Source organism: Mirounga leonina, unplaced genomic scaffold, assembly GCF_011800145.1.
Source record: "Mirounga leonina isolate KUSES-001 unplaced genomic scaffold, KU_Mleo_1.0 Mir_101799, whole genome shotgun sequence".
Lineage (NCBI taxonomy): Eukaryota > Metazoa > Chordata > Mammalia > Carnivora > Phocidae > Mirounga > Mirounga leonina.
The window spans coordinates 2,045,759-2,112,575 of NW_023270210.1; the positions used below are offsets into that span (position 1 = coordinate 2,045,759).

The following is a 66,817-nucleotide window of genomic DNA, read 5'->3' on the forward strand; positions in this document are numbered from 1 at the left end:
ACCCATGGGTCTGCTGAAGCCTACGCAGCTGCGCGTGTGTGAGAGGGTGACCGTGTGAGGGGCTCGTGGCTGGAGTGGGGAGAGGGCAGGCCCTGAGCCCCACCCCATCTGCGTCTGCACCCCAAGCCACCGTCGGCTGCAGGGCGAGCAGACGCCTGAACATGGCCGGCCAGGGCAGCTCTTTCCTGCCGTGGCCCTGGCACTGCTGGTGTGACTGGACGGAGCTGGGCCCCGGGCTCTGTCAGCCTTCAGGGAGAGGTATGAGCTGAATGCGGGAGTTGGAGGCTGTAGGGAGCCAGCAGGGAGCCGGCCCTCTGGCTACAGAGGGCTGGTCCCGGAGACCCGACAGGGTGGCCCGTGCTGGCTCCTGGCTCGGTCAGACCTCTCTCCCCACAGCATTCAGGAGAGCCATCCACCCCTCCCCCACTCTGCCGGGAAACCTCTGGAAAGCAGGAGGGTCAAACTGTTGGCCAGGAGCCAGGCAGCAGATGACCCAGGTCAGCTGGGGGTCCTGAGTTTCCGGCTCCTTTCACACCTGAGCCGTGTGTCCTTCCTCCTCCTCCCACTCACTGAAGAAATCCTGAGCTCCTCCTCACCACGTTCTAGAATGTTTGAGGAAGAGGGTGGATGCTATCATCTCCCAGGGGCGGGGCAGGGGACTTAAACATAAACATAAACATAGCCCTCCCAAAGACCAAAAGAAGCAAGAGCTGTTTTTACCACTTAACGAATAGGTAAACTGAGGCTCAGACTTTGCCCAAAACTCTTGCCCAAGGCCACACAGTAAGGAAATGGTAGAACTGGACTCCACTGTCTGTCTGTCTACCTGCCCATGTAACTGGCCCCTCCCTCTGTCATTGCAGACTGTGCCGCAGGTCCCAAAGCCACAAGACCCTATACTCCCTAGGCTGCGCAGGGGGCTGGATCAGCCCCTGGGTCCCTGGAAAAGACTCCTCGGCAGCTCCCTCACCTGAGCTGGGAGGTGATGCTGGTGGAAAGCTGGGCCCTGCTCTGTGGGCCCTTTGCCCCCTTGCGGGCATCATGACTCCTCTGGCAACACGGGGCCTCTCTCTGACCGCCGAGAACAGTAGCGCCCTACTGTCTGGAGGGCCAGCCGCCCCTCCGTGGCCCCAGCACACCCACCAGCGCTTGCTTCAGGTCTGCAGAGGCATGGAAAAGCCATCATCCCAGCCAGGCCAGGGAGCTTCCCTGGAACATTTTAGGTCCCAGCAGGCACCAGACCCCGAAGGGAGATGTTCTCAGCCTGGTTCCCAGAGCCCGGCGCCCCCCCTGCCTTGCTCCCTGGCTGGGCTAGGCCAGGCCAAGGCAAGGGGGCTTGGCCCTGCCTTCTGGGCAGAAGACTGGCCAGGCCCCTGGGAGTGAGACCCTTCCCTTCCTGGGCCCAGAGTTTCCTGCAGCTCCTTCCCTGCATCGGGTTCCCTGTTCTCTGCCGGGAGATCTGGCTGGGGGTGGGAGCCAGCCTTCTGCAGTCAGCCCAGGGGGCCCCTCCCAGGGCTCCCCCAGTGCATGCCTCCTTGCAGCCAGGTGGCCTCTAAGGCCCTGATGGACCATAATCAAGGGTGAGCAGGGACTCAGACTGCAAGATCAAAGTCACATTTGCCTCCGGTCTCCTGGGACAGGGCTGCCAGAGCCAGCCTCTCTCTCTGCCCTCTGCCCCTCTCCTTCAAGTCCTGCTTCTGTTCCCCAAATCCCCAATCCTGCAGCCACTTGGGCCTGTGTCTGTCTGCTGTGTTCCACTTGGCCATCCGACCCTCAAGGGGCAGATGGTGGGGGAGAAACAGGGGTGAGCTTAGAGTCACAGAATCCTGCAGCTCAGCCCCAGGCTGGTGTTTGTGGAGTTTGGCTTCCAGATGCCATGGACTGGGAGAGCTGAGTGCTAGGAGACTGGGTGGAGACCCCAGCCCCTTAAAACTGAGAGATGTGTTGCCACAGGGAGGGGCTGGTGAGTCATCTGAGTTCCGGGCTCCCGGGGGATGACAGTGATGTTGTTCTGTAGGCTGCCATGGGAACTGAGGCTGGTGGGTCCTAGGCAAGAAGGTGTCTTCCATGGCCATCCCATGAACTGCCCTGATCCAGAGCAGGGCAGCTGGGGGGACACGAGAAGCCAAATGGGGTGGCTTTGGGGCAGCTCCCAGGAGCCTGGAGTCCTAGAGGGAGTGAAGGAAGCCCCAGGGGGACACTTGGGCTGTGGGCTCCAGGTGAGGGGGCGATGAATCACAGCCACCCACCCCCTAGAGGAGCTGGCCACGAGGGCCCCGCCCCATGCCCACCCCAGGGGCCACTGGGAGGCTGGCCTGACCACAGGGCCGGCCAGTTGGGCTTAATGGGCCTCAGGCCCGGGAGCAAGACTGAGCAGACACCTTCCCGTTCCCCCAGCACAGCCCTCCTCTGCCGGCCCCCTACTGGCTCCCTCGAAGGTGGGATTTATGGAAGGCATCCTGTGGGTGATCAAGGTGTGGGCCCCAGTGTCTGAGCAGAAGAGGACAGGAGGGAGGGGAGGGGCACTGCCTGGCACTAGGGTCAGTTGATGGGGGGGGCAGAGCTGCCAGGACCCTGCCTTCAGGGAGAGCTCTTGCTCAACACCCCCCGACTCCACGGCTCACAGGGAGGGTGCCTGGGAGAGCCACCATCACCCCTCTTGCCCCTCAATTTGAGCCAAGCCCTTGGGCTGCTGTGTCCCCTCGCACCAATGGGGCCAACCGGTGTGGAAGGAGGCAGCTCCGGGCAGAGACCAAGCTCTCTCACCCTGGGGTGACCGATGAGGAGGGCGGGGAGGGAGTCATGGTGGGGGTGGGAAGACCTTTTTTACAATCAGGGGTGTTGGAAGGTCCCTAGAGATGTGCAAGACAAATGACCGAGTGGCTCAGCAGATGAGGCTTCAGAGGCCTTGGGGCTGGGCCTGGGACCGTCCACGGAGGGGGGGGGCAGGGTGGACGGCACCTGCCAGTGCCCACTGCTTGTGTGCCCCAGAGAGATCCTGCGAGACGGCTGCGTCCCCAGGCTGCTAAGGACAAGTGACTGCTGGGCAGTCCTGTGCTGCGCTGTCTCCGCGGGGCTTCCGCAGGGAGCGGAAGAGGGATGGCAGTGCGTGGCCCAGGAAGCAGGGCGGCTGGGAGAGATTGGAGGCCCTATTGGAAGGGACACTCTGGGGTCTCTCAAACACTCCCGTTCCTCCTGTCCTTCCTTGTTTATGCTCCTCCAATGGGCCAGGGCCACTGGTAAGATGGGGAAGAAATTTCGTCAGAGGACTGGCATGCCAGCTTTCTGGGCCCCTGAAACGAGCCTGCACAGAACTGCCCCCAGCCCATCAGCGAAAAAGCTGGGCTTCAGACTCCCCATCTACGAGACGGGCACTCGAGTCCCTGCTCCAGGGCAGGGCACAAAGGCCGTGGGATGGTCTGTGCCCACTGTGACCTGGGTTCTTGGGGCTTAAAGGTAGGCCAGTGGGCGGGCGGGTGGGCCAGGCTCCCAGTCTGCTCTCGCCGTCCAGTGTGGTGCCTTCCTTTCGAGGCACCCCCGCCCTCCTGCCCTCCCAGGCTACCCCGAGCTGTCCCACCAGAGCCAGACACGGCGGCTTCCCCGCGAAGGCGCCGCCTCTGCCTGAGCAGCTGGTGTCTCAGGGAGCCGAGGCCCAGGCAGCTGCATGTCTCCAGGAGGCGCTCCCCTGTGTGTTCGCGGCCGCCCGCACGCATTCTCACCCCGCACCAACCCTGTCCCTGCGGGGACCTCCCCCAGGAACCTTCTTTCTTGGCACTGAGGGAGGCCTGAGCATCTCCAGCCTGTCTCAACGCCACTGAGTCCCTGTAGGGTGGAGAGTAGGCCGGCCAGAGAGCAGGGGTAGGACTGGCCATATCTGCAACCAGAGTGGCCCTTAACGAACACTGTTCGAGAACAGTCTCCCTGGCCTGAACGAGGTCTACCCTGCCTGCCCTAAGCCGCCACCCTGCCCTGGAGCACCCCGCGCCTCCTGCTCCCCTCAGCAGAACCAACTCGGGCAGCCCTCACGAACCAGTGCCTGGGCCGCAGCCCCACCCACGGAGCAGTGAGGGGGGTGCTCCCATCCCCCAACCCTTCAGGGCACTTGGTGACACGTGCAGAGAGCTCCATTCAGCCTTGCTCCTCTCCTGGGTCGCTTGGCACGCCCCGCAGCATGCCAGCCATCTTGGGAACTTGCAGGACAGGCCAGTGGCCCTGTCACCTCCCACTCCAATCCCCACGCGGTGCAGTTGGCCACAGGTTGTCATTATCAATGCCCAAGTGACTTTGAGGCTTCCCTGGGTGGTATGGCATCAATAGCCAGGGCTTGTCAGTCAGGAGCCCTGGGTCCTGGCCCCAGCTTTGCATCTGACTTGCTGTGCAGTTGTAGGCAGGTTCCTGCCTGTCTCTGGGCCTCACTGGTCCCCTTTGTACAATGGAGGGAGTGGGGGTGAGACCAGCAGGGGCCACTCCTCCCCTCCCAAAGCACTCTGGGGGGCAACCTTGCAACTATGCTTTTGCTTCAGACCTGGGGTTCTCCCTCCAATCTAGAGTCGCCCCATGCACCAGTCGGTGGGGGGCTGCTTTTGGGGGACAGAGCTCTTGAACCTCACTGATCCTTAAAGGCATCCATCCTGGGACAACGGTGTCTGAGTTTGAAAGTGGATCTGTGGCCTCACCCCTCCCCAGGGTCCCCAGAAACCCTGCAGCGTCCCAAGCTAGGCCTGCCCAGGCTAACATGGCATTCCCCACCCCCATTCTGAGTCAATCCAAGGGGGTCCTTGGGACAGGCAGAACTGAGCCACCCAAGCAGCCACACCCAGGGACCCTGTGGCCAGGGCCCTGTGGACCCACCCCTCACTCAGGAGGAGGTAGAGGAAGGGAATTAGCCTGTGAGGAAGAGAGAAATATCTGGGCAGGCTGGTGGGGTGTGTGGGGGAAACCAAGTCTCCGAGCCCACACCAAGGGCTGGTGCTGGGCAGTGCGGACTGTTCCCCAAGGGTGCCAGAGCAGAGCGCGGAGGGAAGCCCGCAGGAGTGCAGGGTGCTCTCAGGGACTCAGGGACTCCCAGTGAAGGACGAGGGCTCCTGGCAGAGCTGGGATGCCAGCCACCCAGCCATGCCTGGGCCATGCTCAGGGTTGGGGGGGGGAAGTCAAGGGGAAGAACCTGAGAGGGAGGCAGGGAGGGTAGACATGCAGTGTTGCTGAGTGAGGTCAGAAGGGAGAGGAAAGGGGGGGCAGAAAACACAGAAAGGGACAAGGACTAAGGGAGCTGCAGCGTGGTGACGAAGGGGTGTGGGCCAGTGGGAATCGTGCCTGGAGGTAAGGGGCTGGCAAAGACAAGGGTAGGGATGTGGAGGGGTGGTGTGGGGGCAGCAGGGACGGGCGGCATCTCCAGGATGGTGAGGGGACAGTGGAACCAGGGATGAGACAAGGAGGGGACAGCAGGGACAGCCGGGGGGGGAGCTGGTGTGGGGGGCCCTACCTGGAGAGGGCAGGCAGCCGGGCACAGGCTGGCTGGTTGGCAGGCTTGGGTGTCAGGCAGTCAGTGCGTCTGTCCGTCTTCGTCGGGCCCTCCGAGAGCAGCTGCTCACTCCGGGGCAGTTTGTGGAGAGAGGGAAGACAGAGGCGGTGGGAGGGAGGCTAAAGGCTGGGCGGGCTGGCCGACAGGGAGGGGACGACAGCAGGAGGGGGCGGGGAGGGAGGGAAAAAGGGAGGGGGCTGGTGGGGCGGAGAGGGAAGGAGAGAGGGAGGGAAGAAGGGAGGGAGGGGGCAGGCCTCGGGGGGGCCCCCCTGGAAGCTTCAAAGGGAGCAATTTTCTTCTAGACGGCTGGGCTAGCTGTCCCCCCACCCACCCACCGCCCCAGGCACATGGGGAAGGTCCACACTCTCACTCACACAAGGACCCTTGGTGTCTCTGGGCAGGCACAGCCTTAGATAGTCAAATTTTCCACTGCCCAGATAGGGACACTGAGGCCCAGAGAGGGGCGGGAACTGGCTTGTTGGCACTTGCAGGCAGAGAGCAGAAAGGGAAGGGAGGCGAGGGGGAGGCGGCCTGTGGTTGCTAGTCCAGCGAGTGGCCCCTAGAATTCTGTCCTGAGCTCGCCCAGAACCTCGGGCAGCCTGGGCCTGAACAAGGAGGTGGTTCTCCGCAGGCAGGGAGGCAGCTGTTGCGGATTTCTGGATTTTAGCAGGCTCCCAGGTACTCTGGACATCCCAGCCCCCCACTCCACTCCAGTCTTTTTTCCCTGGAAAAGAGGACTGGTCTTCTCTGTGTGAACTCAAGATGGGACTCAGCTGGGGACTGACAGGAAGGCGTCACAGACTCTGGGGGTCTTCCCTAGCTTGCCTACCCTGAGGCTCAGACAAGCTGAGAGTGGAAAAGTGAGTCATCTTTCTTTGCTCAATCCGTGCGGTCCCCTAGGAGGCAATGAATACTCTGTGGGTGGGCACTTCCTCGGGGCTGAGCCCTGTGCGGGCCACTCATAGGGTCGAACTGGGCCAGCCTGCCAAACGTCCCAGGAAGAGGCCACCATCAGCCACAACCCCACGTGATCACTGGGAGCCCAGCTCTACCTGTGTCTAGAGCCCAGGGCCTTAGCACATGTCCTCTCTGTCCAGTGGGGTCCCCTTCTTCCCCTGGTCTGTGTACCCACAGAAACTAAAGAAGGGACGGAATGCCCCTGAGATCAAAAGAGAAAACTGCATGGAGAGATGACAAACTCCACAGGCAGAGGCTGAGGGAGGTGGGGGAGAGGTGGGTCCCAGAAGGGAGAACAGGAGTGAGGCCTGCGGGTCCTGAGCACCTGGCCAGCTGTGCAGGGCCACGTGCAGGTGGGGTCTAGAAGGTTCTGCCTGGGGATGTGGCTGGGCCCGGATCCCCTTCCATGTGCACCAGTATCAGTTCAGGGCCCCTGGCCGAGGACTGGAGACACACGGTGGCCTGATCAAGCCATGGTGCCTGCCTGCAAGAAGCTTCCAGGCCACGGAGAAAGGAGATGTGGGAAAAACAGGGTCTGGGGTGGGAGCTCTTGTTTTCATGGGTGAGGCGGCTGCAGATGCTTGGGACCTAGAGACTGGAGAGAACACATGCCCTTCCAGACAAGGGGAGTCGTTTGTCTGCTTGTTTGTTTGTGTTTTTTACTGTTTATTGGAGACATACTCAAACGTCTCTGGCAGTAGAAGCCCACGTAGCGTCCCTGAGCTCTGGCGTCCCCAGTCATAGTGCCCCCATCATGGATAAAACACCGTGCTCTGTGAAAGGGGCCCGTCACATATTGCATGATTCCACATGAAACATCCAGAATAGGCAAACGTATAGGGACAGAAAGCGCATGAGTGATTTCTTAGGGCCAGGGGGTAAGTGGGGGGATAGAGGGTGGCAGCTGAAGGCATCAGTTTTCTCTTCCAGGTGATGAAACTGTTCTAAAGTTGACTATGGTGATGTTGCACACTGAACATACTAAAAACCACTGAATTATACATTTTATTTTATTTTTTTAAACATTTTATTTTTTATTTGTCAGAGAGAGAGAGAGAGGGAGATCACAAGCAGGGGGAGCGGCAGGCAGAGGGAGAAGCAGGCTCCCCGCTGAGCAGGGAGCCCGATGCGGGACTCGATCCTAGGACCCTGACATCATGACCTGAGCCAAAGGCAGATGCTTTACCGACTTGAGCCACCCAAGGGCCCTGAATTGTACATTAAATAGGAGAATTATACCTTAAAAAAGCTCTTTTTAAAAAAGAACAAAAAAGTAAGACATGCCCATTACCCCAAGGAGCCTTTAGCTGCATCTAAAGCCCCACCTGGCCTTGTGCCCCCAGGCCACCCTCCACTGGCCCTGCACGGCTCTGGGGGCTGGGACCCTAGGAGCCAGCACTCAGGTCCTCGGCCTCCAGGAGTCCCAGTGGGAGCAAAAAGAGCCCTGAATACGGTGGCTGGAGCTCTGCTGGGGAAAGGCACTCTGGGGGCTCCAGGGCTGAGCTCTGAGCCCTGCAGGGAGGGGACGGGGGCACTCTTGTTTCTTGCTTCCCCAGGGCCACACACAGCACCAGAGACTCGGAAAGGCTTCCTGGAGGAAGTGACTTAGAGTAGACAAGAGAAAAAGGAGGGAAGAGAAATGTTGGCAGAGGAAGGGATAGTACACAGCAAGGCGCAGAGGGTGTGGGGACCAGCGGGGAGAGAGTATCACCCCAACTAGGTGGGGTAGCCTCAGTGTCCCCTGCACAGTGCACAGCCTTGGGTGTTGACCAGGCATGCTCCTGGAGGGAGCTTGGGGGTGATGATGGGCAACACCCTGCACAGGGCACATTATGCACCCTGGAGCTCTTTTCTGCAGTTGGGGGATGCATCTGGGGCAGTATTTCCGTAAATACGGCTCTTGCGCCTGGAAGGCTCTTGTGTCTGTGGTTTGCAGTCTGCAATAAGGCATAACTGAGTCACTCGGCCGGCCTGGCCCTCTAATTTGGGGGCCACTCCCAGACCAGCCAGGCAGCACCTCAGTCCTGGGCCTTCCCCTTCCTCCTCCCTCTCCCCGCAGCCCAGGGACAACCTGAAGCCCAGCTGGGAACAGCCTGTCCTTGTGGCCCCCTGCCGTCTGGCAGCAGGAGGCAGGGGAGGGCAGGCATGGAGGGCAAGGCCGGAAGGAAGAGCACGCATTTCCTGAGGCCCCCAGGCTCTGGAGGAGGCCCATGCACAGCTGTCTTAGCTCCACAAGGACACGTGCTAGACAGGGCTGGCCAAGTCATGGGGGTCAGGGGGGGCTGCGAGAGGCAGAGCCCGGCCTCTGCCAGCATGAGCCCATGGGGGACAAGGGCCGTCTCCCAGCATGCCCTGGGCCTCCGGGACACCACCAGACAGGCAGGCCCCCAAAGCCCGAGCGTGGACACTTTCCCCAAAGGGCTACAGAGCACTGGCTGATCCTGACGCTCTAGGCCCCGCTTCTGGCTCCCTGCTCAGAGCAGCCGGCCTGCAGCTTGCTGGCCCAGCCCGTCCCCCAGGACCCAGCCTGGAGCCCCAGAGTACAGGGAAGGTGCCTGGAGGTAGCATGGCAGGGGTAGAAGTTAGGGGACAGGAGGGCTGGCAAGGGCAAGGGTGCTAAGCAAGGGCGCGCGTAGGAGGGGAAGGCAGGGCCGGTAAGCAGCTATGGGGGGCTCCTGGGGCAGGGCAATCTGAACCCATTTCCATCCTGTATGCCTGTGTGCGAAGGATCTGGAGTCAGCTGCAGCCTGTCCCCAAACAGCTGTGTGTGTCCTGCCTTCAAAGTGAGAGAGGGAGGCCCGGGAAAGAAGCAGGGCACACGGCAGGCAGGCTTCGAGTCTCGGCTTCCCTTTGGGCATGAAACTCTGCCTCTGGTGGGGCTCCCTGGAGGGTAGAGTCTGGAAGCCTGGGAGGTGGCCCAGCATGTCAAGGCCCAGGGGCTTGAAAGGGACCCCTACCGAGGTGACAGCAGTTGAGGGAGCTGCCCCTGAGCTCCAGCCCACCCAGCTGTTGGTCCCATGAGCCTCTGGGGCCTGGAAAGAACAGCATGGCCCTGAACTCCAGGGGCCCTCTGGCACCCCCTTCTGGGCCCTTCCTGGCCTCCCTGCCTTGCTGTGTCTGCCTAGGCCCCTGCTCATTCCTCTCTGCCTCTACACGTCGCTCCCCCTGTCTGTTCTTCCTGGCTCCTTGCTCCTTCCTTAGATCTCCCATCTGTCTCTCTGTCCCTTTCCTGGGCACTGAGTCAGTCAGTCAGCCTCACTGTTCTCCGCCCCCCTGAGCACACGTGCTACTGGATCAGAAGCGAGGATGTGCTTGGAGAAGCATGATGGTGAGCAAGTGGGACGAGCGCTACAGAGGAAAGCACACAGGCCTGGGTACTAGCACAGGATGGGGGTGCAGAGAGGACTTCCTGGGGGGAGGTGGCTCGCCAGCGGCCCCCTGGGCTGCCTTCCAGCCCTTCCCTGGAGTGCTCACACAGGGTTCTTGCAAAGCCAGCCCAAAGCAAATGCTCTCACCCCAGGGAGCCCCCTTACGCCCCCGTCTCCAGGACAAGTACCCGGCAGGGTCGCAGCACATACACATGGAGGTCACTTCTTGAGCAAGCGACCCCAGCCGGCACTCAGCCGAGATCTCCGAGAGGGTCCTCGAGGCTCCTGGGCACTGCGGCCCCTTGAAGCCAAGCCAGCATCTCCAAGTTCACGGCCTCGCATGTGGGCCTCACTCACAGCCTGCTGGCTTCATCCACTCCCAACCTCCACACCCTCAGTGGTGGGGCAGCGACAGTGGGGAGCCAGGCCTAAAGTCACCAGGGGGCAGCCCCTCCCAGCCGGAGTGTCTCCGGAGCCTAGGGTCCTAACGTTCGGGAGCCCCGAGGTAGCATACCTAACTGTGCTCAGGGGGACCCTCTGGGTGCAGGGGGCTGGGCACCATTCCCCATGAGGCTCACGTTAAACAGACCCAAGAGGGAGCTGAGCCGCTGCAGAGCGGGCTGAGCCTCTGCCATCTGGAAGCTTCCCAGCGCTGATAGCTGAGGTGTGGCCAGTGGAAGCTGGCACTTGCTCTGCCAGAGCTTTTTTTGACCTTCCCCTGAGGACATAATCACACAGCGGCTCTCTGCCCCAGGCCGCCAGGGCTGTAATTCCAGGGCCCGAAGGGGTCCCCACGGAGGCTGGGCCTGTGTCTAGCTATCTTTAGAGAGGCGTGGCCTGGCGTGTGGCTGCGGGAGGGAAGGTGGACAGGGGGCTGTGCCACACGGAGGCGTCTGGGGGCTGCCCGTGAAGCCGGTGAAACACAGGGAGGCCATGAGGCACCCCGGGACAGCCATGGTCTTCCCCCCCGGGGGGACGCCAGCCCCCCCGGAACAGCGGCTGCATCTCCCTGCTGCCTGCAGGGCTAGGAGCCTCTGGTGGGGGCAGGGGGTGCGGGCAGGCACAGGGGAGGGGGCCGGGCAGCCAGTGTCTCTTGGGCTGGCCCTTCATGGGGCACACCATGCTAGACGTAGCCTTTGCTCCTTCCTGAGCCCGTTTCTCCCGGATGTGGGGGGCTTAAACCAAGCTTGCCACCACGTGGGGTACGAGGCAGGAGGAAGGCTTGGCACCAGATGTGCAGAAAGCAGGCAGGGAGCCTGGCGAAGGCGCGGGAGGCTGGCCCTCACGTGGGGGTACTGGGGATAGAAAGCTTGGAGAAGAATTTGGAAGCCGATGGGCAGGACTCCGGGACTGTGGCTGGGAGGGGTAGGCCGAGATACAAGGTTCCACCGAGGTCCTTGGAAGGAGACATCGCTCCAGCCCCAGGGGTACACCACTGCTCCCTGTCCCCACTCTCCACCACTGCACTTGTTGCCTTGTGGATCCCCTTCCTGGTCCCCACCGTCCTTACCCTCAGTCTCCCCCGCCCACCTCCGTACCCCTGTCTCAGTCCGAGGGCTGATGAGTGCCTCCCTTCCTGCCACCTGACTGTAGTCACCCCTCCGACGCCCAGCGCTTTGGGGTTCCTAGAGAGAAGTGCAGTAACCACCTCCATGGCAGCACCGGTGAGCGGAACATACGGGGCCAGGGACGCGGGTGAAGAAGGGGCGGCTACAGGGCGTCGGGGGTGGGGGTGGGGGTGAAGCGGGGGGCCTTGGTCCTGCCAGCAGGTACCACATACACTGCACTCGCTTGTCCTGGCTGGGGCTCTGTCTGGGGGCGTCCCACTGGGGGCCATGCTGCCTGGGCCCTCTCCCCTCTAGGACTGAAGCCCCTGGCCTCTAGCTGCTGGCAGCCCCTGCCCTCACGAGAGAATTGTACTCTTTGTCCTTGGCCACAGGCCAGCTCCTCCCTGGGCTGCTCCTGTTCCTATCCTCCCCTGCCCGTAAACTTCCTGTGAGCTAATCCTTGCCTCCTAGTCCTGGTCGGTTTCTGGGGAGCCTAGTGGCAGACACCCACTAGGGGCTTGGCAGATCATTAAGGATTGGCTTCCAGGCCTGGGTTCACCCACCTGACAGCACCCCCAAGGGCCAAGTAGCTTCCTGTCTGAAGTGGAACTTACCCCAGTAACCAACCACCTGTGGGCTGCCCCTGCCCTCCTCAAGGCCAGGTTGTCCCGACAAGCAGTGGGCTCTGGGAGGTGGCCCTTCTCCTCCCAGGCCCTCCGGCCTCACGTGCTCAGGAGGGGTAAGAACAGCAGGGAGGAGAGGCCAGTAGGGGAGGGTGGTTCACCTAGCCTGAACTTCCTGTGCCTCCCAGGGCCGGAGCCCTGTGACTGCGGAGAAGGAGGGGACTGGGGACTGACCATAGCAGGAGAGCAGGGGCCAGGCCGGGTAGCCAGCTGAGGGGGAGGGGTCATGAGAGCTGGGAAAGCAGCAAGTCCTCCCTCCCATCGGGGGCCAGCGCCTCAAGGGCTGCTGACCTCTGACCCAGCCCAAACAGGAAGTGCCCTATCTATGGGCCTGGGCCTTGGAGAAGAAGGAATGCAAGGATGAGTCCAAAGCAAACACTCCCCAAGCTTCCCAGGCCTCTCCCCGCCCCCTGCCTGAGTCTGGCCCTTTCTCTGCTGAGAATTCAGGGGTGGAGTGGGGGTGAGGGTTGGGGGTGGGGGGCTGGCTATAGAACGGGACTCACACGAGACTTGCATTTCCCAGGCCCAGACCCCAGCCAGAGGTGGTGGCCGGACAAGTTCTCTGCAGTAGGTACTTGGTGACTTTTTCCTTCACTCCACCCACATCCAGGCAGCACTGAAAGCTGGGGCCAGTCCTGCTCCTGCCACATCCTTGATGCCTGTCACTTAGCTATCTCTCTGGCCCCCATACCACCATGAGCCTCTCACTCCCCTGGGGGCAGGGGCTGGGTCAGCTGTGGTCTCTGCTGGTTGTGGCCTCCCCATCCCTCACCCTCCCCAGCATCGGGTGAGATGGCATCATGAGCTGTCAAGGCTGACCCTGATGACCCTACACTGTTCCCAGTGGTCCCCTCCCAAAAGCAGGGTAACTGCCCTAGGGACTTCAGGGGGCTCTGCAGACCCTGTGTTCCCACCCACCACAGCTGACCTGTCCTGTCCTCAGGGCTTGGCAGGGCTGAGCTCTCACAGCTTGCTGGTGTCTGCGTCTGCCTCCCCCACCAGGCAGGCAGGCTGCAACTCTGGCCAGGGGGCAGTCACCACTGGGTTCCCAGGGCCAGGCCTGGCCTCCCACAGACCGAGCACTCCCCACCCTTCCCTGGCACCAGGTCTCACAAAGGTACATTCGGGTCCCACATCACTGCATGCCTGCCCCTGCCCCTAAGGTCCTTCGGTGGGGCCCTGGTGACCCACAGGCTGGACTGGGGATGTGTACGCACCAGGGATGGGAGGAACCAGGGTAAGGGCAGGCACCAGGGGCCCCCACATCAGCCTGCTCTGCCAGCAGAGCCCATCTCTGTGGGTCCATACCTGGGACAGGGATGCTTCCTGGAAGAGAGGTACTGATGCTGTCTGAGCTGCTGGGTTGCCACATCCTTGTGAAGGGTGACTTCAGTACCCTGGCCAGGGCAGGTAAGGGTGGGGAGGCTCTTGGAGAAGCTTCTGGAACCAGGCCCTCTTAACTCCCTGCTAATGAAGTGGTGTGGAGGATGCAGGCCCTGGGGACTCTGTGCACAACAAAGCGCCAGCATGCAAATGCAGCTTAAATCCAGGACGAAGAGAGGGAGGTTGGTGGAGGCTCCTGGGCTTGAATGAAATGCGTTTATTATGCTCAAGTCCAAACCAGCGCTGCACCCTGCTGGGCCATTTACTACGTGAAGGGGCCTCAGCAGTCAATGGGAAGGGGGAGCATCTGAAGCAGCAGGGGCTTCTAGATCTTCCTCCTAGTAGTGCAAAGATCAAGTGGAGCTAGGCCTGCCCCCCCACCCCGAAGTCCTAAGGGAGCAGGGGGCTCCTAGGAGCCCTCCGCCACCCCCTCCCCCTGCTGAGGCCGGAGGACCACACTGCAGTAGACCTGGAGGCAGGAGAAGGTGGTGGGTGGGATGCGGCGCCGGTCAATAAGGTTGTTCTCCAGGTGTGTGGAGATGAGATTGGAGTCTTGAGCCACTCGAGTGTCAGATGGAATTCAGGGGCACGTGTCTATAGGGTGGGGATGGCAGGGTCAAGCAGAAGAGAGAAGGCCCCAGAAAGGGGAGGCAGGTATCATACAAGAGGAGAGAAACAGAGGGCCCTATAGTGAGGGGGGCAATACGACTGAGTCACGGCCACCGGACCCAGGGCAGCGGGTCAGGCAGGTCACTGCCACCACCTGCCACGTCCCCACTTGAGGCTCAGCCCTTGCTGCTCTGGGCCAGGGCCCTCTCACCTCCCCCTTGCCAGCCCCTGCCCAGATTTTTGCTGTCTGTAAGCCCTCCACCTTGGCTGCCCTGGGCCTGCCAAGCACCGGACCGGGCATAGCCTCCTGTCACGGCAACCAAGATGGATAGATGGGGACAGTGAAGGATTCCTCCCATGCGCCCACCTGCCAGGCAGGGCCACCTGGCCTCAGCTGCCCCTTTCTCCCCTGGCTGGCAGTGCGGCGTGCTGGGACAGCATGATGGGCGTAGGCGCAGGGCCCCACCTGATCTTGCTGTGGCTCAGATTCGGCACCTGCAGCCCCCTGAGGCGCAGGAGGCCACGTGGGATGGCCTGCAGCTGGTTGTGATCCAGCAGCAGCTCAGCCAGGGAGGTGGGAAGACCTAGGAAGGACACACCATGGCCGCCGTCGGCGTGCGGGCTGTTGTGGGACAGGCGCAGGAGCTCCAGGCTGGGCTTCATGTGTACAAACACGTAGCCAGGGACGCGCTCGATGCGGTTGTGGTGCAGCCGAAGGCCCCGTGGCAAGAGGGAGGGCATGTGCACCAGCCGGTTGTGGGATAGGTCAAGGGTCTCCAGCTTCCTGCAGGGCGGACGGACGGGCGTGGAGTGAGCGAGTGCAGTCCGGCAGGAGCCAGAGCCACAGCTGAAGCCCCGAGTCAAGGTGCCTGGTGCACACCCAAGAAGGGAGTGGGGGATTGGCTCCCTGACGCCGGTGGCCGCCAGAGCTCCCGGCGGTTGGGAAGGGCAAGGAGGCCAGCTGCAGCCTGACCGTGAGTCAGGCCAGGCCCTGTCTGGCTTCTGCGTCCTCCTCTGTCTAAAGAGGCTGGGGAGAGGGGATCTGGGTGGGGTCCTTCCTTGTTCACCGCAGGGCTAGGGAGGCCAGTCCTTCCCCCACCTCGGGGGCTCCTCAAACGTACACCGGACAAAGGAAGTGCAACTGGAGGTGCGTGCTCACCCCAGCCTGGCTCTGCTCTGCCCCTCCTCGGCCTCGCAGCCCTTGCCTTTTGTCCCTGTGCTCTCTTGTCATCTTCCTGTCTCACCCGGGCTGATAAGCAGGAGAAAGATGGGGAGGGAAAGAACACTAAGGCTCCCAGGGGTCAGGGCTGGGGACCCGGAGGGATCAGGGAGGCGGGCGGTGGAGCTTGGGTGGCCGTTAGCCCAGGTCACTCACTCCGTGGCGGGCCGTGGGTCAGGACCAGGGCCGGCCAAGGGGAAAAGCAGAAACAGAGGGTGGGGATGCTTCTAGCATGGGTTGGAGCAGGGAAAGTGGCTTTCCTCAGTGATACCCCAGCCCCTGTGCATGGGGTCAGCCCTTTGGCCTTGGGGCCCAGGCTGCCTTCAGCCCACGGGGGTTAGGGCTCCAGTGCCCCCTGAGCTTATTTTCCCAGCAGCCGCCTCCCCTTCCACAGGCCGGAGAAAAGCTGGGCGGCGCCAGCAGGGCTTGACTGGCCGCCGCCCCCCTGCCCAGGCCCCGCGGTGGGAGTGGAGGAGAGGAACAGCGGCTGGGTGGCCCCGCCCTAGGCTGCTGTCTGCTTTGCTTTGCCCCCTTGGCAAGAGGGGGAGAGGAAAAAAGAATAATTAAACCCAAACGTCCTGGTAACTTTTTCCTGGAACATGAGGGTGCAGGGCAGGAGGCTCTGGTCCCTGGAATGTCAGGTCGGAGTGTCTGTTGACCCCTGCCTACCACCCCCCTGCCCTGCCATGGTGGTTGCCAGACCCCATGGATTGTACTCCCCAGCCCTCCTGCTGCTTCCCGGACCACATCCTAACTCCATAGGCAGGGCCGATGAGAGCCAGGTCTCCTCCTGGATCCCTTCTGTTGGTGCCTCCTCCCAGCTATCCAAACCAGATCCTAAGGACTCATCCTGGACCCTTCCTGGAGTGGGGTGAATAGTGGCCCCCAAGTATATGTCTGCCCAGAACCTGTGAACGCGACCTTATTTGGCAAAAGGGTCTTTGCCGATGTAAGTGAAGGATCTCGAGATGAGCTCATCCTCGATTAGGGAGGGCCTTACTAAGTTCAACGACAAGTGTCTTTATAAGAGACAGAAGGGGACAGACTCAGAGACACAGAGAAGGCCATGTGACAACAGAGGCAGAGGCCAGAGTGATGTGGCCACGAGCCGAGGAATACCTGGGGCCAACAGCAGCTGGAAGAGGCAAGGAAGGATTGTCCCGCTGCAGACAGAGCGCGGCCCTGTCGACACTTGGATGTTAGACTTCTGGCCTCCAGAGCTGTGGGAATAGAAATCTCCGTGGTCTTAAGCTCCCCGGTTTGTGGTACTTGTCTAGTACGCCCCAGGAAACTCATATGCTTTTCTCTTTCGTGCCCCTTCCTGCCCCTGTCACCCCCTAGCTAAACTCAGCAGCTGACCAGGTCTCAGCGCCCGCGCTGCCCCTGTCTAGGCCCATAGCACCTCCCAGAGAGCTGGCTGGGTGCCTACAGGGCGAATCCAGGCATGGGCAGAGGAAGGGGTTTCTGTGGCTTTGGGGATTTTGCTGGGTGGGAGGGACAGGGAAATCTTGGAGGAGTAGGTGGGCGGCTCAGGGCCCAGGTCACCCTGAGCCCTGCGCATGGAGGCCGATGACCCACCTGAGACCAGGCCCAAGCAACAGAGCCACCCCTCCTCCTTACTCTCTGGGTTCCTCTGGGTGATTCTGCCCTCTCTGGCCTCCATGCGCCCATCAGGGTAAAGCTCGGGCAGGGCCAGGGCAGGTGGCAGCCATCACGGGAGATCAGTCCGAGCGCGGGGGGCCAGCCGGTCGTCCTGGAGCCGGTTGTTGCTGTGACTGCAAGCTCCTAGGGCCAGGGCTGAGGGTGAGGGTGAGGGGCCCACCTGCCTGGCCCGGCTCCCATCTGTACCCGGCCCCATCTGTGAGACCCAGGTGTCCGCATCTCTGCTGCTCTCGGGGCCGTAGGCCATCTTGCGGAGGGCCCCAGCAACACCTGCTAGCCACGGCTCCTCCAAGCCCCACAAGACACGGCGCCAAAGAGCACCGCCAAGCAAGGGGGCCATGTGGCGCAGGGAGGGCCTGAGCCTTGTTCGGGGACACCCAGGAGGTCCAAGACAGTCCCCAAAGCCTAACTCTGGGCCTCTGGGAGTCGGGGGAGAGGCCCTCTGGCACTGAGGCTTTGCGGGGTTATCTTTAAAGCTCCCTTCCTGGGCCGCTGTGCTCTGGCCTTTTGCCTACAACACGGCCTCCCCTGGCCTTGGGGCTCACCCGCAGGGAGGCTGGCAGGCGGGGCCGGGGGGTGGAGGTGGGGGGGATGGTCCGCAGACAGTTTCCATCCAGCCTCAGGCAGAGCAGGCTGCGCAGGGGCTGGAAGGCCAGGGGCGAGATGTCACCATCGTGCAGGTGGTTCCCTTTGGCCTCCAGCGTCAGCAGCCCTGCAGGGCAGGTGGGCGGGGGGGGGGGGGGGGAGGTGGGGGCTGGGGACTGGGGTGCCACCAGCCAGGCTAGGCTCTCTGGGCATGGCTTTGGGCTGGTCCTGCCCAGGGGACACCTATCTGGTGGCATTGTGGCTTCCCAGTTCCCGCTTGGACGAGGTCGGTGAGGGTTTTGAGAACCTCTACTCGGTTTCTCCCAGAAGCGACGCTCCCTTGAGGGGCCTGAGGATCTGTGGACTGTGTCATCTCAAACCACTGAGGCCCACTGGGCTGGGTACTCCGCACAGCAGCCCCTCCAGGCCTTATCCCCCAGGAGAGAAGCAACAGATGCCTGGAGCCATCTCACACCTGCCAGCCTAGACCCCCTGGTCGCGCGAGTGCAAGGACTACTGCATAGCTTGAAGGCAGAGGCAACCAGCTTGTTCCTGCTCAGGTCCAACCACTGCAGATTGGGCTGCCCCTGGAACGTGTGTGCTGGGGGCCTGGCGATTTCATTCTCTGTGCAGACACAGGGGGGCTGCATTCCATGCTCCCTTGTCTCCCTCCCCTCTGCCAGGGCCTCCCCAACATGGACCGGAGGACCTGGCGCTCCCCTTTTATTTTATTTTTTATTTGAGACAGGGAGAGAGAGAGAGAGAGCACGAACAGAGGTGGGGGCAGAGGGAGAGGGAGAAGCAGACTCCCCGCTGAGCAGGGAGCCCAACATGGTGCTCCACAGGGCTGGATCCCAGGACCCTGAGATCATGACCTGAGCCAAAGGTAAACACTTCACTGACTGAGCCACCCAGGCGCCCCTGGAGCTGGCTCTTCTGACTGTCCCAAGTTGGGGCACCTTCTCATTGCCAACCAGGACCCACAGGGAGGGGGGCCATTTCCAGGTCCAGCGATGTAGCAGCCACAGTGGCTGAGGACCCACTAGAAGGGAAGCCCAGGTGTGTGGCCCTCTCACTCTTGCCACAGGGGTGAGTATGGGGGAGGGGGTCACCTACCTGCCAGGTAGAGTGTGGGTAGGCCAGGGTCAGTCAGGGCAGGGATGTGTTTCATCTTGACATTGCTGCAGGCGATGGCCGCCTGGGTCAGGAGGCAGGAGGCTGGAAGGGAGGGCATGGCCTGTTGGGCGGTGCCCCGGTCTGTAAACCTCTGTCCGTGCCCTTGCCCGCTTCTAGGCCTTTTCCGCCCACGGCCTGTGGTCTCCTTGGCTATGATCCTTCTTTTGATGCCGGCCCCCTGAGCTGGGTTGGTGGAAGGCCCCTGGAGGACAACAGATACGGCCCCCAGCAGCAGAGGTCTGCCGAGGGGCTGGAGCTTGCCTGGCCGCCCCCCCCCCGCCCGGACCTGCCAGCAGATTGGCCAGCCAAACTGGAACACAGCACGAAGGACGACAATAGCCCAAACGGGGGCCCTGAGGCTGGGGAAGAGGACCTGCCTTTGAAAGGTTCCTCTCCTGTCTGCACACGGGGCCACTCAGCTTGGGCGCACTGAGAGTGGGGCGGGGCCCGAGGGGCTGGTGATGCTGGTATGATTGGTGAAGACTCGACCAAGCCTCAGCCCCTTGAGATTCAGGCACAGCCCCTGCAGGCTCTACATGGGGGCTTCCTGTCCTGGCCGGTTCTCACCTCTGGGAGGTCTCCCGGGCTTTGGGCCCTTTCTCCTGGCTCCCCGACCTCCTGTCTTCCTGCCTTGGCCCTCTTTGGTGGCCACTGCCCCGTCTTGGGCTTGGGGACCCCTGCTGGCCTGCAAGGGCCTGAGCTTGCTGGCCTGGGGCCTTGCTTCAGCCCCCATTTTGGCTGCTGGGCCCCTTGCTGTGACTCCAGTCCCTCCTCTGAGCCTGGAGGGGGGCCTTCCGCTGGGGCTGGGGGCTGGGTGGGGGCTGGGTAGGGGCTTCCTGGGCTCCTTCCTTGGAGGTGGGCTGCACCTGTGGTCAGTCCAGGTGCCCATCCTCAGGTCTGTGCAGGCCGCCGTTCCCGAAGGTGGCTCGCACCTGACCTGCAGAAGGAGACAGTATGGGCTGGGCGGGCTGGGTCCCCCGCCTGGCTGAGAGGCTGCACTTCTGTCCTAAGGGGGGATCAGTCACAGGTTGGCCCCCCTTCCTCCTCTCTCTGCCCAGGCCTCACTTCTTCTTCTCTCTCCTACCCTCAGGAGCTCTCAGCCTTCTGTCACAGACCCCCGAGGCCATCGAGTATCTCGTGCCCCAGAGTGGAGGCTTTTCATGGCCGCAGAGTGGAGGACCACAAGCACCAGAGAGAGAGCAGAGTGCTGCTCAGTGTCATAAGCAGGCCAGCGGCCCATGGACTGGGTCACCCTGCCTGCCTCCCCTCTAACACATGGCAGCCCCACCTTGACGAGCCCTGACCATGGGCATCCCTTGCAGGTCCTGGGCCCACCCACCAGCTCCTCTCATCCCACCCCTGGGCCTCGGGGTGGGGCAGCCAAGCATGAAGGTCACACCATAGCTGGTCTCCTGGGGCCGCTGGCGCCACCCCTCCCAAGCCCTGGGTCCCCCCACTTTCAGCCTCCCACATGTCTCCCGGTCTCCTCAGTCGGTCTTAAGGCAGCAGGCTCCCCACCCAGCAAACCTGGATGCATTACTCCAGCCCCAGTTATAGTGGTCCCTCCTTTCCTCCCCTGCCCTCACTCTGGGCTATGGGCACCGGGCCTCCCAGGCTCTGCCATCCCCTCTTGCCCTCCTGAGAGGGTTCCCTGAGGCCCATGGGTCCCTCCTAACCCCCTTGGAAGCACCCAAGGTGAGCACTGGGTGGGCAGCCTTGAGGTGACCAAACTTCTCTCCTTCTGCTCCTGCCCCGGGCGGGGGGGGGGGGGTAGGATTCTAATAACAAGGTCGAGTGTTCCTCTCCTACCAGCCTTTTCCGGCTGGTGCCACTTACTCACCACTGGGGGGCCCAGGCCAGCTGGGCGGCGACGGCTGCAGGGTCAGCGTGCCCACGGGGGTTGGTGTGGCCGTGGGCTCTCTCAGGCTCGGCCCCTGCTTGGTCAGGGCACCTCCAGGGCAGCTCCCCCCCCAGAGAGCCAGGACCGGGAGCATCATGCTCTTCATGGCCACTTCGCTTGGGCCGCGCAGGCCTCCTGGGCCGGTAGAGGGGAGGACTGGCTGGGAGGGGTGGAAGCGTCAGCCACAGCAGGATGGGACACAAGCGGGATGGCGCACCACAGTCCTGCTCCCTAAGCTCCCAGCCCTGGCTGCAGCCCTAGGAGCCTCCCCGACCTGCTCCAGCCCTCCCCCCAGGAAGGCCCCCCCAAAACAAATACCTCCCTAGGCCTTGCGCCCAACCTCCCACAACATCTCCTTCTCCCACCTGAAGAGAAAGAGAGATTGATTTTTTTCTTGGACTCGAGTGCTCTTGGTCTTTTGCTGTAAGGCCTGCATTTATTCTCCACTGGACCAGGCCCAGTGGCCCCCATGAATGGGGTTTCTGTCTCTGTACACAGTGGACCTGCGAGGCCCACCACAGGGCAAGCCACCCACCCCAGGCTGCCAGGTCCTACGTCCATGGCTGGGAAAGGAGAGGGGCTAGGGTGCCCGGAACCTGCCAAGCCTGTGGGCTTCTGCCATGGGTGCCAGTGCCGAGGCCTCCCAATTTCGGAGGAAACCTCAGCCGGGCAGAGCTAGGGTGGCAAGCATGGACCCCAGCTCTCAGGGCCCCAGTGCCCCCTGGGCACAGGCACCTCGGCTTGGTCCCTGTACCAGCTCCCCGACTACCTGGAGGCAGCGCCCTTTCCTCCAGACCTCCATTTTCTCCTCTGGAAAAAGCAGGGAGGGGGGAGTTACACATCTGCAGCCTCCCCAGCTGCACCCCCACCCCCACACTAAACTGTGTGTGAACCAGGGGCTGCTGGGTCCCAGTGTGACCACTGTCATCAGGCAGTCCCAAGATGCCCCCTTGCCTCGGGCATGTCCTCTTGGTCAGAGGGGCACCTGCGGACCGGGATGGAACAAGGTGGAAAGGAAGCTGGGCCTGAGGGAAGGAGCAAGAGGCAAAGAAGGAGGTGTCTGACCACAGGCCTCTGGGCCAACCCTAGGAGGGCCCCAGCCCCAGGCCCTGCTGTGGGAGCCGAGGGCGGGCGGATGGGCGGGGGGTGGGGGCTGGCAAAGAGGCCCCGTCTCACCACATGGCTCTTTGGGGCCAGCTTTGAGGAAGCTTTTCCTACAGCTCTGTCCAGCATTGACTTATGTTTGGAAGCGATCTGAAAAAATGAGTTAATTGTGGGCAAGGCTTGGGTGGAGGGGAGAGGGGGAAGCTGGGGGAGGGTGCAGGGAACGGGGAGCAGGGCCAGGAAGGGCCATCTGGAAGGAGCTTCCCACCACCATCTGGGGTTCCAGGTCTCTGTCCAGGGCCACAGGGGAGTGTGTGAGATGCAGGAGGGGGCTGTGGGGGATTAGGGCGGGGAGTCCCCAGCAAGAGGGTCTTCACTGGGCTCCTCGACATTTGCATATGTGGGTCTGTGTGCAGGGTGCAGGGGGGACAGGGGAGTTGCTGCCCTCAGGGAGCCCCCATGGCAGCTGACAGTCTTGTAAGAGCCACACAGGGTCCATTGGCACCCTCTCCCTTGTCCCATCCAGGGCTCTGGTTTATGGCCTGAATGTGGAGCTGTGCCACACACAGGCCAGAGACAGAGGCTATCTGTGGAGTGAGCATGAGCAAGTACTTTGGGAGCCAAGGATGAAGCCACTGGTGTGCCTGTGTGGCCCTGGGCTGGAGGACGGCTGAAGCTCTGGGAGGGGGAGCACTTAGGCAAGGGAGGCCAGAGATGTGCCGGGGAGACTACGAGAAGTTTGCCCGGGAAACCTGGAAGACGGAGCGCTCCCAGCCTCCCCAGTACAGAGAAGGAAGCAAGGGGGGTAGGGCTTGCCCAAGTCAAGGCATTGTCTGAGGAGGGGTAGGACCCTTCCTGAGGTAGGACCCTTCCTGAGGTGGGCCCCTGGAGTGGGACTGTGGTGGGAGCCCTTGCTCTGACCCTCCCCCTGCCTGGGGATGGATTCTGGAATCCTGGCCCCCAACCCATTTCCCCTGTTCGTGCCGCTCCCCAGGCGCTGACTAAACATCCTGCCATCTGGTTCCCATTAGCTGGGCTGGGGGTGGGAGGAAGCCTGCTCCCAGGTTTCTCTGGCACAGCAGTCTGGAGGAGGGAGGGACCCCGCTTCTACCCACCTAGGCAGGAAGGGGCGAGGCCTGGGCCCTGTCAGTTCCCCAGCTCCCATGGAGTCCTGTCCTGCTGTCCTTCTCCTGCTGGGGACCCAATGGCCACCTGGCCACCTGCTCTGTCCAGTCTTGCAGTACCTGCACATCATGGGGACCTTGAGGAAACCCCCAGAGAGCAGAGCCAGCCTGCAGGGGTGGGGGGCTCAGCAAAACTTGAGGTACCCTCCCACACCCACCCCTCCTACACACAGAGCTCACTCGTGGACTTGGGCTGGGACAGGCAGGGCCCCCGGCCAACACTAACCCTGAGCCTAGTGTCTGGAGCGCGGGGTGGGAGGGGTGTTGGGATTTTCCAGGAACCAGGGATACAGCGAGCTTTGGGCTCGTAGCTCTGCCCTGGACAGACTGGCCATGTGATGTCGGGAACAAGTCTCCCTGCTCAGGGCCTCGGTCTCTCCATCTTAATGTAGTGGGTGTGCGCTCCTTACAAAGTTCTAGAATCTGAGAGCTGGAAGGGGCCTGGAGTTACATTAAATGATCGAGGTTGCTTCCAGCTGCACAATCCTAGGATTCTAAGGGCAAGGAACAGACTCCCGGTTCTTGTTCTCCTGCCCTGCCCTTCCACGTGGCCCACTGTCCACACACTCATGCACACCCATGTGCACACGTACCCGCACAAGTCGGGGGCTCTGATTGGGAGCCAGGAGGATGCCAAAGCAACACTCCTCATCCCTCAAGCCTCCTTAGAACTGCACAGCTGAGAGCTCTCCTCCCATCAAGAGAGGATTGGAAAATGGATTCTTTGCTCAGGGAACGTTCCCGAGCTCCTGCTGTGGGCCAGGCACCATGCCGGGGCACTGTGTGGGGAGGCACACCGCCAGCTGGCTGTGTAGGGGGGAGCACAGGGACCCCATCGGAAGGAAAGAGACGGCCATGGTGACTGGAGGGAGGGGTACTTTTGATGGGGGTTCAGATGAGGACCGTGAGGAAGTAACATTTGGGGGGACTCTTCTCTGGAGCTCTGTGTGCCCTTCACAAGGGCAGGATGGCCAGTGCAAGGCTGGGAGGCAGAACAGGGCGGGGGAATCAGCAAGTAGGCCAGTGTGGGGCAGGAGGCTGAGGGAGGGAGAGGCTGGGGGAGGGCGGCAGGGCTAGCTTCACAGGGCGTTCTGTGGGCGGCAGGCTGATTTTGCCTGTAACCTTGAAGAAAACAGGGAGCCACAGTGGGCTTCTGAGCACGGGACTCACGTGATCTGACTTACATTATCAAAGGATTTCACAGACTGCAGGGGAACACTGACTTGTTGGGGCCACAAGTGAGAAGATAGGAGCCAGTGTGGAGGCAGCTGCACCCCGTAGGGGAGAGGTGAGGGTGGCCGGTGCAGGGTGGAGGCTGCAGGTGAGGGAAGTGAGGAGAGTCGGAATGCTGAGGGCGGAGTGAGCCTGGGGCAGAAGCTCAGGAATCCACCTCCTGACCTGCCAGGTGTGAGGGTGGTGATTAGACAGCCAAGTGGTGGTGTCCAGAAGGCAGTTCCGTGTATGAATGCAAAGCTTGGGGCCAAGGTCTGGGCTGCTAGTCCTGCCCTCCCACTATCTGTCATTTGATACGTGCCTCAAGCCCCTACTGCGTACCAGGCCTTCTGCAGCCAAAGACACAGAACAAGGGAGCAGGCCTGTTCTTGAGCCTGCGTCGTCGTGTCCAAGTCACACTGAAACCAGGGTGTCCCTGAGCGCCTGCGCGCAGGTGCAGAGGCACGTGGGTGCTGGGCTCTATCCTTAGGAATCTGTGCGAGGGACTGTCAGGGTGCATACTCAGGCATCTCTAGGATATAAATAAAGGTACATGGGCCTTTTCCCCCTTCAAGCTTTGAGAAGAAAAGAGCCAAACTTTCTGTGCTCTCTTCCTGTTGCCAGCAGTTTCTTCCCTAGAGAAAACCCGTCTTGCTGTAATGCCATTAAAACCTCAGAGGATCTGGTCCCAATTAAACAACTTTTTCTGCAGATGCTTTTGTGAGCACTGAATACATCAGCCCATCCAGAGACCTGGTGTTCCTGAGTGAGGGAGGGAGAGAGGGAGGGGAAGGGCGAGAGAGACAGAGAGACGGAGGAAGGAGAAGGAGGGAAGGGGGCACGGGACCCCAAGCAGGACGATGATGGCTGGGGATGGGGTGGTGGAGAGTAAGGTGCCACTGCTTTCAGCTGCCGAGTGTCTGTAGAAGGTGGGCCTGGGCTGGGGGGAGTGCGGCCAGGGTGGCTTTGGGGCACAAAGATTCCAGGTGGCTGCTGTGGCTGGGTTGAGGGAGGAGGGCCATGATTGGGATGGGGGCACGTGGGGGCCACTTGCCCATCTCCCTTCCCCCTCTGAAATTCAGTTGGTTCCTACCCATAACGTGGGCCCTGCTCGACTCCGTGTGGAAGCTAACCTCTGCCCCTCCAGATGGGCATGGGGTGGGGGGGCTCAGGCAGGGATCAGAGGCTGGGTGCTAGCTGGGGGCAGGGCACTGGGAAGCCGAGGTTGAGCGCCCCCTCCCCCGCCTGGCCCTCCGCAGTGGGCACGTTCGTGTTCCAGTCCTGGCGCCTGCGTCTCCAGCTCCAGACGCATGTGACTCAGTCCTGCCGGCTTTGCCAAGCCGTCTAGACCCGAGTGTCTCCCTGCGGAGGGGGCCATCCCGCCCTCCATTTCCTCTTCTGCGGCCCGGGAGCCTGAGCCCCGGCCCACGTGCAGCCGCCCCCCTCCCCCCTGCCCCTGCCGCGCAGCTGTCCCCACCCCTCACCCTGCCCGGGCGCGTCGCGGCCTGGGCTCCTGCAGAAGAGGAGCATGAGAGCTTGAGCTTGGATCCCAAAGGCCTCCAGGGGCCCAGCCTGCAGCCCTCCCCACCCCAGTTTTGGAGCCTGGGTCAAGAAGGCAAGTGAAGACCGTGACCATGTCTGCTGGGGCCCCCTCCAGCCCCGTGTTCATTCTCACCCCTGGATCCATGGGGACTAGGAGAGGGCTCATGGGTCCACTTCCTGGCCCGCAGCCCGACTCTGTCCACACCCCTACAAATGCCTGCAAGGTGGATGGACTTCACAGATCCTCTCAGACCCTAGGAGTAGTCTGAGATCTGATCTGGGTCTTAGGCGTGTGAAATGGGCCCTTGCAGGAGATTGTGGCCTGGGAGCTGTTGGCATCCCCTGGGCTCCAAGGGCCCCTCAGCAGCAGGCGGTGAGGCTGGGGCCCTGAAGCAGGAGGCCCAGGGCAGGCCAAGGTTTCCTTAGGTTTCCTGTGAGCAGGGAGCCAGCTGTCCCTGCCTTAGGTTGCCATGGTCCCTGCCCTAGCACAGGGACCAGAAGTGACAGGAAGAGGAGGCCAAGGTCCCAGGACAGCCTCTCCATCCTCATGTGCCGGTAGACTCCCGGTGTCCGCACGAAGGTCTAGAAGGACAGCATTCTAGAATTGGTTGTCATCGGTCAGCTCCTAGATTGATAGTCCCATCCATCCAGTACTTGGGTGGGAGCCTATGAGCCTGCCACAAGCATATGCTCATATCTGTCAGGCCCATGGTGGCAGCTCCGGAGTCCTCTGGACTTAGGAGACTCCAGGAGTGTGTGCTTGGCCAGACAAGTCCCCAGGGCCTTGAGGTGGGTGACTAACAGTGACCACCTGAAGGGATGTCAACCTCACTCTTGTTCCAGGGACCCTTTAGGTCTCATTGCCCTTGTGGTAGTTTGGGGTCTCACATACAAAATCCCTGACTTCCCGGTTTTCCACTCTTCCTCTCATCTGTGTGAAGGTGGCTGGTTTTGAGTGGGCTCCTGGCTGGCACAGATGTTGTGGGCTGGCTGCGAGACCAGGGCACCAGGGTGGATGTTGACCAACAGCTCAGCACGGTAGCTCAGTCAGGGGCAGAAGAGAGAAGTTAGGGCAGGAGGAGGGGGGAGAGGGAGGGGCGGAAAAGGCAGCCTTGACCTTGCCCGTGGAGAGTCTTGGCCTCAGATCATCCTCAGCCTGACCTCATTACCATGTCTCATTTCTCCCTCAGTCCAGTGTCAGGAACTGCTACTTACTTCTCCCATGGACTGGAGCAGCTTCTTGTACCATAACTGAATTCTTCCTCTGAAATGTCACACACACTCACCACTTGCCTTTTCTTTCTTCTTCTTTTTTTTTTTTTAAAGATTTTATTTATTTATTTGACGGAGAAAGACACAGCGAGAGAGGGAACACAAGCAGGGGGAGTGGGAGAGGGAGAGGCAGACTCCCTGCTGAGCAGGGAGCCCGATGCGGGACTCGATCCAGGGACTCCAGGATCATGACCTGAGCCGAAGGCAGTCGCTTAACCAACTGAGCCACCCAGGCGCCCCTACCACTTGCCTTTTCTTCAAGAGCCTGCATTTGGTGCTCCCAGGGCATGTGATGAGGAGTCCCTTCATCTCCTCTTCTTACTGGGGAAACTTGGGGCTGAGGAGAGTGGAAGTTGGAGGAAGCCTTTGTCCCTCGAAGGTTCCCCTCTTTCAGGGGCAGGAGTTTATGGGGGAACAAGGCCTTCAGCTCCTGTCAGATGCAGCAGAAGCCAGTCTGCTTTCTCTTCCTTGACGGAGAGTGTAAACCCTTGATCTCCAGCTTCCTTTGATTGGCAATGTCTGCTGGGGGGGGGGGGGGGGGGGAGCCCTGGTTAAGATTCCCCCTGAACCCTGGGATCTGTTGCTAAAGACAGCCTCAACATTGCAGTGGAGATGCTCTCAGGGACCTTCCTCTTGCCTGATGCCCTGCACAGCTCCCGCCAAGAGCTGCTGCTCCAGGGCAGGGAGGCCGTTGAGTGAAGGCATCTGGTTGGCTGTCCATTTCTGTGCCCACTGCACAAAGTGACGTGCCTCACGTGGCTGGCTGCCTTGGCCTGCACCGCCTGCCAGCCCATCCCTGGTACGGTGGGGCCAGTGCCTGTCAACTGGCCTCAATTTCCAGCCTGTTTTCCAAGTACTGACACATGGCTAAGGCCCTGCTGAGACCCATGGCCAAGTTTCCCCCATGATCAGGAGGTTGGCTCTTGTTGCATGAAGTGCCTCCATCTGCCCAGGGATCCATACTCTCCACTGACCCCCTGTTCCTACCGAATCCCCTCCTAGGGGGACAGATCCTTCAGCCTCATTTTTGGCCCCTCACCCACGCAAGCCTCCTTCACAGAACCCGGGGGCTTTGGGCAGAAATGCCTCTTAGAGGCCTGTCCTCTCCTTCCTCACTGTAGTTACCCACCCTTTCACAGCCTTACCCACCTCCCTGGGCTTACACACCTCCCAAGACAGGGAGTGTTCTCCCTTTCTGGGCAGCCAGCCGGGGTTTAGGCAGTGTCCTCTGGGAGGGGTGCTTCCTTGTGTTGAGCTTGAGTTCAAGTTTCCAGAAGCTTCTATCAGCCGGCTCCTTCTTTCCCCACTCTGTGAGAGGCCCAGCAGTCTCTGTTTCCATCCCAGCCTCCAGCTTTCCAGTGGAGGATGTTTGGGAGGCACCATGATTTAGTGGTGGTGTGCGCAGGTCTTCGGCAGCCATCTCCATGAGCTGAGGGCTGGCCAGCACATCCTCCGTACAGGACGATGGACCCCATGACCTCTCAAGATGGTTTTCTCCCTTCGAGGCCCTGTCAATCCCTCCACGTCCCACCCCATGCCATAGACAGAGCTGCTGAGTTGGGGAAGGACTGGTTAGAGTACTGGCTCCATCGGGCTGGGTGGAGAAGGGGAATTTTCTTCCAGAATACACAGGGGCTTGTTTCTTCCTGATCCTTAGGAGCAGAGGATATGGGGAGGGTGGGGACGGCCACCACACTGCTGTGGTTTCTCCCGCCAAATTCCCCAGTCCTAGGAAAGATCCACAGGAAAACCCACAAGAATTTGAATGTCTGAGCTGGGGCTGTGATTGAAATGAAATTTTTTAAAAAGAAAGAAAGAAAAACAAAAACAAAAAGAGAAAAAAAAAAGATTAAAAAAAACAGCCCAAAGCCCCTACAGCCTTCAGCTGCCAGAAGGGCCCAAGGCAGCAACCATACTGGACAGGGGAAGGGGCCTTATGGTGCTTTGCAAGACCCTTCAGCTCACTTCCAAGGCTCTGTGTCCTCAGTATAGCTTGGAATTACAAACCATTCAGTAGGGAATCAGGTCCCGCCCCACAAGGACAGGCTTGGGTCTTTTTTTTTGTTAACCCAGACTCCTGCCCCCTCATCCTGGGACAGAACTGAGAGCCCTTTCCTGTTACTCAGAGGACTGCAGTTGCGTCCTACCAGTTCCCTGGGTCTCCCCGTCTCTAGATTTGCCTCTTGGTCCCTCTTTCTAGGAGGTGGCAGGGCAGGGCACAGAGGAGGGAGAGATTCCCGAGAGGACTGAGCTGGCAGCAGCTGCCTGCCTTGGCTTCCGACTCCCTGGGCACCAGCCACTCTTCAGCTCCTTCCTGCCTCCTCAGATCAGCAGGTCCCAGGGATGGGGGCTTTGGAGGTCTGGAGACAGATGGGTTGTCAGATTTCATGCCAGACTCATTGAGTTTGAGGGCTGTGAGAGATGCAAAGAGATTTGTAAGTGGACAGGGCGGGAAGGAGCCACAGAACCTTCCAGGAAGATGAAAGACAGAGTGGGGGAGGAGGGGGGAAGGTAGCAGAGTCCGGCACAATCACAGTGAACATCTACACAGTGCTTTGTACGTGCCAGGCATTGTCATAGGAATTATTACCTCATTCCATCTTCATAGCAATCCAATGAGGTAAGTGCTCTCGTTTATTCCCCATTAGGTGAGGGCGAGAAGGCACAGAGAGGTTAGGTAACCCGCCCAAAGTCACCCAGCTAGTGAGTAGTGGGGTCGGATTGGAACACAAGGAACTTCCCTCTAACTACAGCTGTGAGTGTGGGAACCGGGAGATAGAGCCCCGCACGGGGAGCCAGGACGCTCAGTCCCAGTTAAGTCCCACCCGCCAGGCGCCTCTCCGTCCTCTAGAGAACCCGACCGGGGCAGGAGCGCTCTCTCCTGGCGAAGGCTCGCCCCGACGCCCGCTCGGCCGGGGCCGCAAGCAGGCGCGACGCGAGCGAGGGGGCCAAAGCGCATCCGGCCCGGCTCGCCCGCGCCCCGCCCTTTCCCCGAGGCCTGCCTCCTGGGTGGTGCCCGGGCTCGCGTGGAGCTGCGGCCCAATGAGAAGGCGCGGCGGGCACGGGAGGGGTGGGCGGGCCGGCGCGGGCAGGAGGGTGGGAGGGGCGCGGGGCTTGCGTGTGATTGGCAGCCGGGCCGGCTAGTGAGCCTGGGGCGGGGGCGGGGCGCGGCTCAGAGCGCGAAACATGGCTGGGCTAGGTGTCGGCGTCGGTGGCGGCGGCTACAAGGACGAGGGCGACGAGGGCGACGAGGGCGTGCTCCAGGCGGCCGTGGAGGTGTTCGCGAAGCTAAAGGTGCCGGGGACCCAGGAAGCCCCCCTCCCCGGGGGCAGCGGGGGCCAGGGCAGCGGAGTGGGCAGGGCCTACTGCGGAAGTCGGCGGCGCCACACGCGCGGCCGGTCTTTGAGTTCCCGGCCGCGGCCTATGTCCGGGGTCTGCTCGTTGGGCGGCCTCGGGCCTTCGCGCTTTGCTGTCTCCGTGGTCCGTGCCTGCTAGTTCGGGCCGGCGCCACGCGCGTGCTGCACCTTAACTTACGTTGCAGGAGGTCTGCAGGACCTTGCTGGGCGCACGAGACAAATGCAGACACGGGGAGGGCACGGGCCCTGGGCTCAGGGAGCTCGCGGGGTCTGGGGGGAGACAGGCAGAGTCAGATGCTCGGGTGGCAGCAGTGAGGAAACCCGCCCTGCCAGGTCAGATAGCCATCCCAGGTGCCACACGAACCGCCGCTGCTCTGCCTCACCCCCCCTTGCCTGTCCCCCATCCCCTTCCCCCTCCCCTCCTTCCTCCTCCGCCCCACCCCCCCACCCCCCGCACTCCAGATAGGTGCTATCTGCCTTCTCCCTGACCCTTCCCTGTGGCATAGCTGGGAGCCTGGATCAGAATCTCGGAGTCTTGCCAAAGCCTCTAGTTGCTACTAGGTTAAACTGCTACACGAGGCTAGAGCGGGAGTACTTAAAGGAGGTGGGGTGACTCTGGGCAAGATGGAGGGAGAGCACTGCCAGGAGGCGGTGGGGGTTGGGGAGCCCGTGTGTGCTAACCAAGCCTGGTGTGTGCTTGGTGGGTAGTAAATGTGTGTGAAGAGAGGAGCATTTCAACCCTTAAGTCCTACTCGATTTCTAAAGCTTCCTGGTTTTCCTTTCCTTGCTTAGGCTCTCAACTGCCCGGTCCTTGAGGGTCTTTATATCACAGAACCTAAGACCATTCAGGAACTGCTGTGTAGTCCTTCGAAGTACCGCTTGGAGATCCTGGAGTGGATGTGTGTTCGGTAACATCTTTGTTTCTTCCTCCCCATCCTTGGGGTACACCAGGCACCACTCAGCCCACCTGGGAAAGATAGGCGTTTGATATTTTTGTAAGTAGTGGTACTCCCAGATGGCTCCATACCCTACTCCAGGTCATGGTGAGAACAGCTGTTTGGGTAAGAAGTGCCAGCCATGGAAACCATGCTCAAGTTTGCCTTGAAAGTGCTGCCCCCACCCCCCATGCCAGTGCTTTAGCTGGTCTGTTTGCCGCCTCAGCTAAAGTGCTGAGCTGGGCTTCTGAGTGTTCTCCTTGCTTTACTAGTTTCAGAGCTGGCAGGGGCCGCGATCCTTTCAATCTCTGACTGGACTTGTGAACTCTCTTGCATCTTGCCATTGAGGAGTGACAAGCAGGGCCAAGACCCTGTTTCCCAGTCCTTCAGGTCAAGGAGTGCCCTGGTGGGTGTGCCTGGCTCTGTGCAAGGGAAGCAAAGCCTATCCAGATGGCAAAGGGAAAGATCCAGAAAGTCCCAAGGAATGTCTGTTCCTTGTGAGCAGCAGCCCATGAGCTGAGCATCTGTCTCAAGGCTACAGTGGGGAAGGCTTGACCAAGCCTCTCATGGAGCACAGGCTCCTGTGTTGTTGGGCATGACCCCCAGGGCCCTCCCTGGAGTGGCCATGGTCGGTTGGTACAGGCGTCTCTCAGAAGGCCAGGTCTGGGCCTGTTCCTCTTCAGCCTCGCCTCTCTGCCCTTGCAGCTCAGGAAGATGCCTGGGCAGGAGCCTGGTGGTGGAGCAGCGAGGATGCGGCCTGCACCCAGCTGGTGTACCTGCCAGGCCATGGGACACCAGCAGGCCTGGCCCTGGGCCGGGTGTCCTACGAATGGCTGGGAGGGTGGGGAGGCATTTTCATGTTTGAGCCTCTGTATTTCCAGCAGCCTGTCCTCCAGTCCCTCCCCCAGGTCCACCCCACGCCTCTGCTCAGAGCGCTCTTGTACCCTTTTGCTCTCCCTCCTGAAAGCACTGTCAGGTCTCTGAATAACCTTCAAAGACCCAGCTCACATGTCGCAGCTCTTTTTTAAAAGTCTCCAGCTCCCAGGGCAAAACATGTCCCTCTTTGCCCTCAGATACCCACAACCCTTTGAGCACACCCCCTCCCAGAGCTCTCAGCCCGTTGGGTCTGTCTTGGCCTGCTGTCCTGTCTGGGAGCTGCTGAAGGGCATGTACCAGGCAGGACTCGTGTGTCAGCCCCAGGCTGCTGCACAGTGTTGGACATACTTGAAATGTGCTCCAGGCTGTTGGATGCTAAGCAGGTGCATGGACACATGCACACCCATGTATCATTCCAGGCGCCTCAGGCATGGATGGGTGACCTCAAGGGGTGGGGCTCTAGCAGCTGCAAAAGGCCTAGGCATGAATCCCAGTGGCGGGCATACCTCTGCAGTCTGAATGTTATGCATGTTGGCACAGAGGAAGTGGCACTTGATTCGGGAGGGTGGGTGCTCATTTCAACCGGAGCGAGGAATCAAGGTGTGGGAGGGAGAGCTGGGCTGCAGTGGCCCCAACAGCAGCTTGGGGCAGCTCCTGCAGAGCCTTGCAAGCCACGTGAGGGCCTTTCCACCTGATGCTCTAGGCAGGGCAAGCATGGGACCAGGGAAGCAACATACTCAAGTTGGCATTTTGGCAAGGTGACTCAGGTTCTGTGGTGGATGGATTTGGAGGGGAGACGGTGGAGGCAGGGAGACCGATATGGATACTCTTGGAACAGCCCCAGGAAAAGATGGCAGGAGCCTGCCTTGGAACGACAGGTGGCTCACATGATGGCCACTGCCAGCCCTGGAAGGACCGGTGCATGGTCCAGGAGTCTGGGAGGAGAGGCAGTAGTGGGGATGGCCTGGGCTAGTGCAGGGATCTCAAGTGTTCCCCCAGGAGGAGGGGTGCCACAGCCATGTCTTGGAGAGGCTCTCATGGGAGGGACCCCAGATTTGCCTGGCTTAGGCTGATGCTGGGGACTGGGGCAGCCTGCTGGGTGGGAGGGATGGGTGGGAGTCTGTGGGTACATTCCTCAAATGCTTTAAGTACTTTTATAAATACAAGCAGCTGAATTCTTTGAAAGAATGGACAGGGAACGTACAGTTGCTTCTTATGATCCCGAGCTGGCAAAAGGCCATAGGCCTTTCAAGGTCCCGAAAAGAGGATTGGATAGAGTTCAGCTTCTCCCACATTTCATATTGGCTTTCTTTGCACATGGCTTCACCACTTCAGCCCTCGATTAGGGTCACCTTGTCCACCCTGCTCTGGGTGGAATCTGGAAGCCGTACCTGCTGTTGGCCTTGGGGCTCAGCATGCTGGCTCTGGGTGACCCATGTGCCAGGCTGGTCCTCGGTGTGGGGGCAGGGCAGAGCTGCAGGGCCCCCTGGGTTGCTGAATTCAAGGCACCTGGGTTTCCTTGACTCCTGAAGAACTATACTTGCTCTCAAGGCCTTGAGTGCCTTTAGTTTCTGCCCTGCTGCCTCAGGAAGATCAACTTTGATGAAAGCCCTTTCTGAGTGAGTGAGGTCACTTAGGCTTTTGTGGATTTGTTCTTTAGTGTGTTGAAGTGGTTTGCTGTGTCCAGCCTGATGGATTGCTGCGTGCTCTCTGCTCCTTGGCGCCTTGTAAGTGGGGACGTTGCCCAGCAACCAGGCCCAGGGCCCATCCTCCTAGCATTTCACATGGTAGGGGCTCCTTTTGCCCCATCCCTCTTTGGCAGAAGAGCTGGTTGCCTTCATGAGTCACGAAGACAGGCGATGCAGCTGAGGCCCCCTCTCCACTGTAGTCCTGCAGTGTGGGGCCTGGGACCTCAGGTTCAGGATGGCCCTGCCAGCTCCCAGGGCCCCAGTACGGGCAGGGCAGGTGTGGCCTGGGAGGCAGGCATTCATTTAGAGGCATGGTTTGGGGTAGGAGAAGTGAGCCCTCTCCATGGAACAGCTACTGTGCCCTTTTCTAGCATGCTAAGTCAGCAGGTCCCTAGGGCTGGCAGCCCTCCACACCATGATGGCAGAGTAGAGTCCTGGCTCTCACTGTCCTGTGGAAAGAGCCTCTTACCTTTATGTAGGGAGGACCTGCCCTGGCAGCCAGCTGCTGAGGCTCCCTGGCAAGCAGGCGGCAGTCTCAGCCCCCAGAATGATGCTATGCTAGGCCTGGAGCTCACGTCTGAGGGTGTAGTGCTCAGGCTGACGCCTGCTCATGGTGGAGACCTCCTGGGGGGGCTGTCAGGGTATTGTAGCCCTTATTGCCTTTGGATGTGGTCTGTGTCTGGAAACAGTTTTGCCCATCAGCTCACTGTCTTAAGGCAAGATGCTTATGAGTGGCCACTGTCCCATTTATCCTGATATCGCCGAGGCTGGGGCTCCGCTGGACCTGGGTGGGGGGCAGCTGGGATTGCTGTCTCTCAATCCAGGAGGCTGGAGCTGTGATCCCAGAGCCTATCACACTAGGAGCCCCTAAATGGTTTAAAGCTGTGACCTGGAGTAGGATAATCTCACAATGATTTAAGCTTTTCTAAAAAGAGAAAATGTCCTTCTTTTGAAAGCACTAAGCATGGACATTTACTAATGGCAGATTATTCCACGGCAAGAGGCCGTGGTCGTTTATTTGTTAATACACACTGGTTGCCTTTTTTGTGCTGGCCTCCATGGCATTAGGCCCCAAAAGTATAGAATGGAAAGTTATCTCCTGGCCTCAGCAAGCCTGCAGCCTGGGAGGTGAGAGCCCGGTGGGAGGACAGTGCCCAGGTTCTCCTGTGACGGAGGGATGCCAAAGTGTCTGTGGGCATGCCTGGCCCTTCCCCAGCTTCCCTGGGGAGGCGATGTCAGCCATGGGCTTCTTGGGATGAGTCAGCCAGTGTGCTTGGGCCAGGTGGGAAGAAAGTACTCCAGGCCGAGAGGAGCAGACGCACATGTGTGCAGAGAGGTGTGAGAGGACACCCAGGCAGGGCCTGCAAGGGTGCTCGAGCAGGAAGGGCCTTGGTGGACATTCTTCAAACAAACCTGCACCATGGTTGAGAGAAAAGCCAGCCCAGTGGTTCCTTCTGAGAAAGAGCTTAGAGCTCTGAGGAATTCAGGATTTTCCTCTTGGGCAGTCATTTTGTTTTTTTATTGTGAGAATTTAAATATTTTATTTATTTATTTGAGAGAGAGAGAGAGTGCACGTGAGAGAGAGAACACGAGCGGGGGGAGGGGCAGAGGGAGAGGGAGAAGCAGGCTCCCTGCTGAGCAGGGAGGCTGCCAGCATGGGACTGGATCCCAGGACCCGGGGATCATGACCTGAGCCGAAGGCAGACACTTAACTGACTGAGCCACCCAGGCGCCCTATCGTGAGAATTTAAATTTCAGTATTCAGATTCACATTTCTGAGGTATACTTTCAGAAATATTTTGTGGTTTTCTTCCCTAATAATTTATGGAGTTGAAATTCACATCACATAAAATTATCTATCTGAAGTGAACATTTCAGTGGTATTTAGCACTTGCACAAGTAATTCACTTTTTCAGAGCATGTGTAAGGAGGGGTCATGAGGGGGCCTCTGCTGCCTGCTCAGGACTGACCAGTTTTGCTCTTTCCCTACAGGGTCTATCCCTCCTGGCAGGACAAGTTCAGCTCGCTAAAGGGGGCCCCAGCTGAGGTGAAGATCCAAGGTGGGTCTGTGTTACAGGAGTTTGGAGTTGGGTGGTGGATTCTGGATAATTCTGAGCTGGTGCATGGCCTCCTTGGCAAGTTGCACTGGATTTCCCATTGGCTTGTGTTTACTTCTGGCTGGTGCACACCCTGGAGATCTTGCCAGAGCCTTCTAGAATCAGGGCATGCCCTACTACACACTTACACACTATGCATGGGCAAAGGGGATGGTTCCTCTTATAGGGGCATGTGAATGAGATCGAGAACGTGTCACTCTGTCCAGCCCATCCACCAAAGCACTGGAGGCAGAGACTGGTTCTTGCCGATGCTTCTGGTGGTTCTGTCCCCATCTTCCTGCTTCCTGCTGTGTTTGCGTTGGGCAGCTCTCCGTAGGGGCTTGTCTTGTAATGGCTTCTTTTCGATCCTTTGTTGGCAGAAACTGTCCTTAATCTGGTAATGAACATTAGGCAAAGGGGAGTAAATTACAGTCCTCACTACGGTGTCTCTAAAAGTCAAATTTTCCATGGGCCTGCATTTGGCTCAGCTATTCCAGGGTGGGTGACCTGGACCCTGGAGCTCCAGTGCAGGCCCCAGCTCTCACTGCCAAATGAATTATCCAGGGACACTTGTCCCCGAGGCTGAAATGGGCCAGAAGAATAGGGTGTTGTGTTTTGGAGGCTGCAGGACTGGCCTGTGGGCCGGCCTGGGCTGCATAGAAGTGCTCCCCCTCTCCCCAGTGTGTTATGTCTGGCACTTTCCTGCTGATGGGACCATGTAAAGGCCAGGTGAACCATCAGACTGCATCTGAATTCTTTAACACACACCCACACACAGATGCCAACCCTGCCCTTAGCCCAGCCAAAGCCTTGACCTTGCCATTCCCAGCCTTAGTTTCTTCTTCTGTAAAGCGGGGGTGATAACCTGAGCCTTGCCCACCTCATGGGAGCGTGCTGAGTGTCAGAGCAGGTGGTAGACATGAGTGCTTGTCGAAGGGTATAATCCTCCAAAGAGGATTAGGAGAATTCCTGAATTCATTTGAGCGGTATTTGTGGAGTGTCCCCTACGCACCTGGCATCGTTTTGGGTGCTGGCTGTGCGGCAGCGAATGGTGCTGCTCACATGGCACTCATGTGGCGGCTGAGAGAGACAGGTGATAAATGAAGGCAGCGAAATTCTGTGTTGGATGGTGACAAGTGCCATAAACCAAGCCAAGTGAGGGCAAAGTGGTACATGGGTGGGTTGGGAGAAGGGTGGTACTGTTGATTAAGATCACTGGGGAAAGCCTGTCTTTTAAACACAGACTTGCAGGAAGGGAGGAAGCGAGCCAGGCAGATATCAGGAAGACTAGTGTTCAGGGCAAAGGAACAGCAAGTGCAAAGGACCTGAGGTAGGCTTGCATGTGCCTTGCAGCTGTGAGGAGTACCAGGGAGGCCCAGGTGGCTGGTGCAGGGTGGAGAGCAAGGGGAGAGTGGTGAAGGCAGAGAGGCATCGGGGCTGGCCAGATCAGGCCATGGAAGGACAGCTTTTATTCTGAGGAAAGCTGTGGCCTGACTTTGGGTTTAACAGGGTCCCTAAGGCCACTGAACTGAGAACAGAGGCCTGGGCAGAGGCAGGGAGACCACTGGAAGGCTCTTGCAGTGATGCAGGCAAGAGATGGGAGGGGGGCAGTGAAAGTGGAGTGTTGGCCAGATCCTGGACTTACCGTGAAGGGAGGGTTGACTAGACTTACTAAGACTTGGGTATGGGCTAAGCAGGAGAGGAGCCGTGGAAGACACAAGGATTTGGGGTTAGGGTTGTGGGCAGTGGGCATGCTTGGGGGTATAATTGGTATTCGTACAGTGTTTCCAGGGTTACTAATGCTTTTGCATCGATGTTCTACTTCTTGCAAACCTTCCAAAGCAGATGCCAGAGTTATGCGCTAGGTCGGGGATGCAGAGCTGACATTGGCCCCAGGCTTTCTAGCTCCAAGTCCTGGCCTTTCTCGATATATCAGATGGTTACTCACATGTGGCCGGGCAGTCCCTGTACCATGCAGTGACTCAGTTTCCCAGTCTGTAAAATGGAGCTGCGGCCCACCTCCTAGAGTTGCCAGCAAGGTGAAGGGAGATGTTGATAAAGGCCTGTAGGAAATTGACACATGTGAGCCATGGTTCCTTTTGCTTTGGCCTGGCAAGTTCTCTGAAAGGGTGGCACACAGCAACTTTAGAAGGTTCCCTGAGCTCTGTGTCTGTTCCTCAAGTGGCTGGCTGGCTTCTGCTAGAAGCCAGAGTTCCTTATATGGAAGAACATCAGATGTGACCCCTTATTTCAGTGCAGGAAACTGATGCCCACAGAGGTGTAAGTCACACAGCAAGAGGCAGTCCTGGGCATGTTGTCCCCCTGCCTCCTTGTCTACCCAGGCCTTCTGGGCCCAGCGTGGCCTCCTGGGCACTGGCCTGTCAATGCCAGAGCAGAAGCACTCTCCCCAGAGCAGCGCTCGGGCACTCTGCACGTTTGGGCACTCCTGGGTGCATGGCGTCCCCTCCCGTTTGGGTGGGCGTCTCCAGTAACAGGACCCTTGTGTTCTGACAGAGATGGTGAAACTAGGCCATGAGCTGATGCTGTGTGGGCTGGATGACCAGGAGCTCCTGAAGGTAAGAGAGGGTCCTCTCTGTTCCCGCAGGCTGGGGGCCTCAGTGAGGCTGGGTTAGGGGTGGGAGGGGTTTCTTTCCCCAGGCCTTTGCTCCTCAGGCTAGGGAGCCAGCATCCCCAGCCACTGCTCCTAAGCCCCCTGGGCCAGGAATCTATAGGATTCCCTTGCATAGACTCTAGCCATCCCTAGGGCCAAGATGGGGAACACAACTGAGGAGGCTGGAGGCAGAGCTCTGGTTATGGTGACCGAAAGGACAGAGCACATCCTGTCCTCGGTTGAAGACTTCATTCCCACTGGCACTGGGGGTAAGTACTTTATATGCCAACTAGTAGTCGCACTCACCTGTGGCAGTAGGTACTTGTCCTGGTCCCATTTCACAACTTGCTCTAGGTCACCGGGTGACAGAGTCGGGCCTCAAACCCAGGCCCCAGTCCCAGGCCCATGCACTTTCCCTGACTAGCTGCCCTCCTGCAGCTTTCTTTACAGAGGTGGCCCTAATCCATGCCCACATCACTCAAAGAAACCCTACGCCTGCCCTTAAAATCTTGTCAAGCTTTTGAAATAATTATTTTCACGTTTTGGCTATTATAAATAATGCTATGAATGTCACTGTATACGTTTTTAACTGAAGACATGTTTTCGGTTCTCTTGGGTATATAGCTACAAGTGGAATCGATAGGTCAGTGTAGTAACTGTACATTTAGCTTTTTGAGGAACTATGTGCCAAACTTTTCCAGTGACTGTACCATTTTACATTCCCACCAGCAGTTTCCAGTTTCTCCACATCCTCACCAACATCTGTTTATCTTTTTGATTGCAGCCATCCTGGTGGGTGGGAAGGGCTATCTCGTTGTGGTTTTGATTTGCATTTCCCTGTTGACTAATGACGTTGGGTATCTTTTCATGTGCTTATTGGCTATCTGTAGATCTTCTTTAGAGAAATGTCTGTATTTGGTTCTTTTGCCCACTTTTTAATTGGGTTATTTGTCGTTGATTGTTGAGTTGTAAGAATTCTTTTTATATTCTGGATACAAGCCATGTCAGATATTTGATTTTTTAAAAAAATATTTTATTTATCTATTTGACGGAGCAAGAGAGCACAAGCAGGGAGAGCAGCAGGCAGAGGGAGAGGGAGAAGCAGACTCCCGGCTGAGCAGGGAGCCCGATGCGGGGCTCGATCCCAGGACCCTGGGATCATGACCTGAGCCGAAGGCAGACACGTAACAGCTGAGCCACTCAGGCGCCCCCACTCCACATCTTCTTTATCCATTCATCTGTGGTTGGACAGCCGGGCTCTTTCCGTAGTTTGGCTATTGTGGACATTGCTGCTATAAACATTGGGGTGCATGTGGCCCTTCACATCACTGTTTGTATCCTTTGGATAAATACCTAGTGCTGCAATTGTGGGTTGTAGGGTAGTTCTATTTTTAATTTTTTGAGGAACCTCCATGCTGTTTTCCAGAGTGGCTGTACCAGCTTGCATTCCCACCAACAGTTAAGAGGGTTCGCCTTTCTCCACATCCTTCTCCAACATTTGTTGTTTCCTGACTTGTTCATTTTAGCCATTCTGACTGGTGTGAGGTGGTGTCTCATTGTGGTTTTGATTTGTATTTGGATAAAGAAGATGCCCAGTGATGTTAAGCATTTTCTCATGTGTCTGTTGGCCATTTATATGTCTTCTTTGGAGAAATGTCTGTTCATGTTTTCTGCCTATTTCTTGACTGGATTATTTTTGTTTAGGGTGTTGAGTTTGATAAGTTCTTTATAGATTTTGGATACTAGCCCTTTATCTGATAAGACATTTGCAAATATCTTCTCCCACTGTGTCAGTTGTCCTTTGGTTTTTGTCCACTGTTTCCTTTGCTCTGCAAAAGCTTTTTATCTTGACAAAGTCCCAATAGTTCATTTTTGCCTTTGTTTCCCTTGCCTCTGGAGACGTGTCTAGCAAGACGTTGCTGTGGCCGAGGTCATAGAGGTTGCTGCCTGTGTTCTCCTTTAAGATTTTGCTGGATTCCTGTCTCACATTTAGGTCTTTCATCCATTTTGAGTCTGTTTTTGTGTATGGTGTAAGGAAATGGTCCAGTTTCATTCTTCTGCATGTGGCTGTCCAATTTTCCCAACACCGCTTGTGGAAGAGACTATCTTTTCCATTGGACATTCTTTCCTGCTTTGTCAAAGATTAGTTGACCATAGAGTTGAGAGTCCATTTCTGGGCTCTCTGTTCTGTTCCATTGAGCTATGTGTCTGTTTTTGTGCCAGTACCATACTGTCTTGATGATGACAGCTTTGTAATTGAGCTGGAAGTCCGGAATTGTGATGCCTCCAGTTTTGGTTTTCTTTTTTTAACATTCCTTTGGCTATTCAGGGTCTTTTCTGGTTCCATACAAATTTTAGGATTGTTTGTTCCAGCTCTGTGAAAAATGCTGCTGTTATTTTGATAGGGATTGCATTGGATGTGTAGATTGCTGTGCGTAGTTATAGACATTTTAATATTTGTTCTTCCAATCCATGAGCATGGAATGCTTTTCTTTATGTCTTCCTCAGTTTCTTTCATCAGTGTTCTATAGTTTTCAGAGTACATGGTCTTTTAACCTCTTTGGTTAGGTTTATTCCTAGGTATCTTATGGGTTTTGGTGCAATTGAAAATGGATTGATTTCTTCTCTTTCTGCTGCTTCATTGTTAGTGTATAGAAATGCAACAGACTTCTGTGCATTGATTTTATATCCTGTGACTTTGCTGAATTCCTGTATCAGTTCTAGCAATTTTTTGGTGGAGTCTCTTGGGTTGTCTACATAGTGTATCATGTCGTCTGCAGAGAGTGAAAGTTTGACTTTTTCTTTGCTGATTTGGATGCCTTTTATTTCTTTTTGTTGTCTGATTGCTGAGGCTAGGACTTCCAGTACTATGTTGAACAATAGTGGTGAGAGTGGACATCCCTGTATGTTCCTGACCTTAGGGGGAAAGCTCTGTTTTTCCCTGTTGAGAATGATATTCTCTGTGGGTCTTTCATATATGGCTTTTATGATGTTGAGGTATGTACCCTCTATCCTTACACGGCGGAGGGTTTTTATCAAGAAAGGATGCTGTATTTTGTCAGATGCTTTTTTTGCATCTATTGAGAGGATCATATGGTTCTTATCCTTTCTTTTATTAATGTGGTATATCACATTGATTGATTTGCAGATGTCGAACCACCCTGCAGCCCAGGAATAAATCCCACTTGGTTGTGGTGAATAATCCTTTTGATGTACTGTTGAATCATATTAGCTAGTATCTTGGGGAGAATTTTTGCAACCATGTTCATCAGGGATATTGGTCTGTAATTCTCCTTTTTAGTGGGGTCTTTGGTTTTGGGATCAAGGTAATACTGGCCTCATAGAATGAGTTTTGAAGTTTCCCTTCCATTTCTATTTTTTGAAACAGTTTCAGAAGAATAGGTATTAATTCTTCTTTAAATGTTTGGTAGAATTTCCCTCGAAAGCCATCCAGCCCTGGATTCTTGTTTGTTGGGAGATTTTTGATTACTGATACAATTTCTTTGCTGGTTATAGGTCTGTTCAGGTTTTCTATTTCTTCCTGTTTTAGTTTTGATAGTTTATATGTTTCTAGGAATTTATCCATTTCTTCCAGATTGCCTAATTTGTTGGCATATAATTGCTCATAATATGTCCTTATAATTGTTTGTATTTCCTTGGTGTTGGTTGTGATCTCTCCTCTTTCATTCATGATTTTATTTATTTGGGTCCTTTCTCTTTTCTTTTTGATAAGTCTGGCCAGGTGTTTATCAATCTTACTAATTCTTTCAAAGAACCAGCTCCTAGTTTTGTTGATCTGTTCTGCTGGGTTTTTTTTTTTATTTCTATGTCACTGATTTCTACTCTAATCTTTATTATTTCTCTTCTCCTACTGGATTTAGGCTTTATTTACTATTCTTTTTCCAGCTCCTTTAGGTGTAAGGTTAGGTTGTGTAGTTAGAGACTTTTCTTGCTTCTTGAGGAAGGCCTGTATTGCTATATGCTTCACTCTTAGGACCACTTTGCTGCATCCCAAAAGTTCTGAACTATTGTGTTTTCATTTTCATTTCTTTCATATATTTTTAAAACTCTTCTTTAATTTCCTGGTTGTCCCATTCATTCTTTCGTAGGATGTTCTTAACCTCCATGTATTTGTATTTTGAATAAATTTCCAAATTTCTTCTTGTGGTTGACTCTTTCGTAGGATGTTCTTAACCTCCATGTATTTGTATTTTGAAGAAATTTCCAAATTTCTTCTTGTGGTTGACTCAAGTTTCATAGCATTGTGGTGGTCTTAAAATATGCATGGTATGATCTCAGTCTTTTTGTACCAGCTGAGACCTGATTTGTGACCCAATATGTGATCTGTTCTGGAGAATGTTCCATGTGCACTCGAAAAGAATGTGTATTCTGCTGCTTTAGAATAAAATACTCTGAATATATCTGTTAAGTCCATCTGGTCCAATGTGTCATTCAAAGCCCTTGTTTTCTTGTTGATCTGTTTAGATGATCTGTCTATTGTTGTGAATGGGGTGTTAAAGTCCCCTACTATTATTGTATTATTATCAATGAGTTTCTTTTATTTTGTTATTAATTGGTTTATATATTTGGCTGCTCCCATGTTAGGGGCATCAATATTTACAATTGTTAGATATTCTTGTTGGATAGACCCCTTTATTGTGATGTAGTGTCCTTCTTCATCTCTTATTATAGTCTCTGGTTCAAAATCTAGTTTGTCTGGTATAAGGATGGCTACTCCAGCTTTCTTTTGATGTCCATTAGCATGGTAAATGGTTCTCCACTCCCTCACTTTCAATCTGGAGGTGTCTTTGGGTCTAAAATGAGTTTCTTGTAAGCAGCATATCAATGGGTCTTGTTTTTTTTTTGTCCTTTCTGATGCCTTATGTCTTTTGATTGGAGTATTTAGTCCATTTACATTCAGAGTAATTATTGAAAGATAGGAATTTAGTGCCATTGTATTACCTATAAAGTCACCATTCTTGGACACTATCTCTGTTCCTTTCTGGTCTTTGTTATTTTGGGTCCCGCTCTCCACTCATAGGATCCCCTTTAATATTTCTTGCAGGGCTGGTTTAGTGTTCACTAATTCCTTTATTTTTTGTTTGTCCTAGAAACTCTTTATCTGACCTTCTTTTCTGAACGACAGCTTTGCTGGATAAATATTCTTGGCTGCATATCTTTCCCATTTAGCATGTTGAATATGTCATGCCAGTCCTTTCTGGCCTGCCAGGTCTTTGTGGACAGGTCTGCTGCCAGCCTTATGTGTCTACCCTTGTAGGTTAAGGACCTCTTGTCCCTTGCTGCTTTCAAGATTTTCTCCTTATCTTTGTAATTTGTAAGCGTCACTATAATACGTCAGGGTGTTAATCTATTTTTGTTGATTTTGAGGGGGGTTCTCCGTGCCTCCTGGACTGGAATGCCTGTTTCCTTCCCCAGATTAGGGAAGTTTTCAGCTATAATTTGTTCAAATAAGCCGCCTGCCTCTTTCTCCCACTCCTCTTCTGGAACTCCTATAATACGGATATTATTTCACTTTATGGGATCACTGAGTTCCTTCAGTCTACCTTCATGATCTAATAATTTTCTTTCCCTCTTCTTTTCAGCTTCATTATTTTCCATCATTTTATCTTTTAGATCACTGATTCGCTCTACTACTTCATTCTTCCTCGTTTTTATGGCCTCCACTTGGGACTACATCTTGGTTATAGCATTTTTAATTTTGGCCTGACTAGATTTTAGTTCTTCTATCTCTGCAGTAGGGGATTCTCTAGTGTCTTCTATACTTTTTTCCAGCCCAGCTAGTATCCTTGTAATTGTTTTAAATTCTAGTTCCAAAGAAAATAAATAAATTCTAGTTCAGACATTTTACTTTTATCTGTATTGATTAAATCTCTGGCCATTATTTCTTCCTTTTCTTTTGGGATGAGTTCCTCTGTCTTGTCAGTTTGGAGGGAAAAAAAACCAAAACAAAATACAGAAAGAAAGAAGAATAAGAAAAAATAAAAAATAAAAATGAAAAAAATGAAAAAAAAGTTAAAAAATAATATAAGATAAAATAAAATACATATAGGAAGGTAGATCCTAGGTGTGCTTTGGTCTGCTTGTTAAAAGAAGCTTCCATGGGTCGTTTTTCTGGTTTATAGATGTGCAAGATGTTCTCCAAGACTTCTGATCAATGTCATGGGTGTTCAGAATGATCCAGTCTTTATCTAGCTGTGTTTCAATGAGGAGGCAGGGTTAGGGTCGCCCTATTCCTCTGTCATCTTACTGCTCCCCCTGGAATTGTTTTCTTAATTTCATTTTTGTATTACTCATTGCTAGTGTGTGGAAATACAATTACTTTTGCATATTGCTCTTGTATCCTGCCAGATTGCTAGACTTGCTTATTAGTTCTAATGATTTTTTAGTGGATTCCTTAGGATTTTCTATATATAAGGTTGTGTCATCTGCAAATAGAGATAATTTTATGTCTGCCTTTTCAATCTGCATGTTTTTAATTTCTTTTTCTTGCCTATTTGCTCTGGGTGACACCTCCAGTACAGTGTTGAATAGAGTGGCAAGAGTGGACATCCTTGCCTTTTTCCTGATTTTAGGAGGAAAGCATTTGATCTTCACCACTGAGTATGATGTTAACTGTGAATTTTTTATAGATGCCCTTTATCAGGTTGAGGGTGCTCCCTTCTATTCCCATTTGTTAAGTGTTTTTATCATGAAAGGGTGTTGAATTTTATAAATGCTTTCTCTGCATCTACTGAAGTGATTATGTGGTTTTGTCCTTTATTCTTCCTTTATTTGTGATGTTGCAAGTTTCTTTCTGGTATCATTTCACTTCTCTCTGAAGGACGGCCTTTGGCAATTCTTTTAGAAGTGGTCTGCTCTCTCCAAATTCTCTTAGAGTTCACTTATTTGAGTATGTCCGGTTCCCCTTCATTCTTGGTGGATAGTTTTACTGGATACAGAATTCTGGGTTGGCAGTTCTTCTTTCTCCATAGGTTCCAATGAGAAATCTGCAGTCATTTGAATAATTTTCCCCCTATGGGTCATGCATTGGTTTTCTCCTGCTGCTTTAAAACTTTTTTCTTTGTCATTAGTTTTCAGCAATTTGATTATATGTTTGTGGGAATACTTCTTTGGGTTTGTCCTGTTTGGAGTCGCTCAGCTTCTCAAATCTGTAAGTTTGTGTCCTTTTCTTAAATTTGGGAAGTTTTCAGACATTATCCCTTCAAATATTTTTTCAGCCCACACATTTTTCTCCCCTCCCTTTGGGACTTCTATGACACACGTGTTAGACCTTTTATTATTGTACCACAGGTCCATGAGGCTGTTAATTTTTTTCAATGTTTTTTTCCTTGCTGTTGCTCATGATGGATAGTTTCTGTTAATCTGTTTTCAAGTTCGCTGACTCTTGCTTCTGTCCCCTCCATTCTGTTGTTTGGGCCATAACTGAGTTTTTTATTTCAGTCATTCCATTTTCCAGCTCTAAAAAGATATTTCCTGTTTTTTTTTTAATTGTTTCTTTGCTGTTTTCTATTTTCACTTTTGTTTCAAGAGTGTTCATGATTACTTATTTAGCATTTTTATAATGACTGCTTTAAATTTGTCAAGTAATTCCAACATCGGTACCATCTTGTGATTGGTGTCTGTTGATCGTCTTTTGTCGTGCAAGTTGAGATTTTCACGGTTTTCTTCATGTGCCAGATAATTTTGGATTGCGTCCTGGACATTCTTGACTATTACTTTGTCTCTGGGCCTTATTAAGTTTTTTGGAGAATGTTGGTATTTGTGTTTTTGCAGGCACTTGACCTGGTTAGTTTTAAGCTGCACGTTCTGCCTCCTTCTCTGGCCTTTGGTTCCAGCCGGTGTCAGCTCGGTTTCTGCAGCCTTTGTGCTGCTATTCGGGCCTGTCCTGCATGTGTGCCACCCGATGGTCAGCCTGGGGCCTGGGTGTTGGCCTCTCCCCTGTAATCATTCTTTGGTATGTTCATCAAGATCAGATCTACCCCTGCATGAGTGGGGATGAGCCCAGGCATTAGTAAACAGATTTATAGGGTTGCTTTCCCTAGATCTTCCCTTCCTGTTATCTCTTTGGTACTGTCTGGCTCCTGGGAAGAGGGCCATTCTTTGCTGCCCTGCAGCCATAAACCGCCTACTTCTATGAGTGTACCACACTGGTGGGAGGACAGAGTGGAAGAAGCAGGAGCAGGGTTTGTTCCCCCTCCCCCCATAGCTCCCCTGAATGGAGAGGGAGGTTCCCTGCACCCAGAGCAGTTTTCCGCTATCAGCCAGCTTTGTTGCTTCTGCCACCCCTGCCATGATATTGCCTGGGGTCTGGGGTCACAGAGCAGAGGGAGAGAGAAAAGGCCAGGGATTTCCCCTACACTCTCTGAGTGTTAGGGGTTTCCTTTTCTGGAGCTCTCTGTACCATTTTGCTCCCTTCTGGGTTTGAGCTGGGCTGAGTGCAGGTCCAGGGAGTCCAGAGGAGAGAACATGGTAAATCACCACCAGTCTCAATGATAACCTTGGATTCTAGCATGCCTCCCTGATGTGCCTGCTGATATTTGCCCTTCTAAGACTATAGACACCTGACACATGCATTCTGTCCCACTCTCAGATGTGGGTACTCAGTGGGAGGGGAAGCTGGTCCGTCAATCTTACCTGGAACTCTAACCCCTTCCTTCCTTTTTATCTTTAAAGATTTTTTTCATTGTGGTAAAATGCACAGAGCATAATATTTACCTTTTTTTAAAAGATTTTATTTATTTGAGAGAGAGAGAGAGAGAAAGCACAAAGGCTGCAGAGAGAGAGAGGGAGAAGCAGGCTCCCCACTGAGCAGGGAGCCTGACATGGGGCTCAATTCCAGGATCCCAGGACCATGACCTGAGCTGAAGCCTGACTGAGCCACCCAGGTGCCCCAATATTTACCATTTTAACCATTAAAAAAATTTCCCAGTAGGTGCTGAAGGGTTCTTTTTTAAAAACATTTTTTTGTTGTGCTAAAATACACATAACATAAAATTTACCATCTGAACTATTTTTAAGTGTGCAGTCAGCGGCACTAAGTACATCTATCTAGTTCCAGAACATTTCCATCACCCTAAAAGGGGATTCTGTGCCCATTAAGCCGTCACTCCCCATTACCCACAGGCCCTGGTGCCCACTACTCTGCCATCTCTGTTTTATATAAATGGAGTCATACGGTATGTGGCCTTATGTAATGGCTTCTTCACTTAGCACAGTATTTTCAAGGGTCATTCATGTTGGAACATGGATCAGTACTTCATTCCTTTTTGTGGAATACAAAATAAAAACCAGAAAATAATTTATGTCGGCATATTGAAAGCTGGGAGTTGGGTCATGGGAGGAAGGAGGTACAGGTATAAGGTATTAAGTTTAGTCAAACCCCATAGTCTGGAATTTGAATTGGGAATATCAGTGTCAGCTTTTAATGTATTTTAACTTAAAAACAGTGTGTGGATATATATATATTTCCTTGCTTTGTCCTCTTAAAAGGCCAAGAACAGTGATACTCCAGTTGTAACACAGGCCTGCGGCAGGAAATGTACCAGTTAAGGCAGGAACACCTTGTCACACGAGAGAACAGGGCAGATATGCAAGACTTACAGTTACATCTAAAGGACTGGGGCACCAGCTAGCAATAGAAGCCCTCACCGGCCAAAGAAGGGATGTTGTGGGGATGATGCCTGCATTGTAAGGACAGTGACTGCAGTAGACTGAGGCCCGTCTGTGAATTCAAATCCATGAGTTCATAATATTTTTAAAAAGTCATTTTGATACCAAAAGTACAAGTAAAAAGGAAAAAAATAGATCATTTAGACTTCACTAAAATGAGCCACTTTGGTGCTTCAAAGGACATCAAGAAAGTGGAGAGAATCCACAGACTGAAAGAGAATCTTTGTCAATCATAGATCTGACAAGGGTCTAGGATCCAGAATGTATAAAGAACTCTTACAACTCCATAAGAAAAAAACAAATAACCCAACTCAAAAATGGGCAAAGGATCTGAATACATTTCTCCAAAGAAGATAAACAAATGGCCAGTGAGCACATGAAAACATGCTCACCATCATCCATCATCAGGGAAATGCAAACTACCACCTCGATGAGATCCCATGGCGTCCTAGCTGTAGAGCCACGCAGGAACTTGTACACGAGCAGGAAGTATTGCTTAAGCGCCAAAAAGTAGAAAAAAGCCCCAATTCCCCTTAACTGGTGAATGGAGAACAGAGCAATAATAACAAACTACTGATCCGTGCTACAGCCTGAATGAACCTTGAAAACATGCTGCTGAGTGAAGGGAACCAATCACAAAAGACCCCATATGTGAGGTTCCATTTATAGGAAGTGTCCAGAAGAGGCAAATCCATAGATGCAGAAAGGAGATCAGTGGGTACTAGGGGCTAGGGTGGGGGAGGGGTGTGGGGAGTGACTGTTCATAGGGACAGGAGTGCTTTTGGGGGTGATGGTAATGTCCTGGACCTACCGAGTGGCAATGGCTGCACGGCTCTCTGACTGTCCTAATAACCACTGAACTGTGCATTTAAAAAGGGTCAATTCCTGGCGTGTGCATCTCAATACAAATATCAGCACAGCTGAATGAAAAGGATCACTGGTGTGCTCAGCACCACAGTCCCAGCCCTACCCCAGGCTGGCCGAGCCCTGAGCAGGGATACCTATCCCTTCATGGGCACTGGGGGGCTGTCAGAGTCCGGGCTGTGCTGAGGAGGGGGCAGCAGGCAGGGTGTCCCAGCCCTGGCCACTGGTCAAGGCTTTGTGGGGTCCTGAGTGATAGTTGCTCTCATGTTTCTGTCTAGGCTGTCTCCTATCTAGACCGTGTCTCCCCCCACCCCCCCAGCTCTACTCCCAGGCTGCCCTCAAGTGTGTCTCTTGGGCTCAGTGTCACTTGGGCAGATTGGGAGAATGTGTCAACAGGAGGTAGTGATCAGCTCCAAGTAGCCAGTTTTAGGCTGAGGAACTTCCAGAGTCACCGGTCTTGTTGATGTGGCTACACAGCCGAGAGCCAGGTTTGTGGAGCCCACGGACAGGGACCTGGGCTGCAAACATCATAGCAGAGCATGCTCCTGTTCCCAGCTCTCCTCCCCACCACAGCCTGTGCCTCCCATGCCCACTTTAAGTGCAGATGCTTCTTGGAGGACTTTATAGTGATGCTGGCTGAGCAGATCATTCTCGTGCATTCCTCAGAATAGTGGCGTGTCAGGGCAGGGGCAACGAGGACCTACAATGGAGAGGCAGGCCCAGCTTTCTTTCGGATACCACTGCTCACACAGGGCTCTCTGGAGCAGGCCAGGCCTCTCAGGTTGTAAGGGTTTAGGTCCTGAGGATTGGCTGTAAGCCTCCTCTGCTTCTTCAAGCCTTGAGCTCCTGGCCAGGCAGGTCCTTGCTGGGGATCCCAGCTGCCTTTGGGGTGGGGGGACTATGTCAGCTGTAACGTCTGGCCACCTGTTCTTCCTGTGAGGAGCAGGGTCATCGTAGGCCATTCCTGCCTGGGGAGGGCAATTTGCCAAGGAGAATAAGCTTCTTCCTGGAGGTGTTCCTGAGGAACAGACTGTCATCAGGTCCCTGTGGGCTGTAGGCCCTGCTACAGTCTGCGTCCCTGCCCAAGGAACTGCGCTGGAGGATGTGTGATGGGCAACCCGAGGCTGGCAGCACTCAGTGACAGCATTCCCCAAGCCAGTCCCAAATGCTGCCGGCCCAAGCACTCCTTTCCGCTGGCCCCAGCAGGGCAAGGGGTGGGCCGGGGCCCCCGGTGTGTCCGGTTAGTGAGCACACACGGTCTTCCCTGCCCAGGGCCGGGCCTGCGCCCAGAAGCAGTTGCACCTCATGGACCAGCTGCTGGATGCAGTCCGGACCCTGACCATTGGATGCTGCTCCAGGTAAAGGCTCAGGATGGGCCCTCCACAGAATGGCTGGTAGGCGCCCTTGGAACTTTATCTGGAGCCCTTGGAACTTTAATTTTATTTTTAGACCACCAGCAGGTACATCTCCATCTGGGGTCTTAACTTTCCACTTGGGCAGCAGCAGCTACACGCTGGCCCGGTGGGGTGTGGGCCCAGTGGCGTGTGAGCCCAGGTGGAACATCCCACTGGGGCAGTGCTCATGGTACCAGGCTGTCGGCGAGAAGGTGCAGTGCAGGCCGTAGAGAAGACAGGCAGGCCTGCCGGGGAAGGTGGGCTCTCAGAGGACTAGGGCTCGGTCCTGGCTGCCAAAGCAGGGCAGGGACTGGGGGAGACATTGTCTCCTGGCCCCTCTGCCCGGGCTCGTTTTGCCCTCTGGGTCTCCCCCAGGGGACTGAGGGCTTCCTTGGTCAGGGGTCTCAGCAAATCTGCCGACGCAGTCCCTGGAGGCCATGCTCTGGCCAGTGACAGCATGGCCTTGGGGTTCCCTTGGCAGTGTGAAGGAGGACTTCGAGGATACCAGAGAGAAGAATGAGGCACTGCTGGGGGAGCTCTTCTCTAGCCCCCAACTGCAGACGCTCCTGAGCCCAGAGTGTGACCCGTGGCCCCTGGATACGCAGCCCCTCCTTGACCAGCAGGGGTATGTGTCCTGCTTGGTTCTGTTACCTGAGACCGCCTTTCCACGTGTGGCCTGCCCTGGCGTGGGGCTGGACGTGTCCTCTCTCTCCCTGCAGGGCCAGCCCCTCTGTGGAGCTGGAGGAGGAGAAGGTGATGGAGCTGGCCAGGAAGCTGCAGGAGAGCACCGCCAAGCTGCAGATGCTCAGGGTAGAGGTGAGGGGTGCCGGCTCCTGGGGGCTGTGGGACTTGGGGGTGAGGGCCTGACTAGGCACTTTGTGTCTTAGGGCAAGGAGCATCACTTCCCCAGCCTTGGGTGCCCCATCTTTACAATGAATGTGTTGTGAGGTGTAAGTGAGGTGGTATATTGTGGGTGCTCAGCCCATGGGAAGGGGAGAGGCAGACAAACTTGGGGCAGATGTGGGGAGGCTTTCCGAAGAATGGAAAGGATCGGCCTCCTGCAGGCAATGCACCAGGCCCTGGGGTCTGGGCTTTCACGTACTTTCTTACCTGTGGCCTTCCCAGCAGCCCTTGGCCTGGCCTCCTTTTCCCGAGGAGGAGGCTGAGGCCAACACAGGCAATAGTGGCAGGGCTGAGGCCGGAAGCCAGGCGGCTTTGCTCAAAACCAACTTGCTCTTTTTTGCCTCTGGTCTTACGTATCTGATGCGGGAAGAGACTTGGTGCCCCAGGGGCAGGCAGGGCAGCCTCGAGAGCCCCTCTGCTTCTGTACTTTGCACAGCACAAGCAAGGAGTTTCTGTGAGCAGGGCCGACACCAGCACCCTGGACCAGAAGCTGCGCCTGGTCATCTCTGACTTCCACCAGCTCGTTGTGGCTTTTCTCCAAGTCTATGATGACGAGCTGGGTGAGTGCTGCAAGCGCCCAGGCCCCTACCTCCACCCGAGTGGCCCCGTCATCCAGGCCGTGTACCAGACTCTGAATTCATGCAGCCAAGTAAGAATCACCCTTTCCTCCACTACCCCCCCCTCCCCCCCGCTGCTGCTGTAGCCCCCAGCCACAGATGTGAGGTCTGCGACAGGGGGCTGGGAGGGGCTTGGCGCAGTTGGGCTCTGGCCCTCAGCCTCGGGGCCTGGGGCAGGTGGGGAAGGTGCTTCTCCTGGTGCGTGGAAGGGATGAGGGCTGACAGGCATGTTCCCTTGAGAGTCCCACTGCACTTCAGGGGGCTATTAGCTGAGCCAAGACCCTGGGCCTGGAAGAAGTTTGTGTACTGCCTGCACTGGGTCGTGGGTGACCATATGGGACCCTTATCCCAGCTTCTAGCTTCTGTCCCTGTATTAGTCTTACTCTGTCTTCACACTATGCCCAAATGTATCACAGCCAGTTCAATCTTGTGTATGACCGAGAACTATGCCAGACAGACAGACAGGTGTTTGCTCAGACAGATAGGAAAAAGTGGTCTCACACTGCTGAGCTGACTACATAAATATTTACTTACTCATTTTGTTGTTCCACATTTCAGATCCCTGGAGTCCAACCTAAAACTACTCTGATGTTGGCCCAGGGCTTCCACGACATTTGTCTTGTTTTTTCCCAATTTTAGTTTAAGTGCTGCTGAAGCAAGCACCGTCTTGGTTTTTTAACACAAAGACTCCTAGACTTCCAAACCTCTGACCAACCTGTCCTTTGTCGTTCTGCCAACAGGGCAAGATAGGGTACGTTCCTTTCTCATCAGGAAGGCCCTGCCCCCTTTTTAAAAAATCTCAGGACATTGATTTTCCCACTGCACCTGTGGCTTCGCTTGGCTACTAGTGTGGGATGGGGCACATAATTGTGTGGCATTCCCACTGGGCCTGGAAGAAGGGACTTAGCGTGGAGAGCTCTGATCGGGGACTCTCCAGCTGGCCAGCACTCCCGTCCTCACCCTGGGCTGTCCTTGGGGGTGAATGCCACATGCTTGAGGGTCTAGGGAAGAGCACATGCTGAATGTGAACTGGGGTGGGAAGCAGGAGGCGGCTTCTGCAGATCAGACCACCGGCATCTAATGCCTATGTGCCTCTCTCTCTCCGTCCCTCCTAGCTGTTGAAAGCGGTCATGGAGGTCACTGACACCTCGGCGCAAGCCGTGGAGATGGCGAAGCAGCAGCAGGGCGAGCAGATCTGTTGGGGCAGCAGCAACTCTGTCATGAGCGTAGGTATGTGGTTGCCACGCGCTGGCGCTGTGCCTGCCTGCTCAGTGGTCAGAGGCAGGCCTGTCCCTGCGCACCTCGGCCTAGTGCCTGCCTCACGTGTGGCTCCTCCTTGCTTGACCAGCATTTGGGGAGTATTTGGGGATCGTCCCTCACTTTCTTCTTCTTCTGATGCGTAAGGTTTTTCTTCCCTTGAAAAAAAATGCTTTCTACAGATTATAAAATAAAAAGATTAATTTTGGGAGTTTGGGATAACCCAAAGATGTGCAGAGGTATAATAAAAACAGTCCATAACCTGGTGGCCCAGAGATGGTTGATGTTAATATTTTGGTCTATTTATCTATATTTTTTTCCTTTCATCATTTTTTATTTCTTTGTGTAAGTGTGATCAGAACACATATACACTTTTACATTATGCTCTTTCCCTGAGATCACGTGATAAGCATTTTCCTGGGGTGCCTGGCTGGCTTAGTCAGTAGAGAGAGCATGCGACTCTTGATCTCGGGGTTGTGAGTTCAAGCCCCACGTTGGATGTAGAGATTACTTAAAAAAAATGTTATAAGCATTTTCCCATGTTTTGGAAGTAACATTTTTAATTGTCAAACACCCTTCTGTTCAGGTATTTGCTATAATTTGCTTAACATTTTCTATTATCCAGCCTATAAGTCATTTTTGGCTTTTTACTATTATATATGATGCTGTTGCAAGATTTAAAATAGTGGAAAATGGAAACAATCCAAAGTTTTAACATTGGGTAGTGCTTTGGTAAATAATGGTATATGTATATGGTGGGATAGTGTTCGTTGTTTCAAAAGTTGGTTACAACGACATAAAGAACTGCACATTACAGAATGTTAAAGGGAAACTGCAGGCTGATCTCACCTTTGTAAAGGGCAAACGTATACAAGAACCCCTTGTGAGAAGTGAGCCAGGGTGTGGACACTGATTTTCTCTGTGTCGGAGTCAGAGGTGGTATCGTTCATTTACTGTTTCTCTATCCTGCTCTGTAGTCTTCAGAACCTGGGTCACTTAGGTAATCCACCCCTCTTCCACTGGCAAGCTGGCCAAAAGATGCAGGAAACGTGTTGAGACATAAAGCGCGTTCCCATCTTAGATTGCGTCCTGATGACGGGACTCCTGGCGTCATGGTGGTGAGGCCCATCCCCGTTTGCTTACTGTATCCTCATCAGTGCCAGATCAGATCCTTCTGACATTTCTGTTATTGGATGTGGCAGATTGGATCTGCATTTAGTTTCAATTAAACTTTCTCTCTGAGGAAATTTATTGTTGTATTATGGAAATATGTATTCAGAAAAGGTCTTTTTAAAAAGATTTTATTTGCAAGAGAAAGAGAGAGAGAGAGCGTACAAGCAGGGGGAGTAGCAGGCAGAGGGAGAAGCAGGCTCTCTGCTGAGCAAGGAGCCCGAGGCGGGACTTGATCCCAGGATCCTGGGATCATGACCTGAGCCGAAGGCAGACACTTAACGACTGAGCCACCCAGGCGCCCCAGAAAAGGTCTTTTTTATAAGAAAAATAGTGCTTAGTGAGGAACCTCAATTCAGAGGGAGTAGAATAGGAATAGGAAATAGTTGGATATTTTCCCTGTGCTCTGGCCAACCCCCTTTATTCCAAGTCAAGTGATTTTAAAGTGAATACTTGTGTAACCATGACCCAGGTCAAGAAATAGAACATGCTAGCACCCTGGAAAGCCCCACGTGTCTCTTCCCGCCGACAGCCAGCTGCTGTCCTGACTTGATGGTAATGATGTCTCTGTGAGATTCATCTACCATGTGTGTATCTGTCATTTGTTCATTTCCATTGCCCTGTAGCTGTCGTTGGCAAACCTGTTTTGTAAAGAGCCAGATAGTGAATGTGTTCGGCTTTGCGGGCCTCCATAGCTTGTGATGTGAAACCAGCAGCTGATGTCACGGAGACCCTTTCACAGCCCCTCTTCTCCTCTTGGTCTCGAGATCCTCTTGGTCTTTGGCTCTGGACAGTCAGGTTATAATCAGTCTTGGTGTGGATTGCTTTGACTTTATCCCTTTTGGAGTTTGTTGAGCTTCTTGGATAGGTAGCCTCATTTCTCATCAACACTCACCAGACACTTGACCTTCACTTCATTTCTCTTTCACTTCCTGCCTGCTCTGAGCCTCGGGGTCAGCCAGAGGTGACTGTTGAGGTCCTTGTCGGCTCTCTCCGGGGTATCGGCACAGCCCTGGGCGTGCACGTGGCCTTGTAGAGCGCCAGGACTGCCAGAACTCCTCAGAGCCCTTGTGGACATCCCACTCCCCAGCTTCTCCCAAGACCCAGCAGTAGCAATGAAAGCGTTTGCCTGGAAATGTTTCCCCCCAGAGCACCCCCAAGGAGTGGCTTTAGCTCACAGAGCCTCTGAGCGCCCCCTTTGTGTGGACTTTCCAGCCAGCCCTCTCCAGCAGCCTTCTTGCTGCTCTTGGCCTTGGCACACATATTTGCCACGTGTATACCAGGCACTTGGGAGTCTCTTCTTCCTGACTGACCTGCCCCAAAGTCATCCATTTTAAAATTTGTCGTAACATTTATCCTAGTCACCACTGTCACTATGGCTTCCCCCCACTGTACCTAATTGCTGTTAATAAAATGCTATCATTAATAGAATAATGGTCATTAGTGTCCTTTGCCATGTGCCGCCGCACCTGTGATTACAGGCCTGCTGGCAGGGCTAACGGTGACGTCTGAGCTGTGAGAACCTCTCCCTCCCCCTCCTCCCGTGGGATGCTTCACAGGCTCGCCCTTGAGATCCTGGCCCCCTCAGTGGGTCTGGAGAGTGGTGAGGGCAAGCATGGCACCTCCAGATGTTGTTTGAGATGAGTTCTCAAACAACACAGACACACCAAAGCAGCAGTCCATGCCAACTCCACGCCAGGGCCAATCAGAACGGCCTCCCCACCTTCCCTGTGTCCCACCCGACCAAACCCAAGGCCTTCGGGCCCTGCAGCTGTGGGAGGTCTGCATGTCTGTGGCACTTCCCTTCCCAGGACAGGAAGCTAGGCCACCATTCTGTGTGTCAGTAGCCAGGCTGTGTTGGTCGCACATCCCCACATCGGAAGGGAGGGGCTTGAGTGAGGGGCTGGATGTGCCTGCTGGGCCTGTGTCCTGAGCTGTGGCATTGTGTGCATGGAGAGGGCCTGATGACGAGTGGGGAGGGTCGGGAGGGTCGTTGGGGCCGGGCTTATCGCCCTGAGGCACACCCCATGATTCCTGAGCCTCAGAGTCACCTCTGGACAGGCGGGACCAAATGTCAATTAAAGACCGTGCCATGTGGGAGGGGAGGGGACAGGCCAGAGGCAGAGAGGCAGGTTGGTGGAGGAAGGAATAGTGTATTTAAGTGAAGGCACCACTAACCAGGGGAACCTGAGGGAAGAGCCTAGAGTCCCCAGGGTGGGGGAGGGGAGTGAGCTAAAGGCCCTGTATTTCGTGCCCAGTGCTCATTATGTGAAATTGGGACGTCAAGAGGCAGGTGCGAATTATGGCGGTGCCCCCAGCCCTGAAAGCCCAGCAGCAGGGCAGAGCAGTTGCCTGCAGGGCCGGTGGGGCGGGGGGTGGGCGGGGGCGGGTTGTGCAGCTAAGGCCCGTGTCATTTGATTTGTATGTGTGCCTGGGTTACTGGTCTGAGCAGTAGGGAACACACCATCCGACTCAGGAGAACCCCTGGCTCCTGGGCTCTGGTGAGGGTTGGGGTGGGCATGGACAATGCCCACTGAGTGGAACCTGGCCTGGGGCTCAGCCTGGCACCCACAGGGGCCTTCCATCTGTGCTCTCAGCCCTAGACCTCCTGGTAGCTCCTGGCTTGGCAGTTTCTGGATCACGGTGGGAGGTGGATGCCTAGGCTGCAAGCCCTTTGAGGGTGCAGGGACGCCTGGGGCCTGAGAAGAACCGGTGAAAGACCGTGAAGGCTTGGCTGGGGTTGGGGGCGGGGGCAGGTAGGGAGCAGCCTTTTCCAGGCCGGGAAGCGCTGGGAGTCACTTTGCTGTTTGTATTGTTTTTTTCTCTGCAGCCACCAAAGTGGAAGAACTAACTCAGAAATACAAGATCTTCAGTGACAGTCTGCAGAAAGGCATGGAGTAGTCTGTGAGCAGGAAGCTCTGCCCTGAAGAGTCAAGTGGCCGGGGGTGGGGGGCGCAGGGTGAGCCACGGGCGGGAGAAGCGTTCACAGCCCCCATGTGCTCCGGGCCCAGCCCCTTCAGCGGCTTGGGAGAGAAGGAGGGAGAGGGCAGAGGTGAGCTGGAGAGAAAGGAAAGCTGGAGTTCTAAGAAGCTGCCTCATGACTGCCTCCTTCTCTGCTTCCTCGCTGCACCTGAGGGGGCCATGGCACCCGCTGCTCGGTCTGCCCTTCCTCCCGCTGTCCCAGGCGGCCCCAGCCATGCCCCTCTTCTGCCCTGTCTGCCTCGCAGCAGCTCCCGTTGACTTCTGTTCCTTCCCTGCCCAGGGGCGATGCTAAGCCCCAGAAATCTGCTGCCTCCGTTGTGACTGGCCTTGGGGTCCCACGTGCGGACTCCTCCCACACCCTCGGCCTGGCCGCTGGCGCCCACCACATCCAGGATCCAGTGGCCAGGGCGTGTGTTTCCTCCTCCTTCCTCCCCAGGGCTCCCTGCACCGGCCTGTCACAGCCACCTCCCTCCCTCCACACTTGGGAACAGGCATGACTGGTGGGGCCTCTGCCTCCCTCAGCCCAGTGGCAGGCCAAAGGGGACTCGAGGAGGGGCCACCCTCTCAACACTTGGTCCACTGCAGAGGCCCACGCTGGCTGTGAGCCTCGCCTGCTCCCGTGCCGTCACCTCCTCAAGTCCCCTGTGGGTGCTCCAGACAAGGAGACTGCCGGTGGGGGAGGGGAGAGGACGGGCAGGCCCAGGGCCACTGCTGCCCAGCTGCATCAACAGCTTCACCCTCCAAGGGACTAGGGAGGGCCTGCAGTGGGCAGGCCGCAACCAGCATCTCGGTTGCCTCCCTGTGCCCCTGGCCTGTGGGCACCGACTGCCACAGTCGGTGGCACCGACTGCCAAGGGCTGGCATGTCTTGCTCCGGAACGAGGTCTTCGGGACAATGCTGCCCGCTTTCTGGCCAGGGAGGGCCTTCTTGTCTTTGCTCTGAGGGGTCCTGGGGCTGGGGGTACTGCTGAGGCGGTCTCGTACCCCCACCTTTCCTGTGGCTCATCCTTCCTCACGTGGTGGGACAGGATTGGTTCAGCTGGAGCCCACGTGGCTTGCCAGGTCAGGCCTCGCCCCTCTTCCTCCTTCCTGGCAGCCTCTGCTAAAGGCCTCTTAGATATTATGGGTCATTGTGCCTGTGAAACATATACCATCTCCCCTTCTTGCTGGAAGACTAGCCTGTGAGATGTGTGAGCCCGGCAGCATGGAAAGTGCCCGAGGTCACTGGGGCGAACCGAGGTCCCATCCTGAGTGCGCCCTTCCCTTTCTTGGCTAAGCACGGCACGTGCAGTCACCTCTTGCCCACTCCCGAGCTCACTTTAGCCTTATGAGGGGCAACCTGGTCCCTCGTGACACAGGTGGAGCTCTGCCCTGGAGAAGGGGGCTTGCCGCCTTGCTGGGAGTCGCCCCAGCTCAGCTGCTAAATCCTGGCCCGGGTCAGACTTGGAGGCCAGGCTGGGTGGAAGGCTCACACTTCTTCCTCATGCCTGTGATGACACGTTCCTCCAGCCCACGGCCCAGCTTGTGGGGAGCCTGCGTGTGGCCTAGGAGCCTGCTTTCCAATTTGTAAACACAGGGCGTGTGTCTCAGCAGCTGTGAGTGAGCGAGGGGCTGGCAAGCCGGCTGTACAGGTCCTGCGGCCTTAGGCCTCCTCGTTGCCCAACAGGCGGCTGGGGGCGGGCCACGGCCACTGATTAAAGGCCGCCTGGAGCAGCCTGTGTGGAGACAGGTGCCCAGCAGCCCAGGAAGCCGGCCAGCACCCGCCCCAGGTAAGCCAGCGCAGCAGGGTTGGTGAGGACAGCTGCCAGGAGCCCAGAGGCAGGTGGCCAGGTTGGGGAAGGCATCTGTGTGCCAGGGAGGCCAGAGGAGGCCAAACCAAGGATGCTTGGCTGCTTGCTTCCCGACAGATGACCCTAGGGGTGCAGGCTCCCAGCCAGGGTGTCTCAGTGAAGACACCATTCTAGGCTGGCACCTCCCCAGGTCCCTGGTGACACGGACCCGGTGCACTTTGCCTGTCAGGTACCTGGAGGCAGGTGGCAGAGGCCTCCGGGCCGGGATCTGGGCAGAGCAGCCCTACCTTCTGCTGTTTACTAGTCGGTAGTAGTGACAATGGCCAGGGAGGGACTGGGGCACGGAATGGAGAGGGTGTCGAGGCCCTGGGAGGCCTCACCCTGAACAAAGGGGTTGGAGCTTGTGGGAGTCGGCTGTATGTGGCTGGGCCCAGGCATCCCCATCACTTTGGCCCTCAGGTTTCTGCCTCTTGCCCTGGCAGCTTTAGGCTTTGCTGTCCCCGTGAGCACATCACCATGTCCGAGGCACCCCGGGCCGAGACTTTCGTCTTCCTGGATCTGGAAGCCACTGGGCTCCCCAGTATACATCCCGAGGTGGCTGAGCTATCCCTGTTTGCGGTGCACCGCTCCGCCCTGGAGAACCCAGACCGAGACGAGGCTGGTGCCCCTGTGCTGCCCCGGGTCCTGGACAAGCTCACGCTGTGCATGCGTCCAGAGCGCCCCTTCACCGCCAAGGCCAGCGAGATCACCGGCCTGAGCAGCGACAGCCTGGCGCGGTGCCGGAAGGCCGGCTTCGACGACGCCGTGGTGCGGACGCTGCAGGCCTTCTTGAGCCGCCAGGAGGGCCCCATCTGCCTTGTGGCCCACAACGGCTTTGATTATGACTTCCCCCTGCTGTGCACAGAGCTGCGGCGCCTGGGCGCCCACCTGCCCCCGGACACCGTCTGCCTGGATACACTGCCTGCGCTGCGGAGCCTGGACCGTGCCCACAGCCATGGCACCCGGGCCCAGGGCTGCAAGGGTTACAGCCTGGGCAGCCTCTTCCGCCGCTACTTCCAGGCCGAGCCAAGTGCAGCCCACTCAGCCGAGGGTGACGTCCGCACCCTGCTCATGGTCTTCCTGCACCGCGCTGCTGAGCTGCTTGGCTGGGCTGACGAGCAGGCCCGAAGCTGGGCCCGCATCGAGCCCATGTATGTGCCACCCGATGGCCCGAGCCTTGAAGCCTGAGTGCCACGGGCTCAGTGAGACCACCACCCAGGGGGATGAGGCCCACTCTCAGCATGCGTGGCACCAGCTTTGACCAGTCAGGCTCTGAGGCCTGGAGGTGGCCCCGGACCAGGGCCCCACTGCCCCTCCCCCCGTCCTCGTAGCCAGCTAGCCCCGGGCCTGTGCACCTGCCAGGCCTCCTCCTGGCCCCGGCCTGTGTAGCCTTGTAGCCCTGGAGCTTTCCGCCAGCCCCACCCCCGGACTGTGCTGTAGTGATTTGTTGCTGCAGGCTCCCGCCCTTCACCTGGTCTTTCAATAAACAACAGCTACTCACCAGCTGAGTTTCCAGTTGCCCCCCCACACCCTGCCCAGAGGGGCGGGCAGGGAGCCAAGCCAGGGGCCAGAGCAGAGCCCCCCCCAGAGCCGCCCCCTTGTGACCTATGCTTGTGGTGAGCCTGGTGGGTGGGTGGCTGAACTGGTGAGGGGCCATTGCTCAGAGGCTGGTCCACGGCGCTGGCGGGCAGGGGCTGTGGGTCCCCAGCCATGGGCCTCCTCCCCCGCTGGTCTGCTGTTGCCTTGGTTATCACCCCCTCCCGGCATTGTCACCCCGGAGGCTCAGGAAATCGGTGAGCAGGGCCTTAGGAACATCTGCCTTGCCTGGAATCTGAGCTGGGGAGGGAGCTGGAAGAGAGCCTCCAGGGAGCTCAGGCTTTTTTGGCTCAGGGTGCTGTGCCCACAGAGCCCTCTGCCGGCCTAGATGCAGAGCCCGGCTCCAGTTCTTGCCCCCTGTGGATCCTGGGCAGCTCCTTCCTCTCCTGAAGCGTCTGTCCCTGCTCTGCAAGGTGGCAACAGGACGAAAGATGGGTGCGCAGAACAGTACGGTGCCTGACGTGCTCAGGGTGCTGGAGAACATGGGACATAGGCCGAAAGGGCATGTGGGGTGAGGGGTGCAGGAGGGGGTGGCTGGCGCCGTGAGGGCAGCACCTAGGAGTTTGTCTTGGGCCCCGTGACCCTTGTGGCTCGGCCTGAGGAGGGCCAGGAGGCTGTTCTGCTGGGGAAGGCAGCTTCTCGGCAGCTGTCTTTGCTGGGCTTTGGGGAGCCAGCTAACCTGCCTCTGGGGCCCCACCTGTGTCACCAAACAATGGGGCAAGGCAGGGGCGGGATGTCTGGGAGACAGGGAGAGCAGGGGAGAAGGGTGGGGTGGGTGGGGTGGCCACGCCCGAGAGTGACTTGCATGAGCAAAGCCTTGAGCCAGCCAGGCCCATCCGGGATACTCTAACTAGGTCAGTGACTAGAGCCACTGCAATGTGTAAGGTAGAAGAACGGTGAGGTCAGGACACAGGCAGTGGCCACCTCAGGCCATGCCCATTGCCTGGGCATGATGGTCTGGACTGACCCTGAGGGCAGTGGGGAGCCACAGAGAGTTGTAGGCAGGGAGGGGCAAAATCTGACTTAGGTTTTCACGCTGTTTCTCAGGCTGCCCTGTGGAGAATGGCAGCCAAGGGAGAGCAGAGCAGTGGCATTGGGGCTCAGTTGGAGGGAGAGCCACTGGCCTGGCCCAGGACAGGCCGGCAGCGCTGCGGGAGGGTACACGGTAAGGGAAGGACCTATTGGGGGCTAGTTGGGGGGGGGGTGTGGTCTGTGCACTGTTGAGCTTCCCGGGCCAGGCTGGTGGGCTCCCTGCCCCAGGAGAGCACCCGCCTGGAAGAGGGCCACAGGCCAGGCCAGGGTGGGCCCTTGGGCCCAGAGCCTGCACCAGGCAGGGGCTGAAAGGGTAGGGGACACCATCAGGATCGAGGCAGCCAGGAACCCTCAGATCCTCTGGTGCCCGAGCAGGGCTGGGTCCCCATTAGCTAGCCGTTCAAGCTCTAGGCCACTGACTTGCTGAGGTGGTGATGTCGGGAGTGGTCTCCGGGCCCAGATGCCTCTCTCTCCCCACCTCGTGCTCTCCTGGCCTCAGGCACCCTCCCTGGGCCCACACTTGGGCCTGCACACACGGGCTGATGGGTGGGCGACAGCGGCTCTCCAGGAAAGTCGATGTGTGTGTTTGTGTAGGTGTGTATCTTTCTGTATGTATGTATGCATATGCACACACGTAAGTAAGTTTTCAATTTTATTGATAATGAAGGACGTAAATGCACGAGTGTGGTTCCCACATAAATGTCGGTTGCTATTTTCATTTATCTTAATGAGTAAGAGGAAGTGAAACAACAAAGGTATATGTGGGAACTTCCCATATTCATTGGTGACATGAGCCACACCTTTGCTAAACTAGGTCATAGTTTTTGATATTCGAAGAGTATCCTCTCCCCCCCTCTTTTTTTTGCAAGTCACAACGTAGTGACTACAGACTCAAGTTTACACAGTCAACCAAACAGTCATGGATCAAGGCCTGGTTTGTAGCGTATGCTGAGTCCCATGGTGGTGTCAGTCCGTCCACCGGGCCAATTTCCGGCTACCCACACGATGTCATCGAATGTGAAGCCGGGAAGAGATTCACTATAGCTGTAATGTAGACTCCTACCAATGGATACGATACGTGGGAGTCCATACATGGATAACAGTAAACTGGTGAAATAGGATGTGATGAGTTTTGAGTATCTCCTTTGTGGAAGTTCAGATAATTTCATTTTTTTTTTTTAAAGATTTTATTTATTTATTTGACAGAGAGTGAGAGAGAGAGAGAGCATAAGCAGGGGGAGTGGCTGGCAGGCAGGCAGAGGGAGAGGCAGGCTCTGTGCTGAGCAAGGAGCCCGATGTGGGACTCGATCCCAGGACCCCGGGATCATGACCTGAGCCGAAGGCAGATGCTTAACGACTGAGCCACTCAGGCGCCCAGATAATTTCATTTCTAATGATGGTGGTGTTTCACAATCAGCTCTCAAAATTCCTGAACATTTAACATCTATTAGAATGGCTACAATATAAAAGGCTGCCCATGGCAAGTTTTGGCGATGAGGTGGAAGAACTGGTAGAAATGTAAGATGATACAACCACTTTGGAAAACAGTTTGGCTGTGTCTTAAAATGTTAAACGTGCACCTGCCACGATGACCCCGTGATTCCACTACTAGGTATTTACTTACCCAACAGAAATGAATGTATGTGTCCACACAAAGACTCACACGTGACTGTTCATGACAGCTTTATTCATAACAGTCCCGGACTGGACACAACCTCAGAAGGTGGAACAAAGCACAGCACATCCATGAGCTGCCAAGACACAGCACTCTGGGGGTGGGGGATACCCATGCTAAGTACGCTGCGTGAAAGGGGCCAGACCCAGGGAAACAACGCCGCCGCTCCAGCTCACCCTGGCCAGCCACCTGCCTGTCGTCAAGATGTGTCCCTGGCTGATAAGCCACATCAGTGTCTGCCAATGGGGATGTGTCTGTGATCAGCAGCATACTCGGGGGACGTGACACAAGCCAATTGAAAACAGAATTATTCATGCAGAGGGACGGGAACCAAAATAACAAGGCCAGGAGCGTTTTCAGCTTGTCTTTGTGCAGGGAACAACGTGATGAGGACAAAGTCTGAACCAGGCCATGCATAAGCCTCAAGCAGAAAGCTGGAGACACGACACAGGCCAGCCCTCCTGCCATTGTTTCTTCAGGGAAGCCACTGGGTGTTGGCGTTTTCTGCAAGCGATGCCTGGCCTCGTACAGAATTCCTACAGGGCAGACAAGTGTCTGCAAAAGTTTCATGCTGTGGACCCCTGCCCCTGAGAGCAGCATCGGCATTGTGGGGACCCTGTTTTCTGCACCCCAGCTCATGCACGTGCACCCCCCCTCCCCACACATCCCTCCCCATTCACAGACCCACCTCTACTCACACCCACACACCAACTCACGGGTGTGCAAACACACCCCTCACAGATGCCCCTCTCACACACTTAGATGCACCTCATTCACACACATGTGCTTATGATTCTGCATAAAAGGGGTCTTATTAGAAGCTGCTTTAAAAAAATCATAAGCACCTCTTGTGTTAATGGTTATAAAGTCAGTTTCCTCTAAGGTAAACTGCCATAATTTTTTTTTTTTAAAGATTATTTATTTATTTATTTGACAGAGAGAGACACGGTGAGAGAGGGAACACAAGCAGGGGGAGTGGGAGAGGGAGAAGGAGAAGCAGGCTCCCCACTGAGCAGGGAGCCCGATGCGGGGCTCGATCCCAGGACCCTGGGATCATGACCTGAGCCGAAGGCAGACGCTTAACCGACTGAGCCACCCGGGCGCCCCCTAAAGTGCCATAATTCTGTTTCTTCAGTGTTTGCAAGTGGTATCTCCTTTCTCGTTTATACATTCCGCTGGTCTTTTCAAAGAAAAAACAGGATTTTGATTTATCCTTTTTCCTTTTTTTGTTTTCTGCTTCATTAACTTCGGCTTTTATCTTTATTAATTCCATCTGTCTATTTTCCTTGGGTTTAGTTTTTCTTCTTTTTCTTAAGAGGAAAACTAAGTTCCTTTGTCATCTTCCGTCTTCAATAACTGAGGCCAAAGACTAACGTTTCCCTGAGTGAGATCTCCCTCTGTGCTTTCTTTGCATTACGGATGTTTCTTTCTTTTTTTTTTAAATTTAATTTTATTATGTTATGTTAATCACCATACATTACATCATTAGTCTTTGATGTAGTGATCCATGATTCATTGTTTGCGTATAACACCCAGTGCTCCATGCAGAACGTGCCCTCTTTAATACCCATCACCAGGCTAACCCATCCCCCCACCCCCTGCCCTCTAGAACCCTCAGTTTGTTTCTCAGAGTCCATAGTCTCTCATGGTTCGTCTCCCCCTCCGATTTCCCCCCCTTCATTCTTCCCTTCCTGCTATCTTTTTTTTTTTTTTTTTTTTTTAACATATAATGTATTATTTGTTTCAGAGGTACAGGTCTGGGATTCATCCGTCTTACACAATTCACAACACTCACCATAGCACATACCCTCCCCAATGTCTATCACCCAGCCACCCCATCCCTCCCACCCCCCACCACTCCAGCAACCCTCAGTTTGTTTCCTGAGATTACGAATTCCTCATATCAGTGAGATCATATGATGCATGTCTTTCTCTGATTGACTTATTTCGCTCAGCATAATACCCTCCAGTTCCATCCACATTGGGGCAAATGGCAAGATTTCTTTCCTTTTTTTGATGGCTGCATGATATTCCATTGTATATATACACCACATCTTCTTTATCTATTCATCTGTTGATGGACATCTTGGCTCTTTCCATAGTTTGGTTATTGTGGACATTGCTGCTATAAACATTGGGGTGCACGTACCCCTTTGGATCACTACACTTATATCTTTGGGGAAAAATACCCAGTAGTGCAATTGCTGGGTCGTACGGTAGCTCTATTTTCAACTTTTTGAGGAACCTCCATACTGTTTTCCAGAGTGGCTGCACCAGCTTGCATTCCCACCAACAGTGTAGGAGGGTTCCCCTTTCACCAAATCCTTGCCAACATCTGCTGTTTTCTGACTTGTTAATTTTAGCCATTCTGACTGGTGTGAGGTGGTATCTCACTGAGGTTTTGATTTGGATTTCCTTGATGCCGAGTGATGCTGAGCACTTTTTCATGTGTCTGTTGGCCATTTGGATGTCTTCTTTGGAAAAATGTCTGTTCATGTCTTCTGCCCATTTCTTGATTGGATCATTTGTTCTTTGGGTGTTGAGTTTGATAAGTTCTTTTTTTTTTTTTTTAAAGATTTTATTTATTTATTTGAGACAGAGAGAATGAGAGACAGAGAGCATGAGAGGGAGGAGGGTCGGAGGGAGAAGCAGACTCCCTGCCGAGCAGGGAGCCTGATGCGGGACTCGATCCCGGGACTCCAGGATCATGACCTGAGCCGAAGGCAGTCGCTTAACCAACTGAGCCACCCAGGCGCCCGAGTTTGATAAGTTCTTTATAGATTTTGGATACTAGCCTTTTATCTGATATGTCATTTGCAAATATCTTCTCCCATTCTGTCGGTTGTCTTTTGGTTTTATTGACTATTTCCTTTGCTGTGCAAAAGCTTTTTATCTTGATGAAGTCCCAATAGTTCATTTTTGCCCTTGCTTCCCTTGCCTTTGGCGGTGTTTCTAGGAAGAAGTTCCTGTGGCTGAGGTCGAAGAAGTTGCTGTCTGTGTTCTCCTCTAGGATTTTTTTTTAATTTTTTTTAATTCTTATGTTAATCCCCATACATTACATCATTAGTTTTAGATGAAGTGTTCCATGATTCATTGTTTGTGCATAACACCCAGTACTCCATGCAGAATGTGCCCTCCTCAATACCCATCACCAGGCTAACCCATCCTCCCACCCCCCTCCCCTCTAGAACCCTCAGTTTGTTTTTCAGAGTCCATCGTCTCTCATGGTTCGTCTACCCCTCCGATTTCCCCCCTTCATTCTTCCCCTCCTGCTACCTTCTTCTTTTTTTTTTCTTAACATATATTGCATTATTTGTTTCAGA

At 55.6% G+C, this 66,817-nt stretch overlaps 3 protein-coding genes and 1 long non-coding RNA gene across 6 annotated transcripts in view; 3 read left to right on the forward strand and 1 right to left on the reverse strand.

The window, feature by feature from the left end:
- Nucleotides 1-5,652, reverse strand: part of BGN (biglycan) — a 14,256-nt gene extending 8,604 nt beyond the window's left edge. The window contains exon 1 of the mRNA XM_035011451.1: nt 5,483-5,652. The gene's annotated coding sequence lies outside the window, so the exon portion shown is untranslated. The remainder of the gene's footprint in view (nt 1-5,482) is intronic.
- Nucleotides 5,653-11,411: 5,759 nt separating this feature from the next.
- Nucleotides 11,412-20,326, forward strand: LOC118014977. Its single transcript, XR_004680460.1, has 3 exons — nt 11,412-11,510; nt 12,600-12,647; nt 19,801-20,326. It is a non-coding gene; the product is annotated as an uncharacterized LOC118014977 (long non-coding RNA).
- A 9,781-nt stretch (nt 20,327-30,107) lies between these two features.
- HAUS7 (HAUS augmin like complex subunit 7) lies at nt 30,108-59,635 on the forward strand. 3 transcript variants are annotated; one of them, XM_035011469.1, is made up of 10 exons: nt 30,108-30,218; nt 31,073-31,179; nt 35,772-35,839; nt 38,390-38,451; nt 50,313-50,398; nt 50,916-51,059; nt 51,154-51,250; nt 51,774-51,986; nt 53,070-53,184; nt 57,212-59,635. In XM_035011469.1, the coding sequence occupies exons 1-10, from the start codon at nt 30,111-30,113 to the stop codon at nt 57,280-57,282; spliced, it is 1,071 nt and encodes a 356-aa protein (XP_034867360.1). In that variant the 5' UTR covers nt 30,108-30,110; the 3' UTR covers nt 57,283-59,635. The 3 variants fall into 3 exon arrangements, with proteins under 3 accessions (XP_034867360.1, XP_034867368.1, XP_034867375.1); XM_035011477.1 differs by lacking the exon at nt 50,916-51,059 and having other exon boundaries at nt 31,073-31,188; XM_035011484.1 differs by lacking the exon at nt 30,108-30,218 and having other exon boundaries at nt 30,892-31,188.
- On the forward strand, nt 57,254-60,694 carry TREX2 (three prime repair exonuclease 2). The gene is made up of 2 exons (XM_035011492.1): nt 57,254-57,340; nt 59,635-60,694. Exon 2 carries the CDS (start codon nt 59,669-59,671, stop codon nt 60,377-60,379), a length of 711 nt encoding a protein of 236 aa, XP_034867383.1. The 5' UTR covers nt 57,254-57,340; nt 59,635-59,668; the 3' UTR covers nt 60,380-60,694.
- Nucleotides 60,695-66,817: the final 6,123 nt, after the last annotated feature.

Excerpts from the sequence above, each read along its gene's own strand:
- TREX2 (XM_035011492.1), top strand. The coding sequence starts at position 59,669 with ATGTCCGAGGCACCCCGGGCCGAGACTTTCGTCTTCCTGGATCTGGAA.
- HAUS7 (XM_035011469.1), top strand. The coding sequence starts at position 30,111 with ATGGCTGGGCTAGGTGTCGGCGTCGGTGGCGGCGGCTACAAGGACGAG. Across the intron at positions 51,060-51,153 it reads CCCCTCCTTGACCAGCAGGG|GGCCAGCCCCTCTGTGGAGC; the intron begins GTATGTGTCCTG and ends CTCTCCCTGCAG. Across the intron at positions 51,251-51,773 it reads TGCAGATGCTCAGGGTAGAG|CACAAGCAAGGAGTTTCTGT; the intron begins GTGAGGGGTGCC and ends TACTTTGCACAG.